Source organism: Asterias rubens, chromosome 4 (assembly GCF_902459465.1).
Source record: "Asterias rubens chromosome 4, eAstRub1.3, whole genome shotgun sequence".
Lineage (NCBI taxonomy): Eukaryota > Metazoa > Echinodermata > Asteroidea > Forcipulatida > Asteriidae > Asterias > Asterias rubens.
In genome coordinates, this window is record NC_047065.1 from 18,435,320 (window position 1) to 18,494,907 (window position 59,588).

A 59,588-nucleotide genomic window follows, 5' to 3' on the forward strand; every position below is an offset into this window, starting at 1 on the left:
GCTATACACGCATGCGCACTAACGGAGCCCGGAAACTGTTGGAAATAGGCGTCTCAGTCATAGCAGTGCATTACACGGATGTACACAAGTGTACAGAGCTCAAGCATGTCGGAAACGGAATAGTTTTACACAGTTTCTTACTTTACTACGCCTTCTAACCAAAAAAGCATTTATGAATGAGAATAAAAGAGAAGTAACTCGTTCTTTCACAGACGTTAAAAACCTTGGAGGGTGGTTGCCCGTGTGATAAAGGCCCTCGCCGAAATCACACTGCAACCACCCTGCCGGTTCTAAAAAAATGAGTCACTACACTTTTATTCCCTTATTAATTCTATTGATACCCAACTGGAGTATTTGCAATAGGACCATTGTGGTGTATGTGTTTGCTGGCAACATTTCACTGTAATGGTCTTCATATCAGAAGTTAGCTCCACTCTGATAACACATGCTTTGTTGTCTGCTGAAGGAAAGTATTATGGTGATTTGCAAAGAGTATGAAATTAATATTTGTACTCTGAGATGTATTTTTATCTTTCTATCTATTATTCAAACTATTTTGTTTTTTAACCATAAATAAACAATGTTTGCAAATATAAAATTATTGAAAATGTTGCGATACCCACTGCTTAAATATAGGATTCAAACTGCCTCTAGCTCAAGTACTGGTAAAACATCTCTCTAGAATGGCAAAGGTGGTGGGTCGGAAAGGTCATTTTATAGAGTCTGGACTTCCCACACGCCCAATTTGTAGATACAATCAAATGTGAACATTTGTATAGGGTTGCTAAGAACAATTTAATCAGAAACCTTTTATATCAAAAAGTTTTCCTATTCTTGATTTTTAAATGGTTTATTTGGGTTTGTATCGTGTTTATGAAAAGAAATTGGTCTTGAATCGGTAACTTTAACTTCTTTTGAACATTAATTTGTAAATTCTGATGCTTTGTTTGAACATTTTGGGTATCGTGGCGGAGCGGATAAGAGCACAGCAAGTTCTGGTGCTTCTGTTCAGAAGAGTTTGGGTTTGAATCCCAGTTGTTACACTTGTTGTCCCTGAGCAAGACACTACTTATAATTGCTTCTCTCCACCCAGTCATGCCAGTGGGTAACTGGGTAGCTGTGAGGGCAGAGATGGTTCTTGTGATTGATTGAGCCGAGTAGCGCATAGTAATGTTGCACAGGCTGTATACTCCCCACCCGTCTTGTAATGTATGTCTCGAGAGCGAGACCAGGTCTCCCCCTTGGGCAGATTAAAAACTGATTATTATTATTGTTATTATTATTATTATTATTATTATTATTATTATTATTATTATTATTATTATTCTAATGGATAACGAATTGTGTGCATAACCCCACCATCATTCCCAAGAAAATACGTGTAAAGTTTATCAGCACTATTATTTTATTCTGCTACAACTTACATGTTAACTCCCAGAGGAGATTTGAAATTGATATGATCATTAAATAAATTGACTTATAAAGACACAATGGGAATATTGTAACAAAACCAAAGCTAATTTGTACTTCATTTATGGTTACATAATTCTTTCAGCAAAGAACATAAACCAAAGTTCAGGGGTTATCTTCAATTGTATTATGATTGTTTAGTCCCAGAACACTTAGATCATCAACCTATCAGTTTAAGATATGACTTCAACATACAATTACTGCTTGGAACTTTGCATTTAAAAGTGTTAACCTTTTTGGCAAATGGCCAAGCCGAATTAATTGCTTTTGCTTGCCAGTGGCTACAGCTACAGCGATGAAAGTCCCCTTTATTAATAATTGTTGTTGCTATAACAACTGTAGTCATAGCCAGAGTCATTTGACTCAGACATGGCTTATCTTTCCCTGGGATTCACTCCTGGATTGCTCCACTATTAAAGTACTTTTACCATTGGCACAACAATTAACAACCACAATCAACTGTCCTAATGATTTCCCTAATGTTTCCATACTTGAATTTATTTGTCTTTGATTTAGTTACAGCTCTGTCTTGCTTTTATCCTGTGATACTGTGAAGCCATTGTTTTTTATTATCCCAGCGAATGTTTTAGCCGATTCTCTGGGAGTCCGTGGTCGTTCCGGGTCATCAAAGTTGACCTCATACAGACCAAACTTCTCACGGTAGCCTTCTGCCCATTCAAAGTTATCCATGAGGGACCAAGCGAAGTATCCCTTGATGTTCACACCATCAATAAGGTGGGCTGAAACAAAATATGTAAAGGTGATATTAATGGAAAAATATTGAGTGGAGATTTGAAGACAGAAATAAGAGGGTTAGAACCTAGTCAATGCCACACAGATACATGTATTCAACTGTGGATTTGGCAGTTACGTGCATATAGGGGTTGATTAAAAATTAACCCCTATGTTCCGACACCCTGGTGTTCCGAAAGCCATGTGTTCTGACACCCCTATGTTCTGACACCCAGCATGTTTTGACAACCCTGTTCTGACACCCCTATGTGCCAGCACCCCCATGTTCTGACGCCCCTATTTTCGAGCATCCCTATGTTTCAACACCCAAATTATGAGAAAAGTGCATTTGGGGTGTAGGAACAGGGGAGTGTCAGATCGGAGGGGTGTTGGAACATAAACGTAGGCGTGTACCCGTTCCTGGCCGAGTGAATAAAAGCACCAAACTCGAGCTCTGGTGTTTCTGTTGTGCAGAGTGGTGGTTCGATTCCCAGTTATGACACTTGTGTCCCTGAGCCAGACACCCAACTACTCTCCACCTAGGGGTAAATTTACGAGAGCAGTGATGGTTCTTGTGATAGATTTAATGCATAATTGTCACAGACTGTTCTCCACAGGGAGCTGAGATGATTAAGGAGTGAATTTAACTGCGCAGTGACCCAGGGTACACATTTTTGAAGTGCTGTGAGGCACCCTTCGGTGCATTAAGCGCTATATAAATAACCATTGTATTATTATTATCATATTATTATCATATTATATATCCATACTCTTGTCTCAACTTTGAGTATATCTTACCTTTGAGTACCTCATTGATGTAGGCCTTGAAGTACTTGACTCTTAACTCATCCTTGATGTCCATCTCACTCTGTGACATCCCATTCTCTGTGATGTATATAGGTACATCTCCATAATGCTCCTTGATCCATCCCAGCAGTCTCCTCATACCCCAAGGTACGATGCTCAGCCAAGATGAGGCAGCTTTCGGCCAGGCGTCATCTTTGGATATCTCCATGTCATAATCTAACATAAAGCTAGCAATGCGAGGGTGAGCAGTGGATTTGTGGTTGACATATGATGTTGTGTAGTGATTCAAACCAAAGAAGTCAAAGGTTCCAGCGATCAATCTTTTCTCACTTTCTGAGAATGTAGGAAGTCTAGATGTTGTTAAGCCCTGAAGGCGACTGACATTAGCTACGTACTCCTTCATTATGACAGGGTAATCTCCATTTACAAATATTGGATGCGCCAACCAGCCCATGTATAGATCAGACATTCTTTTAGCTGCTAATTGATCACCGTATGAATCCGTCTTTGGTTCGAACCAATCGGAGTTGAAGACGATCGATACCTTACCACCTTGCTTTGAACGATACTTTTTGTCATAGATATGCCAGGCATTTGCATGGGCTTTGATTGATGTATGAGCAGCTTTGTATGCCCCATATCCACTATGTTTCAATCCAGGAGCATGCATGCCTAACTCGTACCCAAAAACTGTAAACACAATTTGCTCATTAAATGTGATCCACAGTTTCACCTTTTCACCAAACTCCCTGAAGCAGATATCGGCATAGTCACTGAAATACACGGCCATCATTTCATTCTCCCAACCTCCGATGTCCTGAAGGGCTTGAGGGAGATCCCAATGGTAGAGAGTCACCATAGGTTCAATTCCAGCCGCTTCTAAGGCAGTGAGAACTCTCCTGTAGTAATCCACACCGGCCTGGTTGAAGCTCTCAAGGGTACCTGTTGGTAGAATCCGAGACCATGAGATTGAGAAGCGATAGGCCTTCACTCCAAGCTCCTTAAGCATCTCCACATCTCTCTGGATCTTATTGTAGCTGTCACATGCAATATCCCCTGTCTGATTCTGGTAGACTTTGCCTTTGGAATGACTGAAGGAATCCCAGATGCTTGGACCCTTCCCATCCACATCCCAAGCTCCTTCGATCTGGTAAGATGCTGTTGCTACGCCCCACAGGAAATCATCAGGGAAGTTTCCAATGAGAAATGTATCTCGTTGGGGATCTTGAAAAGCATCAAAGATGAAGCTGCCCTCAGATGATGCAGCGATGACCAATGGGAAGGTGACAGCGAGAACCAGTGCAAGAAAATTCATCTTGTTTCTTGAAACTTTACCTACAAGTTTTAAAAGGTTAACATTGTTAACATTCACTGCAGTTGCCGGTTGATTGTGCTCACCTGATCACTGATCATGCTTATCTTGTATTGGATAGAACAGATTGTACGAGTGATACCACATAAATCTGCATTATTATCATTGAATAAATATATGATTATAACTAGTTGTGTTTGATCATGGAGGGGATTTTTTTTTTTTTTACGTATGTATACCCGGTATATTCAGTGTTGGGTATTGCCCTGTGTTTACATCAACATGTACTTTTCTATATAGGTTCTCATTGATTGAAAACCTGTCTTGATATCATGTGGGTTTGACTGCTGTGAAGTAGATTGCAGAATTCAGGAGGCTTCTTACATCATGTAGTTCTGAAAAGAACCACCTGCTTAATGTACTACCTACTGGGGAGGTAATATCAGTCGATACTACTGTTGCTTATGAGGAATAAAAATTCAACCAAACATCATAATCTCAGAAAAAGATGGATCATGGGTGGCTTTTATATGGTGCAGGTGCATGCAATTGAAAATTATCAACTTGATGATTTTGCTATCAAGTATTTAAAGCTGCATCTTTGAACTTTAAGACATGTTATGGTTTGAATTTTAAAGAAGGATTCTCATTTCATAGTAAAGCCCTATAAAAACATTCAAAGGCAAGACAACTTTCTCATTAAAACTAAACATTTAAAGTCTTGTTTTGTTGCCCCAAATGTTTTTGAGCACCCTATTTTTGCTCTTGTAATTCAATGTGTAATCGGAAAGAAATTATATTATTTCAGTGCTTATTAAAGTGTGGGCATGCCTTAAATCCGAACTACAATACAAAAAACTGCAATGTTTCAAAAGTGTGCTGAAACATTTTAAAGTAAATATTTGATTTACTGCAGGCTCTATACTCCCAAGGTTAATAAAGTGTGCAGAAAATTTCTTCTTACGTTACCCAGTTAACATGGTTAACTCGGAACTTGAGTCCATGCTGGGCATTATATGATCACATATGACATATGCAGCTTCACCTTGGGCTGGCAATGAAACAACTATAAAGGACATTAATTTTCCTTGTTTATAATTATTATAAATTTTGGTTCAGAGGAGGCACTCTTCCCATGGAGATAGGAAAAGATGCCCAAGTTCCTGCTTGTTTGAATTTGTCATAAATCCTAGGGGTTGTTCTACAACCCCCTCGACCCCTTGACCCCCTCGACGTCCGCCCCGAGTTCGAAGAATGTCCGGATTCCGAATTCATAAAATGTCGCTTTACGGCCGAGTAAGAATGAAGTCCCCGATTTAGAATTCACAGTGTGTGTGATCCGCGACGCAATTGCCTTCCACGACTAGACTTGATTTCAAGTCTGAGAATGCATGCGGTTCTTTATCTGCATCAGCCACACAGTTGTATTACTCTACACCGATTGGGGACCCCAAAACACATGTGGGCCATTTTGGTCAGTCGGGTCTGCCTGCCTGATCATCACGTATGAGTTGGCCGTAATCGTTCCTCGGGCGGTAAACGCAGGTTCCCAGTTGGGATAATAATCTTATTCAGACTCGGATCGGCCAAGAGATACACGTGGAAATGTAGTCTTGGTGCAAGACGTTTCTCGTTCCCTTTTCACGCACACCGCGGCCAATTCACCGACAGCGCGCGCACCGACTCACCTGACTATAGGCCGTGTCCGAAACGACGACTTCGGCTACAGCTACGTCTAGATCAGCGCGTCTACCAGTGTTGCAGAATAGCAGACGCGCGCATCTAGCCGTAGCTGTAGCCGAAGTCACCGTTTCGGACACGGCCTTATAGTCCACTCACCGTTTCTCCGGGGCGGTGAGTGGACTATAAAAGTCAGGAGAGTCGGTGCGCGCGCTGTCAGTGAATTGGCCGCGGTGTGCGTGAAAAGGGAATGAGAAACGTCTTGCACCAAGACTAGTGGAAATGCCGCGTGTTTTTATCTGTACATCACAATTGCCACAGGACCGACCTCAGCAGCCAATCACGAGCAGTTTGTTTCGTGCATACCACATGTGTATTAGATGTGCGAGGCATGGTGTAGTCTACGTCAGCATACAAATGTGTGCGTGATTGGCTAGGTTGTGAACTGTAGCAAGTTCGGTGTACAGAAAAAAAAATCGCAATAAAGTCGAGTGGTTGAGGGGGTCGTGGGTCGTGGGGGTCGAGGGGTTTTTAGAACAACCCAAATCCTATTCCAGTGCTTTACACAATACTCCCCCCCCCCCCGCCCCAGGATGCCCCATGGAAAAGGTAGCACGTCTATAGCTATAGGTTTACCTATCCATCCTATCCATATACTGTATACTTGTACATGTTTATAGGTCTACTTACACTAGGCTTGTCTTCGATCAATAAATCCACCAGCAGCTCTGCCAATGCAAGATTCGTGTGTGTTCAGTGGCACTCACCTTACTCTGTGCACTCACGTTGATTGTCACACGGTCAGAACAAAACGTCTGTATACGTACGATATACAATTAACAAACCCTGCTTCTAGAAACTGGAGCAGCTTGTTTTAGAGAAGTAAACGAACCCCAAGTTCCCATCACAGTACCGGTAGATCAATGTTGCAGACGACAACCCCTACCCTGACTTGTTGTGACACCGTAACCCAAACACGCACGGTGCAGTACTAGTAGTAATTGACAGAAGGTTCAATGACATTCAGTGACCTTATTAGAAACTCGCCATCGATAGTGTGTTGAAATTTTAGCGCGTGTTTTGAATTTTAACCGTTTCCTTATACCAACATGCCATGTATTCTGTGACCGTTTTGGGCAAACCGGATATTAAACAACGGTACAACCCAAAAGTGGGTTCAACACCCTCGAGGGGAAACATACCAGACGCAGCTTATTGGTTTGAATTTTTGCATTAGCACGTGTTTTGAATTTTACTCAGATCGTTGTATGAGGTTCAGATGCACGGGAAAGGTTTATATACATAATGAATTGAGACGGTGCACCACGGTGGTGCGGGGCTAAAAAGTTTCACCGGGCAGCAATATTTAAAAGCCAATGAGAGCTCCGATAGATCGAGCAATTTCGATAAATTCGACTAAAAGGCACTAAACACTTTTTACAAATTTAAATTAAGTTTTATTTTATTTTATTTATGGGTGGAGACAATAACAAGTTACAATCGTATTCTCTAACTGCGAGTGCAAATAATTATTATTTAGATAAATGTAAACTCGAACACGACCCCCGTTAACTGCGTACAGGCACATGGCTGGTCAAGATCTAGAGGCCGCCCGAGGACATCTTGGATTGAGCATGGCAAGGATCGAGCAACTGGGTCCACCAAGCAAGCAGGGTGGATAGACTATAACCTAGCCATGAACCGTAGGAAATTGGCGCAACGGACCCTAGCTGTCTATGCGCTAGAGTGCGTGGGTTGAACCTCAAACAGTTTCATGTAGGTCCCTACTTTTTTGTATGACATAAACCACAATGTTCACAAATTTACATTAAACTCACACAGTTTGAATTTATGGTAGAAAGCTATACTTGCTGAGGTGCTTTCGATTTTAAGAAATAAGTAAAACAAATCAAGGAAATAGTTTTCGTCTCTTAAGACCAAATTATGTTAGCATGTCAAACGGATTTTCGAGACATTGTTTACTACCCATTTCTTAAAAAAAAACTGCAGCACTCCAGCTAGTATTTTTTTTAAAGCTCTCTACTATCCTTCAAACGGTGTAAGTTTAATGTAAATCTGTGGATATTGTGTTATGTGTTACAAAAAAAGTACCCAAATCCGTAGGCATAAAAATTATACATTTTGGCAAAAATAATGAAAAAATTTGCAGATTATAACTATAAATTGTTCACGTGGTTTAGACTCACGGTAGGCCCTACAAAAGGTACACCTATGATGCCTAAGAAATGAATATGTTTCTAAAAATACTGCAATATTATCATCTGGGTGGGGTTGCTTACGATTGGGCCATACATGCCTATTATGTCGACTTCTTTCGCGATGATACCAGTTTGGAACAATGTTAATACTCTCTACTCCCGAGTTTGCGTCTGGTTCCTCAACCATCGCAAGTTTCGCCCATTTTGATCCGATGGCTCTTTCTTTGGAGGAAACTACTCATGAGACAAATTACCAAACATAAAAATCACAAGGTGTTACTTTGAAAGGCGACTGACGATATTTATTGAACCACCAACCTTCTCAAGTTTATATCTCTTGGTCAACATTAATTTGTAAACACACTAGAGTAAGAAGTTATACCAAATTAACAATAAACTTGCGGGTACAACCATGTAATAATTCTCTTTTGACTAGTGTTTGCTCTGAAAAGAGCCAGTGCGGTCTCGACGTTTCGAACAGTATACTGCTCGTCTTCAGGACTCTGCTCGTCTTCATTCTCTGCCCATAGCAGAGACAAAGATATATGATAAGCCTATATTATACATGGTTGTACCCGCAACTTACTATTCAGTACTTGTAGGACGGTTACTTCTTATTCTCCACACCATGCAAAGCTTCAAATACCGTTTACATGTACATCATTTAGCGTCATCCTCGATCTGCAGCTTTGGTCAAGCTAGCTGTGCACTTCAAGGTATTTTATAACAACGTCAAAAAGCTATGTAAATAATACCGCCTATAAACCATTAAAGGGTTCCCTCGTCTTCTTATGCACGAATCGGCCTATTTCACTTTCATGATTTCATATTGAAGCGAAATCTTCTCTTCTCAGTAGAAAAGGTCCCCATTCGGTTTCATTTTGAGGCAAGCAAATTAATACAACATTATATTCAAATAAACTCATGGGGCGTTTTAGCCATACGAACTCGACTTCAATTCAGCAGAGATAACTGCAGCTTTAGGAAATTGTTTATTTGTATTTTATCGCATGACGCTAAAGAACGACTGCTTACACACATAAATGATTTTTTTTCTTTTTTTTTTCGAGGATCTTTTTGTTTCGAAAAATAACTAATCGCAGCTTATTTGACCGGGAAACCTATAATATTAATTTCACGGATACAAAACACATGCACAATAAATGTATACTTATTTTTTCGTGGATTTTTTAGGCTTCCCCATACCTAGGCTACACTCCTAAAACATTTACACGCATATAATTCCACGAACTGTTTATGCAAATATAGAATTAAGCTAAATGCAAACGCAAACAGCTCCAAAGAATTACAACATTTAATAAAAATGATGAAATGTGTAGATTTTATAGTAGTAACTCACGTATGGATCTAGAACAACTCACAGTAAACCAAACATAAGCTACATTTATGATGCCTAAGAAATAAATATGTTTCCCAAAATACTGCACTGATCGTTAGGGAGAGCCATGACATCATAATGTCATCCTCGTTCTGCAGTTTTTGTCGAAATATTCACTTCCAATATCTACATTATTTAATAAGGCCACTGTTTTAACAACGAAATTTAATAGCAATATCAATTATAACGCATAACTATTACAGGTTTCTCTTGTCATTTTTAGGCACAAAAAAAGCCTAATTAGTTTCAATGAATTTGGCATTAAACGAAAACTGCCTCTTCGGTGGAAAAAATAATTTGATTTTCACTTGAAGACCGTATGAATGTAAACAGCATTTATATTCAAATAAACTCGTGAGACGTTTTAGCCATACGAAGTCGACTTCAGTTCAGTAGAAAAAGGCGCAACTACTAAACTCTCTTTAGAAAGAAAACGACTGCGAATTTGAACTCAGTTTAAGTGGATTGATAGTTTGGATATTTCGTATTAAAACGACTGCTAACATAGAGTGAAATCGAATTTCGGTCCTGAAGACCTTTCATTCTATCGGAAAATAGAATAAAGCGGCGTTTAACCCGGCAATAATTGCCGGTTATTTGACTTGGAAACCTATGTAGTTCTACACTACTTACAAAATTCTTAAGTTATTTAAGAATTTTCTTTTCTGGTGCATGAGTGGAGTTCTTAGAATACCTGTAAAGACATATCTCTATCTAGTTAAACAAAAATTGACTCGAATTTTATGAACTGTTAAGAAATGAAAACTATCAACTATATAAATATTAAACAGTTAAATGTCTTTTGGTCTTGTGTGTCTAAAAACATGTTCATACCCACTTAAGAATCCATTATAATTATACAAAATACATCGAAACCTATAGTTCAGTCTCATGACGATGACTAGAGCAAGCTAGTCGAAACGTTGAGACCAATTCAGAACTGACTCCGCGGCAGTACAGTTAATCACGATCCTATAAGCTTAAGTAGTAGTCCCAGCCTATTTTCTATACCATCCGCCCTGGTAATAGTTTAAAAGCAGCAGCTGATTTCACGAAACTTTACGCAACTGCGTAAGTCCACTTGAGCAATGTTTTTGGCGTAAGTTGCGCCACAAAAGAATTATTGAGTTATGCCGAGTTCTGCCGATTCCACGAATGTTACGCCACGTCTAAAAGTGGCGCAAGCCTGCAAGCTGCGACACAAAAATGTCGCAACTTACGCCCTCGATTTTGATGGCGCAAGTCAGTATTTTATTGCACAAGTTAATAAACTGCCATCCACCGTATTTTGCGTGGGTTATAGCTTACGCTATACCTGAGGCAGCGACGACGATTCAGTGTTTTTCGAAATAGTTGTATTTCATTCTTTCTTTAAGCGGAAACAACAAAAACACATTAATCAGTCTTGGTTTTATCAAGTAAGTTTTGCTTTAAATAAACCACACGTTTTTTAAGGAAATAAATACTATAAAATCTGCCACGATTTTCTCGGTCCTTGAGACAAGTGACTGTTGGTTGGAATTGCCACAATAAATACAATTTCAGTAGGCTAAACACTTTCGTCACTCATAATTTAATTGTCAATCATGAACTCATCGGTTCCAATCAACAGTCCCATATCCACAAATCAATCCTGATTTCTTTTCCATTATAAACTTTATCCTCCTACATCAAAACAAACTAAATATTTTCATATAAAACAGACAAGTCGAAACAAATTAATTCATATGCATTTTCAATTAAGTTTATTTTCATTTATACACATTGTTTTATTTATTGCAGCAAAATACTACATGGCTTATTTTAATTTTTATTTTATTTCAGTAACCACTGTAAAATATACTTCAAGGCCCCACCCCACGTACCAAAAAATACACAAACAAGTTAAATTATAAAACTGATCACGAACTGTTTTAAACTACATGAAGATATTGGCTAAATTTAGCTGTCAGAAGATGACAAATAATTGTAACCACACAGTTTGTCTTCAAAAAATTTCAAAAGAATTTTACAAAATATCGTGGAGAGAATGGCTTACATTTTATTGAATTTAGTTGAAAGGATTTGCTGTTGTTAAAGTTAAAACATTAGAGGAACACTAAAAGTAAGGGCTAACTTGTTTGAGAGATGTTTTGTTTTTGTTTTTTTTTTTGTTTTTTTACAGTTGTAACCAACTTATTAATAACTAATAAACTTACTATTCTTTGTTGAATAGTAGCCCAAAGGGCCCTTAGTTTAATTTCATTAGCTAATTAAGTCTTTAAAATAAAATTCAAGTTTGCTGGGAAAATAACTTTTGAATGAGTCTGAGAATGACACACGTGATCGTGATTTAAAATGGCCGCTGCTGCGTTGCTTTTTTTCTAGCGGTGTCAGGCAACAGTCGTTGAAAATGATATTAGCCTCGTCCGCGGTGTTTTTAATAAATAAAACGTGAAATGCAGTTTAAGGAAGTGGCGTAGCTGCGCAACATTTGCGTGGCGTAACCTTACGACATGGCGCAAGTTACGCAAACTTTCGTGAAATTGGCTGCTGGACAGTTCTTTTCAGAACTGAGAAGTCTCCCGAACTTCCGATTATCTACTCCGCGGTAGTAGAATAAAGCAAGACAGTTCTCTAAGAACAAACTCTACCTGGCATAAAGATACACACATGGTGTTACCGCAAACCAAATATACAAATCTTTTATAGTTCTTATTCCAAGTTTTGCAATTCAGCCGACCGAATACCCTTTAAAATTGTTTGACAAAACGGTTGCTGAAAGAAAGAAAAAGAGAATTTTAATAATAATAACAATGATAATAATAATAATAACCCGTTTTTTGAATTGGGTAAAATTAATATGTTAAACGTTTCTGATTTCCGGGGCCCTAAACTTGCTTTACACCGTAATTGTATCAAGGCTGCCCCACTTATTTTAGTAAACAAATTTGCTTATTGTTGTTAATCTCTTTGTTCGTTGGGCTTGTTTACTATAATAGATTTGTTTAATTGCAGTATTTATTTGTAAATTTTCTTGCCTTGCTGCCGATTTGATGTTCATTATATTTAACAGAAGGCCTATGCCGTAACATCTTAATAAAAAATGACATAATATATGTTTTCTCGGTCAAATTCGGCAAATGCGCATCCCCCAGCCAATTTCATTTCATGCGTTCGAATTGAAGCTGTTTCGCCTCTCCAGTAATTACTGCGTTTCAAATTCAGAATTCGGCAATTCAATGTCGTTTTGAGTCGAGTCAAAAGCACTGGGTTCAATTTAGCGTATCGTCATTATTTTTCGTGACACACACGCATCATATCAAGAAGCGTCTGCGAATTTGAATGCTGCTTTGATGAATTGTTAAATTGAATGATTATTTTGTTAATTCGAATGACGCAACATTACATTTGACTAATCCCAAAACGAAATCGAATGACCCTTTTGAGTAGCTTTCGATTTTGCGCGAAATAGAATAGCTTGGTGGTTAAATTGGCTGCTCTTTTTCCGAAATTGACCGAGAAAACCTATATCATATATAGCTCTGTTTTAGTATTGTTTTATGTTGAACGTTTCGTTTTATTAGAGTAATGTTGTAATTGTTAGGGCTAGTAGTAAACTAATGTGGGTAGCCTCATGTCGTGTTGACATTTCGCACATCAAAGTTAACGCCATTTTGTATTGTGTGCTATAGGTTTTCTCGGTCAATTTCGGAAAATGAGCAGCCAATTTAACCACCAGCCTATCTATTTCGCACGAAAGCGAATGCTACTAAAAAAGGGTCATTCGATTTCATTTTAAGACTAGTCAAATCTACTTTTACGTCATTCGATTTAACAAAATAACCATTCAATTTAACAATTCATCGAAGCTGCATTCAAATTCGCAGGAGCGTTTTTGAGGCGTGTGTTTAGTCATTCAATTTAATTTTTAGGCAGTCTATTCTGATATTTGTGCAGTCTTAAAAACGCTTTGTTAACTTGTTGTTTCCTTATACGAATGTTAAAGGAATGCGGTTAATGTGTTGGCACTCTTGAACATAATATGCCAAGATGTCCGGCACGCCAACAGATGGTTGGTGAATATTTACAAAAAACAACAACTGGAAAAACATTAAAAAAAAAAAAAACAATAAAAAAACATTCAAATGCCAGGTCTTGGTCAGTTAACCATTGAAGGTCTCCAGAAAAAATAAAGAAGTTATCAACCCTTATGGGCCCAAGGTAAAGTCTACTGGAAACATAAAATAAAGAAAATAAGGTTCGCTCGATTTAAAAGTGAAGGTACGAAACGGTTTGCCTTATACAGTTTATCTGTTTATTCGTATTTCTTTAGTCGTACTTATTTGAATCCTCGGTGAGCGAAATTGATTGCCTCTTTACGAAATTGTAAATGATTAAATAATCAGCAAAATCTCTAGTCGAACCAGCTTTGCTAAATTGAATGATGATTGTGTGTCATGAAAAAGAATGAATGTGCTAGGAACTTGAATGCCTCAAAACAAAATTAAATGACCGAATTCTGAATTTGAAACGCAGTAAAAACCGGAGGAGGCAAAATAGCTTGAATTCGAGCGCCTGAAAATCAAATTGGCTGCTCATTTGCCATATTTAACCGAGAAAACCTATATTATTGTTGACTGGATAATCGTATTTTTTTCTCGTCTTTTTTTTATTAGTCGTAAAACCGTTAGTCTTGAATTGTTGGGTGAAGGTTGGTGACAATATTCACTGCTCGCACGTCGTCTTAATTTTGGTTGTAAGAAACATATCGGAGTCAATTCACATTATTGGGTCATATCACCAAGAAAACTGAACTTTAATTTCATGACACTGTCTGGTGTGTATATTCTTCTTTTTTCTTCTTCACTTGGGTCTTTAATGTTAATCTGTGTATTTTGTCTCACCTAATCCACTTTGACTCAACATATTTACCGACATCCTAACACCTCAAAGCGCAAACAACATAGATCTCCCTTACTCATGCCATTCCATGAAACCGTGTGGATGCGCAGATAGTGGGCTCGAACACTATGACCAGAATCGGATGGTTCAAAATTAGCCCAAGATTGCCCCACAGGGCAAATTTTCCCCATGCCGTAAATGCTTCACAATCTCAAGCTCACTCTATGACAGATTTGCCCCCTAAAGCTTGTGTCATAGATCCGTACCTGATATTGCTGTTAAAGGAACACGTTGCCTCGGATCGGACGAGTTGCTCTATAAAATGCGTTTGTAACCGTTTTTTATACAATGCATAGGGTTGGAAAGATGTTTTAAAAGTAGAATACAATGATCCACACAAAGTTGCCTCAAAATTGCGTGGTTTTCATTCTGTGCGAACTAACACGGTCGGCCATATATGGGATTCAAAAATTTGACTCCCTCCCATAAATGGCCGACCGTGTTAGTCGACGAGGTAAAATGAAAACCGTGCAATTAGAGGCATGTTTGTGTGAATTATTGCATTCTTGTTTTACAACATCTTTCTACTCATATGCATTTTATAACAAACGGTTACAAACGTTTTTCAAAGACCAACTCGACCGATCCAAGGCAACGTGTTCCTTTAACCCAAAGGTTCTAAGCTGCTCACATTTTAAAAGCGTTATGTTCTGTCCCATTCTTTGTGCCTCATATTGGCCTAAGTTTGCACCACAGAGCATCAAGAACGAAAATGCGTTATGTTCTGTCCCATTCTTTGTGCTTATTGGCCTAAGATTGCACCACAGAGCATCAAGAACGAAAATGTTCCCGGGCCCTTCGACGGGTGCGGATCCCAGACCGTAAAAGGCTCCGCATTCCGCATTATTAAATACTCAATCTTTAATATATTAGATGTTAAATTTGAATCGGGAATAAAGAACATTAATTTAGTTGTTGAACCCATCACCGATGTTTGCTATCACTGTATAATCAGTACTTTCCCGAGTCCTGTGAAAATAATATCACAGGCATATTACTCGGGTGGGATTCGAACCCACGACCCTTGAAATTCTAAAGCAGTGTCTTACCAACTAGACTACCGAGGTTGTCCGGTAGATATAGAGGCAGTTCGAATCCTATGTTTGTACTGAGCATATATACAGTGCTAAAAAACTTCGGAGTATGGGTAAAAACCAAAAGTTAACATTTTGTCCCCAATGCAAATTTAACATCTATTACATTGTAACTTTATCGACATCCTAACACCTCAAAGCGCATACAGCACTTGTTTCCTTTAACCCACGAAACCGGGAAGATGCGCAGATATTGGGCGTGCAACACTGGCGAGAACCGGTTGGTCACGTGACTATCTGCATCAGAATTACCGGTGAACTGTGAACCAAACGATACAAAGTCAGAAATGAACATGACGGTTGTCCACCTCAGAGCTGTAAATTGAGAGAGATGAGACTCATAAACTCTCTATTGGAAGCCGTTTTTTTTTTTTTTTTTGCAAATCCATGTGCGCACAAAGGGTGCTAGACACATTGGGCAGAACTTTAATAACTTGACCTAAAATGGCATCCAGCAAACAACGTCGCGTATCGATTTCTCTTAAGTCTCACATTATGTTGACTCTCATGGGATACCAATTGACAAAATCTAAAGGAACTCTGCATTATCTGCTCATGTGTCTATTAATAAAATTGCAGTCATCATCAATGAGGACGCATGAATCGTTTTCAGTGTTGTATGTGATAGATGCAAAATTGCACTTAAAGTTTACTTGGTATCTATATTTTAGCGGAAGGGGCCAGAAAACTCTTGTGTGTATACAGTGTCCAAGACAAAACTGCATAAAAAAAATGGGTTGTGCTGAATTTTGCTAGAATAGTGACGGCCAGCAACCACGTGACACAAAATGTGTATAATAATGGCCCCTCAACGCCGCAACTCTCTCACAGTACAACAGTTATGACACTCGAGCTGTATCTCAACCAAAGACCAGATAACTTATTACGTTCAACGTTAATGTTTAACCTCGGAAAATCCTTTGCACATTTCTTATTCATAAGACATGATTCAGATGTTTAATTCGTGTGCAACATATTCTTGATCGTAGCCGTACGTGTGTAGGGCTCTTCCTGCTTCAGGCAGAGACACGAAACGGTTAATGTCTCATGAGCTGTCGTGCTTAGTGAAATTAATACCAGAGTTGGGATAACAGCGGAGGTTGGGGTAGGGCTGAATATAAGGGTGTAATTTGTCATCGGGATATTAGTGGCTATACTTTATAAGTATTGCCTATTTTATAGTACTTACCAATTGGACACCACTGGAAGTTGTCACGTCTGTCAATGATGATGGGGAGTCACCGTACTGAACGCGGAATGTAATCACATGGCGGTTGGAGTTGTACATTCCCTGTGTGATCAGACCAGTAATGGACACGTTAGCTTTGAAGTTGACTTGTATCCATGGAGTCGGGTCATAGTCGTATGCGCACCATGCAGGAGCCGGAACTAAAATAAAGAGGTGGAATCACAAATGAAAATATAGTTATTAAATGTTCGTGTTGTGCCTCTGCATTGAGGTACATGAACATTTGAATTGAATGCAAGCAATAAAGCGACGGAGTAGTCAATTCTTTAAATATTGTAATTTTTATGTTTATATAAAAAATTGTAACTTCCATGTTTAGTGGGGGGGGGGTGTCAATAATTGTTGTACTTTTTCATTATTTACAAGTTCCATCAAACATCTTTAAAATATTGAGTTTCATTTACACAAGCATTCATTATTCAGGAAAATTTGCATTCTAAATTTTTATTTTGGGTTTGACAACCTATTATGTTTTAGGTTTCTTTGATCAATAGAAAAGGACAAATAGTTGAGCCAGGCCCCCCTCCTCCTTATTCTCCCTCTCTCGCCAACATTTCCCCTTCACTTCTTACTTTATCCACAGTTCAAGCAGTTGAAAATGTACCTTGATTATTAAGCCTTGCTTGACTTGCTCTATAGTAAGTCCCGGCCATAGTCGATGCACTAAGATCACTGTCCAGAATGTCTCCATCCTCAATCCCAAGAGGTCCGTCAAATTCTGCCGAACAAACTTCATGAGAATGAAGACACAACAATTAAAACAAATAAATATATGTTGAATAGGTTGTTAATGTTCTCCTGTTAATAGAAGTTACATAATTATTACATAATTATTAAGTTCAACTTTTGTTAAGCGTGGGTGAAGAGAAAAGATAAAATCTTTGTAGTTGCAAGAGATTTTTGAAGACAAAAAAAACCACCATTTGTTGTACAACATTTGTGTACTTTCAGATGCTTAATAAAAGGCTTCAGGCCTGAAGTCTTTTAGTATTTTAGTATTTGAGCCGTTTCACACACAATGTTTATACTATCAACATCTCTCCATTTAATTGCTCGTTACCAAGTATGTTCTTATGCCAACAACACTCGTTTTGAGTAGTTGTCAAAAGTGTCCATCAGTGCCTTTAAGTCACGCTTGGGAACCCTTTCTTAAGACTGTCATGGTCCAGAGTAAATGGCCCAGAGAATGTCCGGTTTTGAAAATAAGCGTTGGGATTAAAATAACAATGGAGTAATGTTTCTTTATTTAAGTATTTAATACTATACGTGTAGAATGTTATAGATTTCCTTAGTGGGGCGAGCACATACTTTAAGTTTGGGGTGAGCAGTCACGCGTGCGTTAAACTTGTTAATCGGTTGGAACTTTTCTTCGTATGCCACACAAACACCTGTTTTGCAGACATGAACAGAATATTGGAATTCGCAGAGTTTGGAGAATGCTGAGAATTCAGGATTCGCTACATAAGGAAGGATTGCGGCCATCCTCGTCCCTCACATTTTAATTCTTCAGTTTCGGGGCGGAGGTCTGCAGAGTAGCAGAGTTGAGTGGGCGGAGAATTCCCTCTGAGTATGCCCACGTTGGAGCGGCATTTTTAATTGCCGAACTGTGATGTTCGACATGTGTTAGTTTCGCCGTTCCTGCACGGATCAATCCGTGAAGCCTCCAGTAAAGTTCGTCGCTGCCGAAACCATGCAGTAGGCGTACCTTGGAAGGACGACAATCTACGGGGACATTTTCATCAGAATAGGCGAACACTGGTCTTCAGCTCTCTCCGAGAGAGTCGAGGTATATCAGAGGCTGTTGGGTCTTCAACCCTATTTTGCCTAGGCTGCTCGCCCCCCGTTTATATTCAATTCATGTCACAACTGGTTAACTGCCTTTTTGTATTGCCTTATTTTTGTTTACGTAATGGTTTATATTAAATTTAACTGAACATACTTGCCGTTTCATATTGTGCTGGTCTGTTTGACTACTTTTGTTACCCTTATTTCTTTGGGGCGGGGGTATTTTTCGAAGTCTCTGGCCTTTAGGAATTTGGATCGTAACAAGACGTTTACCCAAAAAAATTAATCATGTTTGATTCATATGGAACTCCATCTCTGCCAAGTTACACAGCGCATGTGGCATTCTGGCTTGGATCTCCCAAGCATGGGCTGTCAACGGCGCAATGTCGAATCGTGCCGTCGCATCGAGTCGTGCCGTCGCATAGTCGCGTCGTACCCGTCGCATTGTCATGTCGCGTCGTTCCGTCGCATTGCCGCGTCGTGCCGTCGCATGGTCGCGCCGTACCGTCGCATTGTCACGTGGTGCCGTTGCATTGTCGCGTCGTGCCGTTGCATGGTCGCGCCGTACCGTCGCATTGTCACGTCGTGCCATTGCATTGTCGCGTGGTGCCGTCGCATATGTCGCGCTGTGCCATCGCATATAGTCGCGCTGTGCCATCGCTTGGTCGCGTCGTGTTGTCGGGCCTACATTTAGCCTACCCTGGCCCTATAACATGGGTGCGACAATGCGCCGTTGACGTTGTAATCGGCTAAAGACCTTAAAAACTACGATGCGACAATTAATGCGACGGCACAACGCGACTATGCGATGGCCCTAGCAAACAGAACATAACAATGCGCCGTCGACGGCGAATGTTTCAGAGATCCGAGCCAGAGTCACACATGCACCGTGTAACGTGGCAGAGATGGAATCCCATAGGTTCAATAGTTATGATTTCTTTCCAAATAATTCTTATTAAATTATTTTCGAAACATTAAATTTCAACTTCCGGTTTGTACCGGAAGTCTAGATATTTTTGATCTGACTGTCTCATGATGAAAGTCCTCCGCTCTCATTTACAGTCGTACCTTTGTTTCGTTTTGTGTTTCTCCTTTGTGTTTATTGAATTTCCGCAGAGAAATAGAATAACACTTTCGAATTGCATTATATTACATTTCGAATGAATAATATTTCATACAATTGAAGTTGTGTACTAGTTTTATCTACGATTAAAAGTAATAGTTGCGTTGTTGTTGGAATCAATGCTCAGTTTTAAAGGCAGTGGACCCTATTGGTAATTACTCAAAATAATTATTAGCATACAACCTTACTTGGTAACGAGTAATGGGAGCTGTTGAATGGGAGTATAAAACATTGTGAGAAACGGCTCCCTCTGAAGTAACGTAGTTTTCGAGAAAGAAGTCATTTTTCAAGAATTTGATTTCGAGAATTAGAATTGAGGTCTCGAAATCAACCATCTAAACGCAAACAACTTCGTGTGACAAGTTTTTTTTTCTTTCATTACTGCTTGCAAATTCGACAACCAATCGAGTTCAAATTTTCACAGGTTTGTTATTTTGTGCATAATTATGTTGTGAGAAGACTGGTCTTTGACAATTACAACAGTGTCCAGTGTATTTAAAGCTGCACTGTGCACAACAAATGTATGGTGTTGATGTGAATTATTACCGTCGAATAAGACATTTCTTGACAATTGCTTGAAGTAAAGGTACAACAAACATACCATTCAGGTCAGTACCTCCTTTTCAGATAGGCCTACCTTCATTTAAAGAGGCTCCTTTCAGGCGTCCGCTTCGAAGTTTCTCCATAGCTGATTTCACCCAGTAGTATTTGTTATAAGGCTGACCGGGATCCGGCTCGGGAACCGGACCGTAATAAGACGACATCTGACAACTCTCGGCGATACAATTGCTCGCTGAAATTCAAACACGAAAACGAAAAGTACTGAAACTCATACAAAATTGTCCTGCGTATGTTTTATCGAAATCACCAAGACGTGGACAATGACTATGGGTGATTTTATGACAAATTATTCATCACGCCATCCGGGTCGATCAATATGACCTTTCTCTAACGTTGCTGCAGTTGGTTTGGCCTCGTAAGACAACTTTGAAACCTGAACCTGTGGTTTGTAATTAAATGAACCTTTGACCTTTTGATCATAGTATCGGATGCTTGTATCTCAGTAATGAATATTGGATATAAAGGACATTTTTCTAGATCCCGTGAATAAAAAAAGTTATGTGACTCACATCACAGGCCCGATGGGGAATAGACGTACATCAGTTACTGAATTATGCCAGTCAATTATGTGTTTTATAACACGGTCTTAAATGTGAAAGACTATTATAACACACTGCTTGTTCTGTATGCTGGTTGGCTGAAACACGGTCACGTGGGATGAACTAATATAGTCTAGTGATCGCGCGCGCGTGTTTTGCGGGAACTAGTTCCCGAGCGGGCACAAGTCTTTGAAAATAGTTCCTGGTTACAGCGCCCTCTCTTGACTTGAACCGTGAACAGCATCTACAAAACTTCCTTTATTTTTCAGATTTCTGTTCTTATTTCACATTTCCGAGCATATTGACTGGCATAATTCGGTAACTAGTGTACGTCTATTCCCCCTCAGGCCTGTGAGTGACCAGAAGAGACGCATATTTCCCTTGGCCTTCGGCCTCGGGAAATAGGTCCCCCTTCGTCACTCAAAGTCCTTTGGGGGAATAGACATTACCTCATTGGCAGCCAATATGGGTATATTAGTTCATCCCACGTGACCGTGTTACAACCGACCGAAATACATATCAAGCAAGAGGTGACTGTTATAACAAAGATTTACCAAGTTGAACATTTGGACAAGAACGGACAAATCAAGTCTCGAATAATACAGATTGGCTGCTCAAAACATAAACTTGAGTTCAACAATACCTAAGACAGTTTCGCTATTCCTATTGGTGGAGAACGCGTCACGTGGGGGTGTTTAAACTGTTGATAATGACCAGCTGTAGCTCTGTTTATAACCGGTTATAGTCGGATACTACGCGCTAGTCTTGGTGCAAGACGTTTCTTGTTATGGGCGATGTGGGCGATATCGGTGAGCTGGCCGTCGGCGGTGTGTGTGAAAGGAAAACGATAACGTCTTGCACCAAGACTACAACGCGCACGAAAGGATCCAGAAACTGGGCGTCTCAGTCATAACCCTGACGGACGTCGTACATATAGACTTGATTCAAGTCTTAGATTGCGGTTATTCTTCTGCATCTCAGCAACGAAAACGCCCCCACATTATTAGCTATCACGCGCCTTCGCTCGTCCCCCAGCGCCTTTGGTGGGATGGGCAAACGTATCATGCACGCACATTGTTTTAGCAATGCGCAGTCTCATCATGCATCACACTCACACTGCACCATATTTCTACGCACTGTACGCATGACGTACTTTCTTAACAAGAATCTGATTAGCCCATCCCTGGATAGACTGGCCGCTGGGGCCGAGCGAATCACGCGCCCTAACTCGCAATCGTAGGCTAAATGACGAAGAAAAATCACAAGAGGGCGATGTTTGTAGTGGCTATCACGACGACTAAAAAGCCACGATCAGAAAGACTTGGAACCAAGTCTGTACATACAGAGCTCAAGCACGTCGGAAACGTATAAGTTTTACAGAGTTTCTTACTTTATTACGCATTTTAACCGAAAAGGCATTTATGAACCTTGCAGGGTCGTTGCCGTGTGATACACACGGCAACGACCCTGCTGGTTTTAAACGGCCGTTAAAGAACTCGTCGCTACCCTTTTTTCCCTTATTTGTAAAGACGCTGATGAACAAAGTCAGAGAAGGATACAAACTATGGCACCGGGCTACGCTTGTTTACTGGCACCCACATACATTCAAACCTTCAAAGTATAAGACAAAGGATCTTTGATCGTGAACACATTTCAAAATTTACATGAAATGTCTTTAAAACAAAGCAACTTTGCGTGCGAATGATAAGCATATTTATTTACCAAAAACGTCAACGACAATGGGTATATTTTTGGAAACTTATGGGTTTATTGTATTTTAATATCAATACTATTGAAAACCCCCAATTTGTTTGAAGAACAGCACTAGGGTTGGCTCAAACCAAGCTAATTAAGTTTACTCAGGGTCAAACCGAGTACACGAATTAGGGAAATATCAAATTTGTCTCCAATATCGACAACCATGCCTCTGAGAAATCACCACGACCGAGATATTGATTCTGCAAAACCAGCATGATGAGACGTGCTTGTTTGGTGTCATTATTGCAGTGGCTGCGTTTCAGTTGCCTAACAAAGAGTGCGGTGCCTATGACAACAATAATTATGCTTTTTCCCAATTTTGGCAAACTAGTAATATGGTTATCTCTCAGCCGAACGGCGCCAAATTTAATTACGTGGTTCTTTCATAAGCCACGTTAACGCATTTCGTAACAAGTTTATTAAATTGGTATACTGAAAACTAAAATTCGTTTAACCAATGAACCAACCTTAAATTTATAATTTTTCGTAACCTCCGGCACCTTTTCGTTCCCGTTTTTTTTTTTACATGGTTGGAACTCATTTTTAAGATACTAAGTCCGAATAAAAAACGTGTCCAAAGAGTACAAGCATGTCACATAGAGGCACGAGTGTGCCCCCTTTGGAAACAGTTGCTCGAACTTAAAATACAGTAGCAGCTCTTTATGCAAATGACATGCAAGTGACCCCAACCGTCAACAAACCAATATTGGTCTTTTAGGAATAGTACTAATACATAAAAAAAACATCATTTTTTTAAAGAGCACCAATGAGATTATTATAAAATAATTATTATAAAAACAATTGTAAAAATATATGTTGAATATATTCGGGCTGTTGTGGAACAGGCTATACGGTAGTCATAACAACTGGGCCGTTGTACGGCAATTATTAAGGGAATCAATGTGTGGTAAAGAGGTTTTCAACTAGTGGTTTAATCCTAACGAGGCCTGGTTCTTTATCATTTTACCGAGACGAAGTCAAGGTAAAAAATTATCAAGAACCAGACCTCGGCGGGTTTAAACCACTAGTTGTAAACCGATTCAACACACTTTGATTCCCATTCTTAAATACCTTTTCGCTCAAAACACATCAACACTTATGACCAAAAAGTAAAATTAATGCAATAATTATAGTTTTTCAATGATTTCTTTTAACACAACACCCCTCCAACTATGAACTGGTAAGGCCCAGTCAAGGCCCTCGGTTAAACAACTCCTTATAAGGGAATGCTGTGCGCGTCGCGCGTATCGCGTGAAGTGGCACAACTGTCTTGGCCGTTGCTCTCGACCAATATGAATGAAGAAACTGTCTTATAAGCACAGGTGCAAACTCGCGTGCCACGCCCATGTTTCAACACTTTTTACTGATGTTATATCATCCGTTCAAACCACCCCACGTGATGCCCTCTCGACCAATCAGAATGGATAAACTGTCTTAGGTATTTATAAATGTTTGTTAATGCCTATATGGAATTGACACCCCCCCCCCCATATATATATATATATATCAAATAATAAACCACAAGGTCACTGACTGGGTACATTTTTAAATGATTTTGGATTGAACAAAAAAAAATTGACTAGAGCGGGATTTGAAACAACGACCTCTGTTTAACGTGCCGTTGCTCTACCAACTGAGCTATCTAGCCCTATGTTGGTGGTCTCCCAATTTTGTCAATATCTTTGTTCGGGGGGTGCCTGTCAGAAGCCATTCAACCGCAAACTGCCGTGTAGCCAGGGATCACATCCGGGTAACGATACAACCTGGGAAGCGGCAGACAGGGGATCACCTTAAAGGGATGCGACTTTTTATATCAGATATCAAATAATGTGGTTTATCAATAATATACACTTGGCCCTGCAAGTCCCCCCTTTTTTTCTTTCTTTCTTTCGCATTTTTTTTTATTTTACCGTTGATGTATTTTCCTTTGCACCTTTTTAAATTGTTTCTTCTTTCAAATGATAGGAGGGCAGGCAGGGGCCGCCATTGAAAGTATTATCACAACCCTTTCTAGAAATCTCCAAGACCGAAGAGATATCGAATATTGTTTTGTCAAAATGAAGTTATTTCATTCTCATTTGTATAAAAGCAGAGTTCGGTGCATGTATGGTAATCAAAATTATAACTATCCTAATATTGTTTGCCGAATTAGTCAATTTAATATTTTATCTGGCGAACCGTTGCGCAATGGGAGACTTTTGGGACGCTTGGTGGCAGCAGACTTACCAGGTAAAATCCGGGGTTCTCGGTAATGTGCGCATGCTCAGAACTACGTCAACAATGGAAATTTACCTGGTAAGTCTGCTGCCACCTAGCGTTCCAAAGTCTCCCATTGTTGTATACGTGGATATTGAACTTAAGCAACGTTTGCGCATTTCGATATATCGAGGTTATGATATTAATATACTGAAATCAATTGCTCGTTTAATAAGTGAACCAAACCAACGGGATAATTTTTCCATAAACCCTTCTCCTTTTCTAGGCTTTGTACATTTTGGCGTATCCTTTTATATGATCAAGAGTTTGCAGCATAATTGTATAAACCTTGATGTGAAATGAGTAAACGTTGAACCAAAGACTACGAGAACCACTGGTAATTAAATTGCGTCATGGTTCGCCAGAGAAACCATCGGATCCGTTTATCATAAATAAAAGTCATAAAAGGTTTATTAAGCGCCTCACGCTAGACCAACCCGTGGCCCCTTTACAAAATAAAAGATGCTTAAAGGCACTGGACAATAATTATTGGTTATTACTCAACATATTTGTTAGCAAACAATATACTTGGTAGTGAGCAATGGAGAGCTGTTATAACGCATTGTGAGAAACGGCCCCCTCTGAATGTAGTTTTTGAGAAAGAAGTCAATTCTCACTAAAATATTTTAATTGAATTAGAGACCTCTTTTTCGTTTTGAAAATGAATGCACTTTGAATCAACATTCAAGAGTCAAAAAGAGTTATTCAATTTCCAAAGGTAAGCATTCACTGGTCAAATAAAATCATTCAATTTCATTTAGGCTGCAAGACTCATTCAATCATGTTAAAGCCAGCAGCAAGAGCTGGTCAACCATTCAGTTGCCGTGCGATTCTGTCTCTAGTCGTTTTGAGGTCGTCACAATTTCGTTGGTAGTCGTTGTCTGAGTGGATGACCAGAACGTTGTGAAGAGTGGGAACGCCAAACTCGACGTTACGACCGCACACACACAGGCTTTGGTGTCAGCCGTTGAGTCACGTCATCGTCGCCGCAACCCACCGTCAGCCGCCGTTCCTTGCCGCAAGCCAATCTACTGAAGGTCGTTCCCACCCGTCAGCGAATTTTGGTGTCCCCCCCCCCCTTTTGCCGTCGCTTTGCCGCCAGAGTTTTGGGATTTTCACGTTGGTCACCTTCCGTTGGGTCTTTGCCGCTTCCTATGTTAGCCAGCCTTTAGAGCGGGGTGTCAGTAAACATACTTTTAAAATCAATGTTTAACCCATTGCCTTAGAAACAACCTATTTTTGGGGGCACAAGTCCCGGGTAATTCTACCGTGTTTAGAATATAATAAGGACGACAGTGAATGTATTAAAGGCAGGATTGTTTTATTTAGTACTTCATAATTACCATAAACCAAAGGGAAAGCCACTTACCGATCCAAAAGAATGATGTCATCAGAATCAGAGGATTCAACACATGGTTGATGTGGTGAAGGGTGATCATGATAGCAGAGAGCTTACTCCAGACAACCCGCTATGTTTATACCAAGATATCTTTGATCAAAAAGCAAGTTTTAAGTATACGTGTCTTTAGTGGTGTTAAAACAACGCAGCTTCAATGGTGGATACCTCATGGACATCTGACGCCTATAGACGACTTGGTCGGGGAGCTCGATCACGTGATTGACACACCCTATTTCTCTGCCTGACGTCATTGGGATAATATCCAACCATGGAAACCAACAACGGACCCCTTTTTTATTGAAATCATGCCCTTAAAATAGATAACGGATTTTCCCACAATTATTAAGTTTAAAATGATGAACCAATTTGAACGTACCTTTATGGTATTTTTACGCGTTTAAACTTCCATCGGGTTCTATTTCCACGGCTGTGTTAACTGCGAATGTCTGCATCCACGTTGCTCTGTAAACCTCCCTATTATCTCGGCCGTGAGCGAAGAATTCCGCAGTATTAAGCAGAGCCGTGAATTTGGGCACGGACCTTAAATTTCCTACACGTGCTTGGCGAGTGAATAGGGAGGTTTAGCTGAACGTGATCATGAACGTGAACGTGAACATGAACGTGAACGTGAACGCCAGACAATTGTGTCGTTAAATACTCACGTTTTAATTAGTATACGTGAAGTTACCATTTTTCACGTCAAATACGTACGTACGTGCGCGCAGACGTCATACGTCAACATGCAAAAAGCCCAAAGTGACGACGTCACCCAGAAACAACACCATTTTTGTTACGTTCACGTTCACGTATGTGCTCGCGTATTACGTACAGCTAAACCTCGCTTATGAGTCCCGATTAAAGCAACTATCCAAAGACAGTTCCGAATGGCCTCCCTGGATAGTTTTTTTTAATCTCTCGGAGTCAGCACTTGTACTGCTACTGCAGTAAGAGCGACTTTGTTTTTTGTATTAGTTCATACAAACATCGGTGAAGTTGACTTTTATTAGTTGCAGTTATTCGATAAGTGGGGACAAAGAGGGCCGTTTTAAGTATCCATCGTAACCAATAATGATTAGTCTTGGCCCAAGACGATAGTGATTGGGGGATAGTGGATATGAGGGCGCGCTATAACGATTTAACGGATCGTACACTATCCTCTATCAATAATCGGTGTCGTGTTTATATTTTTCTTTTTGGGTAGTTTATTGTATGTTTCTATGGTTATACTTTATTAGCATGACAATTAAGTAAAACAGTCTCTGAGCTGAAAGTATCCAGTATCAAGTTTATAGAAAAGGGAAATAAATGTTCTCATGCCTGTTTATAAAAAAAATAGCATGTGTCTTTTCACGTAAATGGAACATGCAAAAATGGACCAAAGAGATTCGCAATTTAGTATGTATATACAATTGCAGAATGTCCTAAAGATAAAGGGTATTTTCCCACGTGTTAGGTATCACTCGTTCAGTAATGAACAAGTTCGATCAGCGACCATTTTAACCACCACTACCTGGCACAACCGCCCAATGCTTTAGTCCGTTGATCCAACTTGCTTATTGATTCTAAATTTGTTTAGAAGCTCAATGTGGAGAGACAGTAGTAGCAACAGCCATGCGCGGCTAGATGCACGTAAGCACAACTTGATGGACCAACCCAAGCGATGAATATGGACAATCCATGCATGATTTCACTTTCGGGGTATATAGTAGGTCATTAATTACCAGACGAGGTTATAACAAACTGGCCGTAGCCTGGAAATGAATTCATTTTGAACGACAACCTTATTGGAAAATTGTTACCAAGTTGCCCCCAGTTTGCCCTATCGGGATAAATGTCGGGTCTCTTCTTATATTTTGCTGTCGAATGGGACTGTAGGAAAGAACTGATTTGTCATCCGCCAAATACGTTTGAAGTTATTGCGCTTCATCGCCATGAAGGTGAGTTTTGTTGTAGTATACTTTGTTCGGGTGTCGATAGAAAGGGGGATATAATATTATACCACACCTGATGCGGCAAAGGGACCCATTAGGTTCCTATTCACACCTGATGCGGCAAAGGGACCCATTATGTTCCTATTCACACACATTTTTCCTGTTGCACAGAAAGTGTTCATTCTAATAACTGATTTTTTTTTCATTTGGGGGTTACTTTTCCATTTTCATCGCATAATGTCACTAAAGTCAAACAAAATTGCTATCGAATCCATATTTTAAAAGTTGTTGTGAAGAGATTTTAAAAATCAATCAAATTTTCCTAAATTAAATTATGAATTGAAATGGATGGATTCAAATTGGATAACAATATAACACACAATTCGATGTTCAAGAGATAAACAAATGTATACCCTCTTTGTCTTACACTTAGTTTGAGCAGCAATTATAGAACAATCTCCCTTTCCACTTCTCGGCTAGGTTTGATTAAAAAGTGATTCACAAATTAATTCTCTGTACATTTTTTTTGCTGGGTTTTGGGACAACAAGGAATAGAAAGTTTGTTATCCACTCCTCTTTTCGGCTTGGTTTAAGCAACAAGGAATAGAAAGTTTGTTATCCACTCCTCTTTTCGACTTGGTTTAAGCAACAAGGAGTAGAAAGTTTGTTATCCCCTACTCTCTTCGGCTGGATTTAAGCAACAAGGATTAAACATTTTGTTATCCCCTCCTCTGTTAGTGTTCGGCTGGGTTTCGGGACAACAATCTATCCCCTCCTGTTTTGGCTGGGTTTGCGCAACAATGATTCGCGAGCAGGCGTAACATTCGCAAGGATTCGTTGCCCTAAATAATAAATTTGAAATTTTTCGTAAGCTCATTCGCAACGTTCCCGACGTTCGTTGGCTATTTGTAAGGCATTTGGCAATCATTTGCCAGTGTTGGTCAGCAATCGTAATATTGTATTGGTAATATATTGGTAAAGAGAGGTCGAGGGACGACCGATGAGTGAACGAGATAAAAAAATATTCACTGACCAATCGCTATTTTGGGGCGAATTCACCGCGAATTCAAATATTCATATTCGCAAGAATAATATTCATATTCGCAAGAATAATCGCCACAGTGTGATTGACCGATCTTCGTAATAAGTAGGTGGAGAATGACTTGTGAATGTTCCGAATTTCTAACCAACGCTTACAAAGACACGGCCAACATTGCGAAGTTTGAGCGATTGTCAAATATTTCCTCCCGTAAGCATATTCGCTAGCAAATTCGCCACAGTGTCAGAGTAGCATTAACGTCCCCTGCCTGGGCATCCTATGTGGAAACAACAAATAAAAAGGAAGAAAACGGAAACTTGCGAGCATTTGCACACCAACGTCGTCAACGTAGCCTTCAACACGTGAAAGGTTCGAGCTTTGACAGAGCTCTTTTGCCAAACTTGTAGCTGTTCATTTTAAACTGCAAACGATTCTATTTCCAGTGAATATACACACAGGGGGCTAGGTGAAATATTCTGCTCAAAATCAGCTCAAGGTTTTCTTTTATGAACGAACAAAAATGCGCCGTGGGCGCTATTCCACATCAATGGATGACATTGTACTTGTGCCTTTGTTCATTTTGTTTGCAGGAGTTTCTCGAATAACCTATGTGTGACTAGGATAGAAAAAGTATTTTATGTTTTTTTAAGGATTTGTTTGTTATATTTCACCAGTAGTACTCTTGCTAAAAATTAAATTCTGTCCATAATCAGCATCACAACAACCTTTTGTATTCACTGTCTTTGAAGATTTCAGAATAAAAAAAAGTTATGTGGAATTGAATTGAATTTAACTTAAGGTTTCAGAATGGACCACCTTTTGTTCGATTATTAAACTGTTATATATTTTTATAGTTCTACAATACTATTCAAGACCCTCTGGAAGGTCGACACCATACTACATATAGGTACATATAGTCTATGGGGAAACCAAAAACAAGATGACAGAAGAAAAAGTTGGAAGACACCATAATGTTACACTGTTGGTAATTACTCAAAATAATTGTTGACATGTAACGAGCAATGGTGAGCTGTTGATAGTGTAACTCATTGTGAGAAACGGCTCCCTCTTAAGTAACAAAGTTTGTGAGAAAAGGGTAATTTCTCACTTAAAAAATCCACTCAAGTCGGGACAGCCAGCAGTTCGCGCATGAGCAGTGACCTAGCGAGAGCACCGCCGGCTGCAACTCGACTATCTCACCGCGTGAGACCATAAACGACTTGTCCTCAAGTCTAATCGCGTGCGAATCCCGAAACTCAATCAAAGTTTCGACAACAACAATACTTTTATTCATGACTATTTTGCTCAGGCTGTATGCAGTTGTTACGGTCAGTCGGTTTGTACAGCTCTTGCCATTAACGCATGAGAAAGCAAGATTGTATTCAAGCATTCCTTTGTCAATTATAATCTGAACAAAACCCGTGGGTTGTCACAATGAAATTATGAACTAACAAGTTACAACTCTACGTTGGGTTGGGTTCAAGAGTAGACTTGGTTCCAAGTCTTTGATCGTGGCTTTTCAGTCATCCTGCTGATAGCCGCTACAAACGGCGCCCTCTTGTGATCAACCTTTGTCATTTAGTAGATTGTGAGTTAGGGTGCGTCTTTATCCGCAAGGATAAAGACAGGTCCCCGCTGTCAGATCCAGTGATTCCATTTGATACAATCATCGTTTGATAAACGTGTAGTGACATAGATGCCCAAATATCACTGCTGACACGTCCGCAATAGAAGTTGACAGCGCATCTCTATGTGAATGACCGAGGTCAGAGGTCAAACTACTTGAATTATTTTTTAGGCCGGTCTCTGGCGCCCGTCACGAGCCTCGAGGTGTGACGTCAGATGTTCAGGCTAGGGCGCTTGTAGACTGGGCCCCTGTCTTTGGGTGCGTTCGTTTAGCTTCCCCTGGGTCGACCCCAGTCTGCCCCGGTACGTTCGAATAGCTATGACGGGCTCACCCGGGTCAGCCCCCAGTGCCCTGCTTGTGGAGTGGGTCACTTTGGGGTGACCTGAGGTGCATGCCTTCACCACGAAAGGGCGAGTGTGATCGTTCGATTAGCTCTGGTCAGTGGCTCACCCGAGTGAGCACTGCGGGGTCAACCCAGGGAAGCTAAACGAACGCACCCAGAATCCGCAAGGATAAAGACATGTCCCTGCCGCTAGATCCAGTGATTCAATTGGACACAATGATTGGATAAACTCCATCAAGGAATCTTCGATCAAGTTCCATGCTTCTTCTCATTGAAACCAAGTCTCGACACTCATGGTCTTTTTCTTCAGCTGCGCCACGCATCTGGAACTCTCTACCACTTAATCATAGATCTTGTTTTTTTCGTACCACAACATTCAAATATGTTCTCAAAACGTATCTTATGTCACAGGTTTTCAAGGACTAATTTTGTTGTGTCTGTTTTTCTTGTTTTGTTTTGTTTTGTTTTGTTTGTTTTGGTTTTTACTGCGCCTTGAACACCCAGCAGGGTGGATACGTGCGCGTTACAAGTCTTATTATTATTATAAACTTGCAGTGACATAGATGCCCAACTGTCAAGTTCGCAATAGAATTTGACTACGCATCTCTGGGTGTGTTCGTTTAGCTTCCATGAGTCTACCCCGCGGTGCTCACTCGGGTGAGCCTCTGACAAGAGCTATAAACGAACGACCACTCACCGCTCTCGTAGTGACTTGCGCTATCTTACCATCTGATTTTGTTTTCTTGACAAATAGGTCTTCGATGCGGTGCCGGTAACATTTCTTCCTGAATTTAAAAATCCTTGCTGGCGGTCTCAACTCTCTGATAAGGGTGGTACGTCATCTCCCCTCATGTGTCTACCGTATTTCTTTCTGGCCGGTATGCCAAAGTGTGGTACCACTGACATCTATGCTAAGTTGCATACGCATCCCCAGATTGTTAGACCTGCCGCCAAGGAGCCACACTATTGGAACAGAAAACGTTTCACTGGAAGTAAGTTTCTAATCAGGTGAAATCGTTTTCAAAACTGACCGTAATCATAACGTAATTCGGGTATAAAGCACCCTTGGGTAGAGGTCGTAAGACGGTTTCTTGAACAGTTGACTTCACACTTCGACGCCACTCTCTGATGTCGTTGTTCGGGAGCCTCGAAGTGTTGTGACGTCAGATGTTCAATGTAACAGTAAACAGACTCATTTAGACGGGATTAATATTATAGATTTCCAATCACATCACTTCGGACGGAGCCGTTTCTAACAATGTTTTATAATATCAACAGCACCCCATTACTCGTTACCAAGTAAGGTTTTATGCTAATAAATATTTTGAGTAATTACCACTGGTGTCCACTGTCTTTAAAGCAAATGTAACAAAATAAATACTACAATAACTCATTTAAATAAAATATTATGTTTTATTTAGCGATTGTTTATAATTTCAGTGAGCCTACGTCAATACCTTAGACAAATCAACGGAGCAAAGCATTGGAAAGGTTCGGACTCCATGATGATCACGGGTTTGTATACATAATTGTGTGTTTGCTTTGCTCTTCCATCTTTTACGCCCCCTTGCTCCCAAAACAAACATGTCTAGTTCATGACACTGTGGAATTATGTGTTATTACTTTCCGAAGCCTGAGGTAGTAATACGACCAAAAATTACCCACAGGGAAATGTAGGGGGGTCCACAAGAAGTGCATTCTTTACAAGTTAATCTGCCTCTTGGACCAGCTCATCTTTCTGGTGTGAACATATTTGCCACCTTATCGAGACCATGTCGAGACTGAGAACAAAAGCGAACAGAGAAAACAAAATGTCACATTTAAGGAATTCTGTATACAAGAAGACACAGCAAAGATTTATAAAAAAGATGTCTCAACACTGGAAAGTAACAACATAACATGTGTGTGCGATGGTGGGTGTGTGTGTTTGTATTGCCTACCCTCCGAGGACATTTTACCAAAATGGACAATAGGTCATCAACAGGTCCTCAATAGGTCCTCAATAGGTCCTCAATAGGTCCTCAATAGGTCCTCAGTTCTTTGTTTTCAGGTGTCCTCACTAGAGTACTAAGAGTCTCCGGTTGGGGAGAGGTCCACAGTTGGAAAACTCCCAATTAAACCTGAAAAACTTCATGACTTCTGAACATTGGCACGTTCTCTTTTTAGGAGACTCTTCGGTTTCGACGTTCTGGGCCAATACAAAGGGATTCTCTGACACGAAAGTTGGTCCTTCACATACCACTGCAGAAGTTATTCACGCAGTCTTGCCAAACTCTAAGATAATTGTCACATTTCGAGATCCTGTTCAAAGGTGGGTGTAGGATTCAATTGGAAACTTAATATCATCCATATTTAATGGTGTTTGAATATTTGCACGGTGTGAAGAATAGGAGTATTATAATTAAAAATATGAATAGTAGATTTGCGGGTACAACCATGTGTAAACATCTCTTTTGAAGGAGTGTTGGGTCTGAAAAAGAGCCGGTTTGGGTCTCGACGTTTCGAACAGTATACTCTGCTTGTCTTCAGAAAAAATGCTGGACTACTGGTGGTGGTGGAGCTTATGTATAGGGATGCACATTTGGGCGGGAAGGATCCAAGCTGTCTTTGTCCGATGAAGCGAGTCTTGGCCCAAGACGATAGTGCTCGATGTTGGATAGTGTACTACGCTCAGCTGTAAATCGCTAAAGCGCGCCCTCTTAAAGTCACCTAAAGTGGTATTTTGTCAAAATAAAACTGTTGCCACTAAAATATGTGTTTTGATGAGTGGACTATGAATAAACAATTAACTAAGGTTTAAAAAAAATTAGTTTCCATGTTATTTACAAATTTGAAAAAAAGCCCGACCCGAGAGGGCGCTGTTAGTGATGTCAATCGAGGCGTGATGAATCGCATGCAGTGCCAACACAAGATAGTGACGCTTGGCGCAAGCTAAAAGCATGCCTGATTTTGTTAACGTTAGGCAAATGCTCCTTTAGGTTCGTCACGTCTTTCAGGTACCTTCTTCGATTCCCCACTAGCAGGAAAAATTGTTGGGATGGCGTCAGGTTTTTGAAAAGAACTTTTCTCTTCATGTCAAAATGTGTAGTGTATTCCGGATTCTCGAAGCACGACGGCTCGAAGTGTTTGCTACACCGCGCTGGAAAAGACGTCGGACGGGACCACTTTGCAAATTGACCTCATCGTTAGTTGTTTTGCTGCATCCAGCAGCAAAAACTGGTCGACATTGCCGGAAAAATGCAAGAAAACTATTTTTGTCGAAACGTGCAAACTCACGACTATTGAATGTACTTGCACGTTTATGTCCGATCGAGGCAAAGTCTGCTTCGATTGACGTCACAAAAGGGGTAGGCGGAGTCACCCCCACACAACTTGATTTATCTTTTTAAACATACAAATCGTTAAAAACGATTACTCAAAAAATTATTTTATTGTTCAGAAACATATACGCTAATGTTTGAAGAACAACAAATAATATTTCCAGGTGACTTTAAGGGCCCGGGAAATTTTTATTTTAGTGATGCAATCTTGGGCCAATTTTGAGGGGGGACATTTTATATAGTGTCCCCCACCCTTCAAAAAGTTGTGTAATCCTTTGCCCCCCAAGATTAGTGCTCATGGCGGGACACAAGCTTTGGTTATACACAGTGCAAACTTGGGCTTCATGATATAGGTGGTCAAAAAGATGGGGGGGGGGACATTATTGATATTGTGTCCCCACCCTCCAAAAGATGGGGGACACATGGCCCCCCTGCCCCCCCCCCCCCCCAGATTGACGCCCATGTCTTTAGCTAAACCATCCCAGCATACATCTCATTCAAGCCTCCGTTACCAGTACTGTGGTTACTGGCTACATGCTGGCGCGTTACATGTGGGTGTTCATAGGGACCTTGCATTAGAAAGGGACTTGAATCAAGTCAAAGATGGGCTATGAAGCTAGGCGGGAAGTGGTATCATTGGCTTCTGCGGCCAACAATTGTTAAGACTAAAGAATGCACGAGGTCGGTGGTTAATGTTCCGAAGATTCGTTGTGTTATGTATAGACGATGTGACCTCTGACGTCACACGAAAACCATCGCATGATTCGGGCGTATACCGCCGGGCAAAACCTTTATGCAATCTTACCATGACTACGTGTCTTTTTGCCCGGCGAAACATGACTTACAGTAGTTTTTTTTAACAGAGGGCGGTTGGGATGTAAACATCGGTCACATGGTGGTTCGTTTAGCTTTCCTAGGTCTACGCCGCGGTGCTCACTCGGGTGAGCCCCTGACAAGAACTAATCGAACGATCACACTCGCCCTTAGTGGTGACGGCATGCACCTCGGGTCACCCCAAAGTGACCCACTCCACTAGCAGGGCACTGGGGGATGACCGTGGTGAGCCCCGGCAAAGCTATTCGAACGTACCGGGGCAGACCGGGGTCGACCCAGAATGCTAAGGCCATCAATTGCAGCTGGTTGGGATTATTTTCCGTGTACTCCATAGACTTGATTTCAAGTCTGAGATTGCGGTAATTCCTCTGCATCAGCCACGCAACCCCCCCCCCCCCCCCACAGATTAGCTATCAGGCGCACCAATCGTAAACGCTAAACGGAGGTTTATCTAACTAGAGGACGCTGTTTCAGGCAATAATGTATTGGTTTATCGGGTTTATCGGGTAGACTCGCAGACTTGGAAACAAGTTTCGTAAGGTTTTACGTGACAACCTTATCGCTCACAAAATCGTAAGTGTTTCTAAAATAATAAACAATATCACAAAAAACAAAAAACTTAGTTTGTATTTTCTTATTTCATTCTTGTTGAAGGTGGTACTCGGAATTCCGATATATGGGAAGGCCTAACAATGATCCCAAGGGGCCGTCAGTGTTCCACAGACAAGTCGTGCAGCAGATTAATCAGTTTAAGTCATGCCAAGCAACACAAGACAACAGGACGTGTGCATATCGTGGGGATACAGGGGTAAAGTTTCCCAATTATACGGTTACATGGTGTTACTGCAAACCAAATAGATATTGTTACCTCACCATGCAATGCCTCAAATCCTGTATAATTAAACGGTTGTACATGTTTTAGATAAATACCAAAGAGTGCAGGTGAGCATAACAACCACATTTCTGGCCTTGGCACTCATAAACGGACACCCAACGTCAACAAAAAAGAAGGAGAAAAAGGGGAGGGGTCATATACAAGGCTCTTTCACTGCGTGCTTACTTCCACTCCTCACGTCCCCTACCAAATGCTTACTTCCACAAGCCCCTACCACAGCATGCTTACTTCGACAAGGCCCCTACCACAACATGCTTACTTCCACAAGGCCCCTCCCACAGCATGCTTACTTCCACAAGGCACCTACCACAGCATGCTTACTTCCACATGGCCCCTACCACAGCATGCTTACTTCCACAAGGCCCCTACCACAGCATGCTTACTCCCACAAGGCCCCTACCACAGCATGCTTACTTCCACAAGGCCCCTACCACACAGCATGCTTACTTCCACAAGGCCCCTACCACAGCATGCTTACTTCCACAAGGCCCCTACCACAGCATCCTTACTTCCACAAGGCACCTACCACAGCGGGCTTACTTCCACAAGGCCCCTATAGCATGCTTAGTTCCACAAGGCCCCTACCACAGCATGTTTACGTCCACAAGGCCCCTACCACAGCATGCTTACTGCCACAAGGCCCCTACCACAGCATGCTTACTCCCACAAGGCCCCTACAACAGCATGTTTACTTCCACAAGGCCACTACCACAGCATGCTTACTTCCACAAGCCCCTACCACAGCATGCTTACTTCCACCAGGCCCCTCCCACAGCATGCTTACTTCCACAAGGCACCTACCATAGCATGCTTACTTCCACCAGGCCCCTACCACAGCATGCTTACTTCCACAAGGCCCCTACCACAACATGCTTACTTCCACAAGGCCCCTGTCATGGCATGCTTACTTCCACAAGGCCCCTACCACAGCATGCTTACTTCCACAAGGCCCCTACCACAGCATGCTTACTTCCACAAGGCCCCTGTCATGGCATGCTTACTTCCACAAGGCCCCTACCACAGCATGCTTACTTGCACAAGGCCCCTACCACAACATGCTTACTTCCACAAGGCCCCTACCACAGCATGCTTACTTCCACAAGGCCCCTACCACAGCATGCTTACTTCCACAAGGCCCCTTCCACATCATGCTTACTTCCACAAGGCCCCTACCACAACATGCTTACTTCCACAAGGCACCTACCACAGCATGCTTACTTCCACAAGGCCCCTTCCACAGCATGCTTACTTCCACAAGGCCCCTACCACAACATGCTTACTTCCACAAGGCACCTACCACAGCATGCTTACTTCCACAAGGCCCCTATACCACAACATGCTTACTTCCACAAGGCACCTACCACAGCATGCTTACTTCCACAAGGCCCCTGCCATGGCATGCTTACTTCCACAAGGCACCTACCACCGCATGCTTACTTCCACAAGGCCCCTACCACAGCGTGCTTACTTCCACAAGGCCCCTACCACAACATGCTTACTTCCACAAGGCCCCTACCACAACATGCTTACTTCCACAAGGCACCTACCACAGCATGCTTACTTCCACAAGGCCCCTATACCACAACATGCTTACTTCCACAAGGCACCTACCACAGCATGCTTACTTCCACAAGGCCCCTATACCACAACATGCTTACTTCCACAAGGCACCTACCACAGCATGCTTACTTCCACAAGGCCCCTGCCATGGCATGCTTACTTCCACAAGGCACCTACCACCGCATGCTTACTTCCACAAGGCCCCTACCACAGCGTGCTTACTTCCACAAGGCACCTACCACACAGCATGCGTACTTCCACAAGGCGATGCCTTGGGGTTAAACTAAGTTTTCTGTCCCTTCTAACCATTTTTGTTTTGGTGTTAATATTTTTTATCGAAGAAATCCCCAAAAGGATGTTACTCAATCTTCCTCCGTGATTGGCAGAAACTTTTCCCACGTGATCAGATTACGGTCATCCGATTAGAGGACTGGTATACCAACTGCACACAGATTCTGCCTCAACTGTTTGAGTTTCTGCAATTGAGTAAGTCACAATGTTTAATAAAAAGAAAAACCATAAGCGATGTGGAAGTACATAAATAAAAACTATTTAATTCAATGGGAGACGTTGAGTCGTTTCACATGGCTGATCATTGTGATAATGACGCAGTTGCGATTTTCTGTAGTAGGTTTCGATCACGTTTATTAAAATTCAGGACCCTTTGCTATTTCATTATTCAAAACTGGAACAGCTTTTACACGAGTGGGTTCTGATGTTTTGTTCATGGATGCGAAAAAGTTGTTTACAAAACTCTCCTGTGAAATGGTATTTTTGTAACGCTTGTTGGTAGCATGCAGGTATGGGGTTGGGGTGGGGGTTGGGGTGCGCAGAGCTGCAGCTACAGAGTACCTGTTATAGATACGACACCGACACCGCTGGATACAATGGATAGATGGCTAGAATGGGTCCATTTTATCACAGTGTTGGACGATGGGCTATGTATGGTGGCCCTGAAGGGACATCGCACATCGCAAATATCTTTGCAATTATCTGCGATGTCGCTAGTATCTTTGCAAATATCTTTGCAGATATTTGCGATGTCGCAAATATCTTTGCAAATATCTTTGCAGATATTTGCGATGTCGCAAATATCTTTGCAAATATCTTTGCAAATATTTGTGATGTCGTCGCAAATATCTTTGCAAATATTTGTGATGTCGCAAATATTATTGCATACTTGATCGCATACTTCGTCGCATAGTTTGCATATTTGTGTCCGATATTTTTTCAAGAGCCTATAGAAGGTTGTTTGGGTTCCAGCCTTCATTCCATTACTATGTACACAGCGAGTTGTACTATTTGCGACATCGCAAATATTTGCAAAGATATTTGCAAAGATATTTGCGACATCGCAAATATTTGCAAAGATATTTGCAAAGATAGTTGCGACATCGTAAATATTTGCAAAGATATTTGCGATGTGCGATATGTCCCTTCAGGGCCACCATAGTTATGTCTCATCCTGATGCACTGATGCTAATAAGACATTGGGAAATGATGTAAACGATGTGAGTATAAATGTGATGTCAAGCCAAAACAAGAAACACCCACAAAGCAATCAAAAATAAACATTGACACTGATCAAAATAGCACTGTAAAACTGTGGTGTTATAATTGACATAATAAGTGTTGTCACATAAAACCATGTTAAGTTTAAACCAGCATTAATTGTTTGAAATAACCAGTTTTGGCAGTTTATTTATTTATTTTTTGTTTTCCAAGTCAAAATTTGTTGTTTCATTAATGGTGGTTTACTTAAAATTTCAATGTAAAGTTTATCATCTAAATTTGGATGGAAACCTTTTAGTTAAGCATTTTAACTAAAAGATCAATACAAATGATGTAATTTTGAAACCTTTTGTAATTTTGTAAAGTTTGCAATCACAGTAGAACGTATACCTTTTTGTTGATTTCCATGCAGGGAAACTTGATAGTTCTGCCATTGAACAGGCTTGCCGCAAGACTCCGTCAAACGTCAACAAGAGAAAGTACAAACCAATGCTACCAGAAACCGTACAGTTATTAAAGGAGTTTTATCGACCTTTTAATGTAGAACTTGCTTTGATGCTTAATGATGAGAAATACCTATGGTAGGATTAACCGGAAATAACTTTGTCAATTGATAAAAAAACAAAAGTGCTCTGACACTTTGTATATTTCCCCTCCTTGGTGATTTTACTCGAGCATACGTTCGTTAACTTCTGACACACTAACATCCCTGTCAGCGAGCGACTGCTGGCACACAAGTGGATCCGGAGGAATTCCTCAAGAGATGTGTAACAGCAGGCAAATGAGTATGAGTAGGATTTGAAACTTTGCATGGTGGAAATACGATATGGAAAGGTTGCGGTAACACCATGTAATGACTATCTCTTGATGAGTTGGGGTGGTTCTGAAAAGAACCGTTGGTTTCAACTAAATGAACATGCAAATGAGTAAGTTTGGACAGCTTCTCTTTACATGAATCAAAGATTATTTCAACTTCCAACAGGGTATACATTTTCAAGGGGGCAAATTATGAGTATTATGGTTTATTTACATTATTATACAACTAGGTGTGACTTAAGCCCTTTTCACACTACAGGTATTTCCCGGGAAAATCCCGGTAACTTTTGGTCGATCTGTTCACACTACACAAACATTCCCGGGAAATAGCTTATTCCCGGGAAATAATTAACCCTGCTCAGGGGTAGGTGTAAACGAGTTTCCAGGGGAAAAACGTTGTTCCCGGGAGAAGCAGCTAGTGAGAACGAAAGCGGGTTTAACTTACCCTACATTTTGCTTCCACTGTGTTGAGACGTCCTTCATCACAGACGTCAAAAATAGCGCGCCAAATAATTCGCGCGGTAACAATAGCCCTTAAGTGCGGTGATGAACCACCAGGGTTCACAGTAAACGGCTGTCGTAGCGAGGATAATGGATGGCGCAGTGTTGATTGGGTTGGTCCTTAAAGACACTGGACACTAATGGTAGTTGTCAAAAATCAGTCTTCTCACTTTGTGGATCTCAACATACGCATAAAATAACAAACCTGTGAAAATTTGAACTCATTGGCCGTCGAATTTGATGGATAATAACGGAAGAAGAAAAAATATCCTTGCCACACGAAGTTGTGTGCGTTTTGGATGCTTGATTTCGAGACCTCAAACTCTTCTCAAACTTGAAGGTCTAAAAAATCAAATTTGTGTAAAATTACTTCTTTCTCGAAAACTATGGCACTACAGAGGGAGCCGTTTCTCACAATGTTTTACACTATCAACCTCTCCCCATTACTCGTTACCAAGTGAGGCTTTTTGCTGATAATTATTTTGAGTAATAACCAATATAGTGTCCACTGCCTTTAAAAGAGAAAAGGGCACTTAATGCAACTTCAGTCTTTTAAAAAATATTTCCCACGTTATTGTTATTTTATTTTGTTTGTATGTTTAACCAGTCGCTTATAAAAACACTGGTTTAATGAAGTTATTAAGCGTATGACAAAAGCCGAAGTTGACACAATGCAAATTCATTAAAACCTGCATTCACTTGTCAAACCTTAGGTATGATTTATTTGTAATATTAAGAATAGTAAAGAGCACCTGTTCTATCATTTGAAACATTATAAAACAACTTCAGTCTTTGAAAAACTGTTTTCCCCATGATAAATTGTCTAGTATATTTGACCAGTCAGTTATAAAAACACTGATTTAATGAAGTTATGAAGCGTATAACAAAAAGCCAAAGTTGACACAATTGAAATTCAATCTTGGCTATGATTAATTTACAATAACATTGGGAAGAGAAAAGAGCACCTGTTTTTGTACATCATTTGAACAATTATATGTCTTTTAAAACTTTTGTGTAATGAAGTTATTAAGCGTATAACAAAAGGTGAAATGGACACAATAGAAGTTCATTAAAACATTCATTAATTACAGTTGTCGCCTCAGGGACTGGGACAGTTATCGAAATGCTTTATAAGTCGCAGTTTGTTCCCAGGAAACAGACACGTTCGTGTAAAGCAGAGATATCCACTCGTTCCGTTGCTGCATAGAGTTTGAATTCTGTTTTATTCTGCGATGGCATTTTGGAAGGTTTGTTTCCTGATGTGGCAGTTGATCGGTCTTGGATTGGCCACTGATGGTCCGGCCCCACCGTTTGAGCTCAGGGAGTTCGAAGAGCTACGCCAAGCATCATGCCCATATTTGTATCAGGAGTATGGTAACTCCTGCTATAGAGTCTTTACCAATCAGAAAACACAGAACGAAGCCGAAGCCGATTGCGGACTGGAGGAGAGACCAAGTGGACAGGGTCATCTTGTGTCCATTCTAAGCCAACAGGAGAACGAATTCGTGACTGACCTTTGGTATTCAACCAATCCACCAAACACAGGTGATACAGCATGGATCGGACTCAGCGATACAAATGGTAGTGATAACATTGGTTTTATTTGGTCTGACGGGAACTTTAGGTTTTACACCAATTGGGTAGAGAGTCAACCCATCAAAGACAAAAAGTGTGCGTTTCTTCGAGGAGGCTTTTGGACAACTGAGTACTGTGAGAGAAAGATGCCCTACATCTGCAAGGTTCCGCTGTGAATCAGTGACTGATTGCTGCAGCAGCCAAGCTCGACACACCATCATGGTACCTCCGTAATCACTCAGAACTTTCTCAAGTTGCTTCCTGAATTATCAAAACAATTAGTTACCTAGTCAGCCACTTTATGGCGCAAATTAATTCATCTTTGGTGTATTTGATTGGCGAATTTTATTAGATAAGCTTGAAAGTTTGCAGCTTTCGTATGTGCATCCTTGGATTCAATTTCGTCAGCTGTTTCATATAATTAAAAGACACTTGACACGTTTGGTAACTGTTCAGAGACTCTTATTCTTATTCTTACTTGGTGTATCCCAACAGTATGCATAACAAACCTGTGAAAATGTGGTCATTATATAGTTGCACGAACCCCCCCCCCCCCAAAAAAAAAAAAAAAAAAAAAAGCCTTGTTGCGCAAATTTGTGTGATTTCAGCTGCATGAGAAAGGCTTTGGGGGTTGAAGTATTTCTCAGATTAGAATATTATTTAAATGAGTAGTTACTTATTCTTAGCCTATTGGTATGCAGGGGTCGCTTGCTTTCGCAGCCGAGGTAAAATGTGAACATTGCAACACTAGTTTGAAAAGGATTGAGACAACATTTCATTACACGAGTTATCAAAAGATGAACGAATTTTATTTATGAATATTTTTTTTTAAATCATATTTTACTGCCTGGTACAATTTAGGTGTTCAATCCATCATCTACTTCATAATTTGAAAGTAAGTTTTGCTGTTTGACTTTGATTTTGGTTTCAGTAGTTGGTGTTTAATAGTAACCTTCTAATGTTTCTTTAGGCAAAAGGCCTAAAAAAGCATTACATTTTTAAATTAAAGTTTAAAAACTTGCATTCATTGTTCAATATTAAGAAGGTGATTATTATAAAGCACATTGACTATTACTTTTTATCTGTTTGAACAGATAACGAGAACAATGACAGCTGCCGATTGTGTTTTTTTCTCACTGATTTCAAATGAACAGACAGATAAATGTTGGCTTATAAGTTGGATTGGATAACTTTTTTTTCTTTTTTTTTTAAATCTTATAAACCACATGGAGATAGACAAATAATGTGTTTTGTTTTCTTTATGTTGAGTGTCAATTATATTATTAACATTACATTTGTTTTTATTTTATTATTTAATTGTTCAATTACTTGGACAGTACAATGTTCGAGTAGAGATAAAACATAAAAAGTGACGCCCTGAAGAGCCCGCTCATTGGGGTCATTCAGAATAGTCGATTAACAAAATTCGAGAAAAAGAATTCTCGAAATTCTTTTGACCCACCCATCCACCCAAACCAAACTTTGATTTTAAAATATTGAATGAACAGAGTTATGCCTCAAATGAACCAGCTAGTCTTGGTCAAAGGTATCAAACATCAGAACTAAAAACTAAACTAAATTTCGACTTTCAGTTATTTCCTTTGACCCACCCACAATTTCGAGTATTGTTTTTTGTTGTGTCGACATTGACTATCATTTCTGAATGGCCTAGTAAAAGAAAATACAACATTTGTAATTATGTTATCACAGAAATGTAACATTAACGTAAACAAAATAAACAAAAATGGCAACTGAAGTAAAAAAAGAAAAAACAAACATAATTAACAAACAAAATAAATCAACGCAACTTAATACCTCCAACGAGTCCGACAATACAAGAAATACTAACCAGACAACTAAAATTTTATAGTATAAACAAAATTAAAATACAATTTTATACAAGCAAAATTATATATATAAACAAATATGTATAAAACTGGTATAAAACACAATAAAGACGAAAAGTTTCAATAAGAATCTCCTGTCACAGCGTGTCCAAGGGAAATCTTTCCCCGGAGATGTTGGCCCCTTGTGGGTGCACCCCACTATTAAAGACAGTGGACACTATTGGTAATTGTCAAAGACCAGTCTTCTCACTTGGTGTATCTCAACATATGCATGAAATAACAAACCTGTGAAAATTTGAGCCCAATTGGTCGTCGAAGTTGCGAGATAATAATGACAGAAAAAACACCCTTGTCACACAAAGTTGTGTGCGTATAGATGGTTGATTTCGAGACCTCAAACTCTAAACTTGAGGTCTCGAAATCAAATTCGTGGAAAACTACTTCTTTCTCGAAAACTACGTCACTTCAGAGGGAGCTGTTTCTCACAATGTTTTATACTATCAACCTCTCCCCATTACTCATTACCAGGAGAGGTTTTATGCTGATAATTATTTTGAGTATTACCAATAGTGTCCACTGCCTTTAAATAAACTCCCATTGAAACAGTGAACAATTCCAAAATAATAAAAAAATGCACGTAAAATACTTGGAAGTCTCCTATAGCTCTTTATAGTAAAGGGGAAATCATTTATTGACTCTTGAAGCCTTTTTTTCTTCACTCATCTGATATGAGGAGTCACACGAGGCCCGTCGAGTTATTCTCCTTCTAAATAAAACACCCATACACCGATGTGACTGACCTTCACACACTTTGTTAAGGGCTTCACCCAGAACACCTTAAGTTGGGAGTCAACAACTCCAATACAAGATCATAAATGGGTAACATTTTGTGCACTGTATCCAGTTTACAGGGCCCAGGTTCATGAAGGCGGTAAGCACAAACATTTGCTTAGCATGACATTTCTTCCTAAATAAAAACAAAAATTCCATCTGTTGAATATTATTAAGGAAGAAATTTCACGCTAAGCAAATTGTTGTGCTTACAGCCCTTATGAAATCGGACACAGGGCTCTCATATCTGTCTAGAATAAAGACAATTTTGAGGGTCAGCACATAACTGATTTGTACTCCGCTGGGACTACCGTCAGATAGTACATGGGAGGAAGTCTGTGAACACCGAAGATGAAGTGTGAGGCTTGACAAACAGTGATGGGTGACTCTATAAATAAATCCAAGCTAACTTTTTATACAAGAACAATCTTTCTTAAAGTAAATGTTTGTTTTTTACAACTAACTTTACATTGCTTTATCGCTGTGTCAAAACGGAGAAAATTCATGACGATTTCATTTATTGTGAATTCATCCTGCTGCTAACTATAGAGTTCTGCTGTTACCGCGGCACAAAAAAAAACACTCTTAAAAACTAACTAATTAGGCTAAAACAATGGAGGAAGAAGTCGGGTGAACCCTTACATTAGATTTCGGTGTTTTTTTCTTGTTTATGGTGAAGAGCCTACACTCATGAAGATTACTTAAAAATCACAACTGATTTTCTAAAAGGACTTTGTGAATAAGGAACTAGTTTGACTTTAGACTTTTTGGTAAAAATGCAAACTTCCAGATATAAATGATTTTTTTCAACATTATTTTAAATCTTCGGACATAATTCTTTGTTGGCAGGGGCCGTCCAGGGTAAGGCAAAAGTTTTAAAAACTGTCATCAAAGCGATGTGCCCTCCCATTATTATTTTGCGCTAAAGTTATCGTGATAAGACAGTGGAATTCAAACTTGGATACGTTAACTGGTGGCTCATTTATTTTAGCAGCTGTTAGTTTATCGACGATTAATCAGCGACGCACTCTGCTGCTGTCAAAAACTGCGACACTTTTAAGAAAAGCATTTTTGTATAATGAATGGTTTGTTAACAAAAATTAGCAAAATTGTAACCTAAAATAATTATGTTTATAGAAATAAATACAATATTAGTTGAAATTAAAATGAAACATCTGGTTTATTTTACCTGCTGGGATTTATTTTGTCCATTGCAAGAAAAACATCACCTGTTTGAATAAATACATCTGTCATTCTAGAAATTCAACGTCAGAATGGACTTGATTTATCGGTAAATGTAATTACCGTTAAAAGACAAGAATAGCATTGTTGATCGAGGGTAACAAAAGCGGCAATAAACATCATTAACGGAAGTTTTGTCACTCGTTAAATCGTGCTTTAATTACAAAATGTCGCCCCAAGGCTTCAGCAAAGCATCAAAATGCTTTAAAAGACTTAGTTTGTCCGCATTCAACACACTCGTTCCACTCTCCGAAGCAGACGCTATTCATCTACTATAACGACACAGTTAAGTAATGATGGCCTTTTGGAAGGTTTCGTTTCTGATGTTGCAGTTAGTTGGTCTTGGAGTTGCCCAAGACTGCAGCTCCCGTAGTCGTTGCCCAGAAAACTATCATTTCTTCGACCGTTTCTGTTACCGCGTGTTCCAAAACACGTATCTTTCATGGGAAGGTGCCCAGCAAGAATGCCGGAATATTGACTGTACACAAGGCCAAGGTTGGCTCGCAACCATCAACAGCGATGAAGAAGACAAGTTCGTGGTCGACCTGTGGAAAGAAACTTCTCCGCCGTGCAATGGTCCTAAAAGCCGGGCTTGGATCGGATACAACGATATGGAGAAAGAGGGCACTTTCATCAGCTCTAATGATGGAAGTGCCACTAAATTTACGCAGTGGCTTAACCCTGATGGAGGTTTCAACAAACAGCCTAACAATCTTAAACCGGAACAAAATTGCGTAAATCTCATTTCTTATTATGGAAAAACTGGGTGGAACGACGACTTCTGCACAGAAATGTATTCCTTCATCTGTAAAATTAACGCCCCTCCCGAATAATTATTAATTAACCTGGACTCTTCTCAAGTCGCAACCATGTTCTGGACTCCCCGTGTTCGCAGCCATGAACTTGATTCCCCTCAAGTCGCAACCATGGACTCTTCTCAAGTTGCAACCATGGACTGGGCTCCCCTCAAGTTGCAACCATGGACTTGACTCCTCTCAAGTCACTTAAACTGGACTCCCCTCAAGTTGCAACCATGAACTGGACTCCCCTCAAGTCGCAACCATGGACTGGATTCATCTCAAGTCGCAACCACGCAACCATGGACTGGATTCCTCTCAAGTCACTTTATTAAACTGAACTCCTCTCAAGTCGCAACCATGGACTGGCCTCCTCTCAAGTCACTTAAACTGGACTCCTCTCAAGTCGCAGCCATGGAATGGACTCCCCTCAAGTCCCATCCATGGACTGGACTCCCCTCAATTCAAGTCGCAACCATGGACTAGACTCCCCTAAAGTCGCAATAATTGACGGACTCGTTTAATTCAAGTCACTTCATCAAACTGGACAACTCTAAAAAGTCGTAACCATGCTGGCATGAATTCCTCTCAAGTCGCAAACATGGACTGGACTCTTCTCAAGTCGCAACTTTGACTTACTATACTTGACAATAAAAAAAACCTTTTTTGTTAAAACTCTTTCAGTCTATAAAGAAACGTACAATTTGCAATAATAGACCTTATGCACATGACGTCATTTCAGTACGGCGCCCTCGCCTTGAGGTCAAAAGGAGGTTGTTCATAGGCCAATCTATGTGCGTTTCGATTGTTTCGTCACCGTTTGACCTCAAAGATGGCGGTTGGATGACGTCAATGCATAAGGTCTATTGAGGTCGTTGGGATTACTTTTAGTGGTAAAGGTATTTATCATAAACTCTAAAGTAAAATATATTTTTAAAAAAGTTGGAAAAAAAACATGCGTCTATAGAACATACTATGTGATCATCCATTCAAGCAAACAACAGTTCTGTGTGTCTCTCCGTAGAGGTTTTTGGAAAACCAAAACCTGTGAGACAAAGATGCCCTACATCTGCAAGGTTCCGCTGTGAATCAGTGACTGAATGCTGCAGCAGCCCACTCGACACACCATCATGGTATCTCCGTAATTACTCAGAACTTTCTCAAGTTGCGTTTTGAATTAGCAAAACAATTAATTACTATAAGGTGCGACTTAAGTCATTTCTGGTGTTTTTATTTTGGGGAATTTTATTAGATTAACCTGAATGTTTTAAATTGTTGATTGGTTCATCTAATACTTTAGTATAGACTCAAATTTGTCACCTATTTAATTAACTTGAAAGGCACTGGACATGTTTTGAATAACTGTCAAATACCAGTATTCTCATTTGGTGTTTCCAAACATAGGACACAATTGGTCATCATAGTTGAAAGAAAATAATGAAAGAAAAAACACCCTTGTTGCATATAAATTTGTGTGCTTTCAGATGCCTGAGACCGGCTTCGGGCCTAAAATCTTACTCAGATTCGAATATTCTAATGAGTAACTATTTCTTTCTCAAAAACTATGCAGGGGCAGCCGTGTCTCACAAAGTAATTTATACAATCAACAGCTCTCCGTTGTTGTTCACAAACTTACTTAGTAACTTGAGAGCTGTTAGTATAAAACTTTTCGAGAAACGGCTCCCTCTGAAGTAACGTAGTTTTTGACTTCGAGACCTCAGCTGAGGTCTCGAAATCAATCACCTGAAAGCACAACTTCGTGCGACAAGGGTGTTTTATCTTCCACTATTCTCTCGCAAATTCGACGATCAATAATTGAGTTTTCAAATTGAAGTTTTCACAAGTTTGTTATTTTGTGTGTATGTTGAGACACCAAGGGAGAAGACTGGTCTTTGACAATAGACCCTTTCTATGAAATATGTAAATTGCACATAGCGCGTGCGCACTTACATTTTGGTTGGCAAAAAATGAGGGACTATCGGGCTGTTTTATTTTGTACAAGGCGGCTAATGGGTGCGTGACGCAGACGCGATTGCGCGTCTGCTTAGTTCACATCTCCATGGCGTTTGCCAACCAATAGGGTGTACGCATACGTGAAGTAATTAGCATATTTCAATGGTGTCCGGTGTCCAGTGTCTTTAAGCCTTCAGACACTATACAATATTGTTGCACGCTGTGGCGGGGGCCATGGCGTTTTGTACAACCGAGGGCGAAAATGACCCCGAGGCGAAGTTGAAGGTGCCATTTTCCCCCCGAGGGTGTACACAACCCATGGATCCAAACTGCAGCGTACAATAATTGTATTGTTGTACCTTGTTATATTATTAATCCTCTACTCGAAGTTCTGTTGTCATCTTCAAACATTATTACGACAGAGTATGCATAGTTTAAAGGCAGTGGACACTATTGGTAGTTACTCAAAATAATAATTAGCATAAAACCTTACTTGGTAACTAGTAACAGAGAGAGGTTTCATTGTGAGAAACGGCTCCCTCTGAAGTGATGTAGATTTCCAGAAAGAAGTAATTTCCACGAATTTGATTTCGAATATCGAAATCAAACATATGAAAGCACATAACTTCGTGAGGCAAAGTTGGTTTTTCTTTCCTATTATCTCGCAACTTCTTCGACTAAATTGAGCTCAAATTTCCACAGGTTTGTTATTTCATGGATATATGTTAAGATACACCAAGTGAGAAGACTGGTCTTTGACGCTTACCAATAGTGTCCATTGTCTCTAAAGACTCATTAAAGGGACTTAGATATGGTATAATGTTTAGCTGTCGCTCATCGAAATCTTATTATTTATTGGTAGAGATGGTTATCTCAGAATATAATAATTTAGCAAAGCATAACTGTTTGTGTTGGCAGGTGTCGAATTATTTCAAAAGTATTTTGTTTGTTTGATGTACCCCCTCCCCCCCCCCCATTTATTAATTTTTTTAGCAATTTCCTTTTTCCTCTATAATTTGTATTATTAATATTAATTTTATTACACCGACGTGTGTTAGCACTGTATACCCGAGTTCTGTGGAAAAAAAATCACAGGCATATATTTCTCGGGTGGGATTCGAACCCACGACCTTTGCAATTCTAGAGCTGCAGTGTCTTAATAGACTACCGAGGTTGGCCGGTAGCTAGAGGAAGTTCGAATTCTATTTTTAGCAGCGAACGATTCAATAGATGTTAAAATAATTTAAAAATAAATCAAGTTAAACTTTTGTTATTACTTTTTGTCTACTTGTTTGTTGACGGATGGCTGAGGTTGTATGATGCCAAAGACCGAGTTAAGACAGATTGTTCTCTAATCAATATCAAACGAATTAGATTAGTTAAAGTGTTCTAGGAAAATCTGTCCCCGGAGATTCCGTCCACCATATAGATTTTGTTGTCATTAATTACCTGCATAATATAAACTGGATTATTTTTACTTATTTAAATGAGCACATCATAATCACTTCATACCGCGGATGCACATGTCGCGACAAATTATTTTGCGGGTAGAAATTGATAATGACCGTCTGATATGGAAACTTGCCCAACCATCCTCCGGGAGCCCACACCCACAAGGCTTCTCGTGGGAGAAGATGTCTTTCCTTCGTACGGACACTGAACGAGACACCGGTTTGGCCAGCGCTGAAGAACTCTGCTCCTGCATGCTGGATCGGAACATCTGGACAAAGATTACTGAGCAGGCTCGAGCTTTTCTACATGGCGCTCCACATGATGATGATGGTGATGATGATAAATGAAAACGCTGATACGCGTGCTCATTCAAGGTTTAAACGTGGTTGTAACTTATCTCTAAGGTGTTTTTTTTCCCCCGTTTTTTTTTACTGTTTTTTTCAAAGACCTTTCAACGCTTCCGTACAGCACAAATAGCGCAACCCCTTGTAAGTGTTTTGACTTTCTGACAGCTAAACCCGGTGGGCCCAAGGACCAATCAATTGCCAAGAATACTCGCTGTTTGTAATCGATTATGGATTAGGATTAAATGAATTATTAACATTGTTACGGGAAGCGAGTTACTCTGGATACAAGACTTTCAAGAGAGGGCGCTGCAGAGCTGCAGCCATATTATTATTATCTTGCTCCGATCTTTTCTTACCAACATGCCCTCTTATTTCCTTAAACTATTCTCTCAATATTGTTTTTCTTTATAACTTCAGTGGGCATTTGTATCTATTTTTTTTATGTGAACTCAAAGTGTATCAGTCTTTGAGTTGTTTCATTAAACATGATTAATTTTTCGATAAACGATGTTGTAGTAAAACAAATCCAGTTCAAAAAGAACTTCGACAGCTAAATTTATTTCATAGATGTTGAAAAAGGTCGTGGGTTCGGATCCCACCCGAGTATTTTCTATTATGCCTGTGATTTTTTTTTCACAGAACTCTACTCAGGTGAATACTGAGTATACAGTGCTAACACACATCGGTGTATATGGGTAAAAAAACATGAATATTAAAGTTATTTCATCATTGCTACCATTCCCCCACAGTAAAATGTTTTACCTTGCGTCTTAAAACTACATTACATTTAATTGCTAGTTCGTATCCTTGCTACAATCGATCAGCCAAGCAAGCCGGGTCCTTTGCCAGGCATTATACTACAGCTTTCCTCCCTCTTCCATTTGAATGAGTTCTTTACAAAGACATCAAGATCGATATATACTCTGAAACCCATTATTGATTGTTTTACAAACGTCTTATCTCTAGCAACTGCCTCTTTGTGCGTCACTGGTCAGCCTCTGAAACACTTAGTCCCCTGACAAATTATCTTTACGCAACTTTGAGTTTCTGCAGTTTCTTGCTCCGTCAACCTCGCCTCCCTTTTGTTTTGTTTTTCGAATTCTTTGAGATGTTTTGTAAAAGGTCGTCCGCTCAAAATACTCAAAAAGGACGCGGGAATAAGCTTCAGTTTCATGAACAACATCGCAATGGGTAAGTGCAGCTCATCATTCCCATATATAACTTAATGTATGTTGTGTATCACACCCTGTCAATGTCAATGTTCAGTTTCATGAACAACATCGCAATGGGTAAGTGCAGCTCATCATTCCCATAAATGTATGTTGTGTATCACACCCTGTCAATGTCTATAATCTGTAGGCATAAATAATGTGATTAGTACTTTTGCCAGTTTCGCTTATCTAACATTTTCTCCCACTTAACGTAAGCCAAACTGAGGCTGAAGGAGCAACACGTATCGTCGTGCGTTGAGAATAAATTGAAGTTGTACCAATAAATTTATAAGTCGTGAAATTAAAATTTTGCAATACTGGTTTATATGAAATAATTAGATATACAATGAATATAAGGCAAACATTGGCAGCATAATGTGTACAACTTATGACCAGCCTGCCAATAAGAAGTTGACATTATGATCACAATAGGTCATCCACTGTCAACACAGTAGGATAACTGAACAATACTATAATATTAATAGGTTTACCCGGCCAATTCCATCAAAAACTCACTAATTTTAACTTCTGGCTCATTCAATTTATTTTGAAATCGAAAGCGAATACTCAATTCACTAGTTTAAAGCATTCACTGGTCAAATCAGATCATTCAATTTCACTTGCCCGCAAGAATCATTCAATAGTAAAAGCCAGTATAGCAAGACCTGGTCAACCATTCAATTTCCTTTTTGTGAGCAAACTTTTTCCAAATGTTTGCAAATTCAAATTCAAATGCTATCTTATGCGCTTTCTGATTTGTATAGCTGCCTATGAGGGAAACTTATTTGGCATTTTCTCCAAGTGAAGACCAAAGCAATTTTGGCTATAAAGATGGCTGCCCCAGGTAGGTACAGAGCAATGAACAATGTAGATAATATGGGGCGAGACAGGTTGAAACATTCAAGAATAACAATAATTTCGTTTTAAATAAGTACGACCCCTTATGATTTTAAAATTGTATTTCCTTTCAAACGTTTTGTTAAAATTCTAATTCGAAATGGTCCTGACATTAACATAAAGACATAGACAACATAACCAGGGCAACAAAAAACGTATCAAGGCTAAAATTAGTATTGCATTTCAAAGTTATCGGGTAACAACGCAAAAGGAACAATTTCGATGTAAATACAAGTTTTCTCGGTAAATAATTTCGGAAAATGAGCATACAATTTACCCACCAGCCTATTCTATTTCGCACGAAATCGAATGCTACGGAAAAGGGTCATTCGATTTTTTTTTAAGACTAGTCAAATATTTTACTTTTACGTCATTCGATTTAAAAAAAAAAAAATTCACATTAACAATTCATCGAAGCTGCATTCAAATTCGCAGGATTTATTTTGACGCGTGCGTTTAGTCATTCAATTTTATTTTTGGGAAGTCAATTCTGGAATTAATTTGTGCAATCTTAAAAAACGCTTAGTTAACTTTTTGTTTCCTTTACGAGTTTGAAAGGCATGCGGTTAATTTTGTTGCCACTCTTGAACATAATAATATTATGGCAAGATGTCTGGCACGCCATGGTTAAGTATTGTTTGAAGCTTTGCATGGTGTTGAGACATAAGAAGAAACTATAATAAAAACGTAAACTTGCCGGTACAACCATGTGTAAATCTCTTAAGGATGAGTGTTGGCTCTGAAAAGAGACGGTTGGGTCTCGACGTTTCGAAAAGTATACTCTGCTCGTCTTCAGGAGAATGTAAATATAGGTTTTCTAGGTAAATTTCGGTGTTTTTTTCCTGAAGACGTCTTCAAGATTGATGGTTGGCCAATATTGTTATTTAAAAAAAAAAATTAAAAAAAAAAACGAGAAAAACATTTCAAAAAAATACTTAAGCACATTCATTTAATAGATGTTAAATTTGCATTGGGGATAAAGTTGGTTTGTACCCATAAAAACCGATGTGTATTTAATTTCAGGTCTTGCTCACATTAACCATTAAAGCTCTCCCGAAAAATTTTTTTAGAAGAAAAACACCTTATGTGGCCCCAGGTAAACTATACTGGAAACATAAAATAAAGAAAAAATATTGTAAAAATTTAATGTGTAATAGAAATTCAACTTAAGAATGGTTAAAGTTTTTTTTTTTCCTAATTTCCAACAGACTGGCGTTGGGATGTTTGACTGACGAGCCTACCCATCTTCACTGATGTCGGTGTATAGAGCTAGGTCACGTGGTGGTGACCAATGCTGATGGACACTTCTCATCCCACGTCGAAAGCATCACATCATCAGAACGCCATTTTTAAAACCTATTATTGGGCTTATGTCTTGCATTTTTGATTGTTCTCTTTTGTTTTGAAGACTAATGATTGAGTTTTCAAAATGTTTAAAAATGATGCGCGCGCGACTCATGCGTTATGCTTGCTTGTTGGCACTGTGAGATGTTTTGACTCCAATCCGTTTTATTTTGCATATATTTTACTGTAATAAAGTGTACAATGTTCATATTATTATTATGTTCATTTTAACAGGTGAATGAAGGTAAGCAACTTTTATTGTTGTTAAACGTTTTTTTTATTTTATTTTTGTTTTGTTTTTTTTAATCAAAAGGGGCCATAGTAAGTACTGCAACCCACCTGCCCACATAGTAGGCCTACATAAACTACAAAAACTGATGGGGTGTCTAAAATAATCAACCATGGCTATTGCGTGACATTAAATAAACCAATCAGAAATCAAAACTGACTAGGCCTACATACGGTGATAATGAATTCACAAAAATATGTAAATACTGGAGCTAACGCCCTATTATTATGGTGTTATTTATTTCGCTCTTCGGTGTCTATGTGACAATTGGTGTCAACTTTTACACCCCTTTCAGTTTTTGCAGTTTACGCGTACCACTTTGCAGTTTCTGCACAATATGCAACAATTCAGTGGGGAAACAATAATTTAATTAAGTTGTATTAATCAGAGATTGTCCCGAACCTAGTCCTTTACTATCTTTTGATGATAATATTTATTTCGAAACTAAATTTTAACAATAATCTCTCTCGCCAGCTGCACCATTGTGTTTTTGGTCACCGTGTAAGAATGGAGGAACATGTGTAGACGACAACAGCGGTATGGTTCCCTCGTACACGTGTGCATGTACTGCAACTGGATATGAAGGCGCAACATGCGAGACAGGTAAGTAACGAACAACAGGTGGCGCCCTATCACTTCGAGGCGGCGTTTCAATCGTAAACAAAATGTTACAAAAATAAATACCATCCGGCCCGCACGGTTTATAGAATTTGGGGAATTGAACACAGAAGTTTTGGTGAGTAGCGTACTTTAACATCATTCTGTTTATTGAGCATTTGATGCAAAATTAGATAAAGAAAGTGAAAGGATTTATTATTCTTCACTATCACTCAGCTAGCCACAAAAATCTGATAATAATACTTACTATGATAACTGTATGTGCCATTTATTTTCTAGAAACTATAACTTTATAAAACCTGTTTTCGAGGTGTCCCTAAAATCGTGGCAAATCTTTTACTATTTCAATGGGCCATATTTTTGACCGCCTGAGGGCGCTCTCAATCACTTCCGGGGGTATATTCATTCATACCCAAAACAGTTTTTAAAGATTGGAACACATTATAACCACAGACATCTAATCCATCACAGACAATAAGACTTTTAAAGGAGCCGTTATAATCCACCTCTAAAGCAAATTGAAACTACGGCGCAACAAAAGTGACAGAACGCCTATTAATTTGTGCAGGGCGAATCGCGTGTACCCCCGGAAGTGATCAAAATACTATTTATAGCGCCCTCGCGCGGTCAAAAATAAGGGGCATTCACAATTCATGATGATCAAATCATGTGACTGAATATTTTGCTGAGCATTCTGGGAAAAAAATACAGAGGCTTAAAGAAGCCATGTGCCTTACATCATTTTCTAATATTTTTGGAGATTTTTATTTTTTAACCCTCAGCCGGGCCTCCCCTCATAGTCATATATCAATAATTATTATTATTAATGTTAAAATTTAAACATCAGCTTGTTGATTCAATTATCACTGTTTATTTATACGCTTTATTATAAACATTAAGAAATCAAATTAAAAATAAATAAAATAAAAATCAGATTTGAAAGCCAGTAATTATTCACACTTTTTATTTTTTTTTTTTTTTTTTTTTATGTTTTGAAAGTTACCATGGTAATTTTTAAAATTTAATAAAAAAATATTTTGAATAAAATGAAGACAACTGCTGGCTAACGAGTCATACACAGAGTCTCAAAGAACACTTGTAGTCACTGCAGATGTTTCTTCCATATGGCTTCACGGGGAAACCATTCTTTCTCATTTGCCGTGAAACCAGAAAAAATTCAAAACAAATGGGGCCAGATGAAGTCATCGAAGATCAGTGTGTGGTGTGAACATTTCAATGTCCATAAAGTTTTAATACATGTTTGCATACTTCATATTAACAAATGAAGATAATTAGGTTGATATGTATGGCATCATTATTTTTTTCCCAATTCAAAGAAAAAGGCATAGGTACCGTGAAAACTGGTAAGAGGAGGATACTTCTAGAAACTATAAGGCTCCCCTGTGAGCCTTAATAGTGTCTAGAAGTACCATTTATAGCATTTTGTTGTGAATGAAGACTCAGTCAGGGGCAGGAGTGAACATGTAAAGCGAAGAACCTTGGGAACATTCATTGCAGTTTTTGCACTAGTCCGTAGTCGATAAGTCTTGCAAGGTTATTCCCACACAGTGCGAGTCGACTGGAGCATTATTGTTGTTGATTCTTGCGTTTTGTACATTCGTTTGTCTGTACACACGACGCTGAGCATGCTAAGGCTAAGCTCACGAACAAACTTTGGTTCAAAATCAAACTTCAAAGACATTTCCTTCAAAAATCTTAATGTTTTCCTCCATGCTAATGCTTGCAGTCGCACTCGTCTGACATGACCATGCATGCTTGCATGTCGTCTTAGACTTACTTCCTTGATGCAACATTTTACATCGTGTGTCTTATTATTTTGTTTTTTCTTGTTATCATTGTCTTTGTGATGTAATTTTTTGGAAATATTATGTTAATTGTTATGCCCTTGCATTTTGGGCGTGTGCATACGCCAATATTATCACGCGGAACGCGCAATTTGTAGCTACCAGTAACAGTGCAGAATCTATTTCTAAGCGCGCGCGTAATCTGTTTCTAAGCGCGTGCGTGTAATCTATTTCTAAGCGCACGCACGTACACACAACCCACGCGCATCAAACAGATTCTTCACAAAGTTTTTGAAAAAATACTTCAAACCTCGAATTTTCAATTGTCAAAGTGTCTATAATTGTATGTTTTTTAACAAAAGAACTTGTCGCTATCCTTTTATTCCCTTCTTTTAATTTGATCTTAGATGTTGATGAGTGTACATTAGGAACGCACGACTGTGTAGAGTCAGGAAGCTTGTGTAATAACACAATTGGATCATTCGGGTGTTATTGCGATACTGGTTACACACAAGGAGTTGATGGACATGACTGCACAGGTTTGTAGAACTTGAAAACATCTTTCATTCATCGGTAGAGTGTGGGTTCGATTCCCGGTTATGACACTTGGTGCCTTGAGCAAGGCATTTGACCATAATTGCTTTGTACATGTAAATAAATGGGAAGGTAGTGCATTCTGCTCTACCAGCCAGGCTCCTACTGGATGGTACCCATCCTTACGGTCTTTGAAGGGGGTAACCCTGTTTCAGCCCCAGGAGTAGGTGGCTCCTTGTGGATGATACCCATGCCTACATCTTTACAGACTGTGAAGGGGGCAACCCTGTTTCAGCCCCAGGAGTAGGTGGCAACGTGCCCCTGGTGGCAGTTGATTTGGATCATCAACAGCCCAATAAATTACGTGTAGCTCTTACCTGAAAGTGGCTGTCTCGCCTTGTGATGATAGGCAATCTTCTGTTATAACAAATAAATAAATAATATAAACAAAAAAATAGATAGCCCTTAAAATGTGAGTTTACATTTTGTTGCAGATATCGATGAATGTACGGCCAACACGGATAACTGTGACAGTACCCTAGCCACCTGCACTAATACTGTGGGTTCCTTCATGTGTACTTGTGTGACTGGGTACGACGGGGATGGAACCACTGGAAACTGCGCAGGTAAACATTTTTAAGACATGCTCTTGATTGGCCTCTCTCTGCTTGGTTGTCCATGTTTTGGCTCCCACAGGATCACCCTACATGCTGGTATCTCTGGATGCCTAATGACGCAGCGCCCAGCAAGGGTTACACCCGCTTCGGACAGGGGCGCCAGAGTCGGGCCGAACCAAATAGATTAGGAGCGGCTCTAGGTCAACCCAAATAAAGTTTGGTTTCAGACAGGTGAACTTAACATAATATTTACATTAGGTTCGGCTCATGACAAGATCGACGTCTGAAACCAAGACGCTCCAGAGTCGTTCCGAAAGACTGCAACAGTCTATCTTTTGACTTCTAGCGCTTCCAGTCGCTCCTAACTGCTTCAGACATCAAACTTTTCATGTACTTGATTCAGAGTTTGGTTCGGCGTGACTCTGGAGGGCCTGTCTGAAACGGGTGTTAGACGTCTAGACCTGATCTTCTCCAAGACCTTTGACAGGTTGCCATAGAACTTGGCATTAGTCTTAATCAAGGGTCTTCCCACTGACTTCCAATGCCATACCTGCCATAAGCAGCAGGGTGCAGCAAACCCCCTCACTAAGAAACATTTTTTGTACGTATTTTTTTCCAGATATTGATGAATGCACTGACTCTACTGATGATTGTGAGACAACAGCTACCTGCAGTAATACAGTTGGCTCGTTTACTTGTACGTGTGCGGCTGGCTACACAGGAGATGGCCGAACAAGTGGGTCATCATGCACAGGTATATTGAGATTGTTTTATTCACCTACAATGTATGTGTAGTGTTGTATGTCATCCGTTATTGGGTAGGCATATTTAAACATGATACATACATACATGACATATAGGGCATTCGTATAGCGCCACTACGTCAGTGCATTAGATAGGATACAGATAATGTTTGATTCACTTCTTGAATGTTCGAAGAGAGTTGGATTTCATGATTGAGGTGGAGAGTATATTCCAGGTGTGTGGAGCAAAATGTGAGAATTCGCTAATTGAAGCCGACTTAAGAAGCTTGATTGAGTAAGGTTCTATGAGGCGAGTAGTGTGGGATGCTGAATGTAGACTTGAGCGGCCAGGCCGACGGAGATAAAGCACTACAGCTAAGCTTTCTACCAAGGTACACAGGTATCTTCAAACTGTGTAAGTTTAATGTAAATCTGTGGTCAATGTGTTTTGTGTCGTAGAAAAACTACCCAAACTCTTGAATAAATCTGGTTATATTGTAGACATCGACGAATGCACAGCCACTACGGATGATTGTGACACCTCTCTAGCTTCATGTACCAACACTGTAGGGTCCTATACATGTATCTGTACTACTGGTTACGAAGGAGACGGCACTAATGGTGGAACTGGATGTTCAGGTGAGTTACCACAGGCTGCATGTCAATTTCATTATTGATGTTCAAATTAACCGCCCCCCCCTTCTCTTTCTGATAAAGTGCA

The 59,588-nt window shown here is 39.8% G+C and overlaps 5 protein-coding genes across 7 annotated transcripts in view; 3 read left to right on the plus strand and 2 right to left on the minus strand.

Annotated features, from left to right (window-relative positions):
- Positions 1-1,497: 1,497 nt before the first annotated feature.
- LOC117289322 (cytosolic beta-glucosidase-like) lies at positions 1,498-7,035 on the minus strand. Of its 2 annotated transcripts, none has more exons than XM_033770397.1 (3): positions 6,692-7,032; positions 3,001-4,344; positions 1,498-2,210 (listed from the first exon to the last, which is right to left on the minus strand). In XM_033770397.1, the coding sequence occupies exons 2-3, from the start codon at positions 4,322-4,324 to the stop codon at positions 1,987-1,989; spliced, it is 1,548 nt and encodes a 515-aa protein (XP_033626288.1). In that variant the 5' UTR covers positions 4,325-4,344; positions 6,692-7,032; the 3' UTR covers positions 1,498-1,986. The 2 variants fall into 2 exon arrangements, with proteins under 2 accessions (XP_033626288.1, XP_033626286.1); XM_033770395.1 differs by having other exon boundaries at positions 1,987-2,210; positions 6,769-7,035.
- Positions 7,036-15,772: 8,737 nt separating this feature from the next.
- Positions 15,773-26,427, minus strand: LOC117289150 (lactadherin-like). Its single transcript, XM_033770146.1, has 5 exons — positions 26,358-26,427; positions 20,452-20,607; positions 17,511-17,636; positions 16,847-17,046; positions 15,773-15,916 (listed from the first exon to the last, which is right to left on the minus strand). The coding sequence occupies exons 1-5, from the start codon at positions 26,425-26,427 to the stop codon at positions 15,773-15,775; spliced, it is 696 nt and encodes a 231-aa protein (XP_033626037.1).
- Positions 26,428-28,047: 1,620 nt separating this feature from the next.
- LOC117289010 (carbohydrate sulfotransferase 15-like) lies at positions 28,048-41,089 on the plus strand. Of its 2 annotated transcripts, XM_033769906.1 has the most exons (7): positions 28,245-28,324; positions 32,082-32,319; positions 32,768-32,842; positions 33,494-33,638; positions 36,136-36,289; positions 38,278-38,422; positions 39,861-41,089. In XM_033769906.1, exons 1-7 carry the CDS (start codon positions 28,319-28,321, stop codon positions 40,031-40,033), a joined length of 936 nt encoding a protein of 311 aa, XP_033625797.1. In that variant the 5' UTR covers positions 28,245-28,318; the 3' UTR covers positions 40,034-41,089. The 2 variants fall into 2 exon arrangements, with proteins under 2 accessions (XP_033625798.1, XP_033625797.1); XM_033769907.1 differs by lacking the exon at positions 32,082-32,319 and having other exon boundaries at positions 28,048-28,324.
- A 127-nt stretch (positions 41,090-41,216) lies between these two features.
- LOC117289011 (alpha-N-acetylgalactosamine-specific lectin-like) lies at positions 41,217-42,846 on the plus strand. The gene has a single exon (XM_033769908.1). The coding sequence runs from the start codon at positions 41,998-42,000 to the stop codon at positions 42,514-42,516; it is 519 nt and encodes a 172-aa protein (XP_033625799.1). The 5' UTR covers positions 41,217-41,997; the 3' UTR covers positions 42,517-42,846.
- A 10,005-nt stretch (positions 42,847-52,851) lies between these two features.
- The window catches only part of LOC117289151, a 59,519-nt gene continuing 52,782 nt past the window's right edge, over positions 52,852-59,588 (plus strand). The window contains exons 1-6 of the mRNA XM_033770147.1: positions 52,852-52,864; positions 55,025-55,153; positions 57,381-57,512; positions 58,002-58,133; positions 58,744-58,878; positions 59,369-59,506. Coding sequence (XP_033626038.1) covers positions 52,852-52,864; positions 55,025-55,153; positions 57,381-57,512; positions 58,002-58,133; positions 58,744-58,878; positions 59,369-59,506 — 679 coding nt within the window. The remainder of the gene's footprint in view (positions 52,865-55,024; positions 55,154-57,380; positions 57,513-58,001; positions 58,134-58,743; positions 58,879-59,368; positions 59,507-59,588) is intronic.

Excerpts from the sequence above, each read along its gene's own strand:
- LOC117289150 (XM_033770146.1), bottom strand. The coding sequence starts at position 26,427 with ATGATCACCCTTCACCACATCAACCATGTGTTGAATCCTCTGATTCTG. Across the intron at positions 17,637-20,451 it reads AGGAGCCTCTTTAAATGAAG|TTTGTTCGGCAGAATTTGAC; the intron begins GTAGGCCTATCT and ends ATTCTCATGAAG. Across the intron at positions 15,917-16,846 it reads CTTCCAGTGGTGTCCAATTG|TTCACCGGTAATTCTGATGC; the intron begins GTAAGTACTATA and ends TTTGGTTCACAG.
- LOC117289322 (XM_033770397.1), bottom strand. The coding sequence starts at position 4,324 with ATGAATTTTCTTGCACTGGTTCTCGCTGTCACCTTCCCATTGGTCATC. Across the intron at positions 2,211-3,000 it reads CATCAATGAGGTACTCAAAG|CCCACCTTATTGATGGTGTG; the intron begins GTAAGATATACT and ends ATTTTGTTTCAG.
- LOC117289011 (XM_033769908.1), top strand. The coding sequence starts at position 41,998 with ATGGCATTTTGGAAGGTTTGTTTCCTGATGTGGCAGTTGATCGGTCTT.
- LOC117289010 (XM_033769906.1), top strand. Across the intron at positions 32,843-33,493 it reads GGACTCCATGATGATCACGG|GAGACTCTTCGGTTTCGACG; the intron begins GTTTGTATACAT and ends TTCTCTTTTTAG. Across the intron at positions 38,423-39,860 it reads GTTTGAGTTTCTGCAATTGA|GGAAACTTGATAGTTCTGCC; the intron begins GTAAGTCACAAT and ends ATTTCCATGCAG.